At 57.9% G+C, this 67982-nt stretch overlaps 5 protein-coding genes and 2 pseudogenes across 5 annotated transcripts; 4 read left to right on the forward strand and 3 right to left on the reverse strand.

The window, feature by feature from the left end:
* Positions 1-1604: 1604 nt before the first annotated feature.
* LOC128845162 (antigen-presenting glycoprotein CD1d-like) lies at positions 1605-5298 on the forward strand. Its single transcript, XM_054043538.1, has 6 exons — positions 1605-1741; positions 1974-2252; positions 3077-3358; positions 3701-3997; positions 4574-4673; positions 4754-5298. The coding sequence occupies exons 1-6, from the start codon at positions 1618-1620 to the stop codon at positions 4791-4793; spliced, it is 1122 nt and encodes a 373-aa protein (XP_053899513.1). The 5' UTR covers positions 1605-1617; the 3' UTR covers positions 4794-5298.
* Positions 5299-12841: 7543 nt separating this feature from the next.
* Positions 12842-15662, forward strand: LOC128845199 (antigen-presenting glycoprotein CD1d-like). The gene is made up of 6 exons (XM_054043595.1): positions 12842-12890; positions 13113-13391; positions 13965-14246; positions 14589-14885; positions 15172-15271; positions 15362-15662. Exons 1-6 carry the CDS (start codon positions 12842-12844, stop codon positions 15660-15662), a joined length of 1308 nt encoding a protein of 435 aa, XP_053899570.1.
* A 9248-nt stretch (positions 15663-24910) lies between these two features.
* LOC128845200 (DLA class II histocompatibility antigen, DR-1 beta chain-like) lies at positions 24911-26210 on the forward strand. Its single transcript, XM_054043596.1, is given in 6 exon segments — positions 24911-24937; positions 25088-25127; positions 25130-25363; positions 25520-25534; positions 25537-25629; positions 26203-26210. Coding segments are annotated over 6 exon segments (417 nt in total).
* Positions 26211-30499: 4289 nt separating this feature from the next.
* Positions 30500-36103, forward strand: LOC128845152 (antigen-presenting glycoprotein CD1d-like). Its single transcript, XM_054043516.1, is given in 7 exon segments — positions 30500-30567; positions 31049-31327; positions 32738-33019; positions 33346-33642; positions 34499-34598; positions 34678-35113; positions 35575-36103. Coding segments are annotated over 6 exon segments (1392 nt in total). The 5' UTR covers positions 30500-30518; the 3' UTR covers positions 35063-35113; positions 35575-36103.
* Positions 36104-41366: 5263 nt separating this feature from the next.
* LOC128845201 (antigen-presenting glycoprotein CD1d-like) lies at positions 41367-44061 on the reverse strand (annotated as a pseudogene).
* Positions 44062-52492: 8431 nt separating this feature from the next.
* Positions 52493-52668, reverse strand: LOC128845813 (U2 spliceosomal RNA; annotated as a pseudogene).
* Positions 52669-63449: 10781 nt separating this feature from the next.
* LOC128845164 (antigen-presenting glycoprotein CD1d-like) lies at positions 63450-67809 on the reverse strand. Its single transcript, XM_054043543.1, has 6 exons — positions 67726-67809; positions 66965-67243; positions 65601-65882; positions 64977-65273; positions 63878-63977; positions 63450-63801 (listed from the first exon to the last, which is right to left on the reverse strand). The coding sequence occupies exons 1-6, from the start codon at positions 67772-67774 to the stop codon at positions 63762-63764; spliced, it is 1047 nt and encodes a 348-aa protein (XP_053899518.1). The 5' UTR covers positions 67775-67809; the 3' UTR covers positions 63450-63761.
* Positions 67810-67982: the final 173 nt, after the last annotated feature.

The following is a 67982-nucleotide window of genomic DNA, read 5'->3' on the forward strand; positions in this document are numbered from 1 at the left end:
TATGTGCAAATCTGGCCCTACATGGGGGTGGGGCACTGTCCCCAGGCCGTCAGGGCTCCCCATGGCGGCGCTAGGGGCTGTACTGCAGGGGGCGAGGTGGGGGACAGCAGGGGGCTCTCCCCAGGCAGTCAGGGCTCCCCATGGCCCCAGGGCGGCGCTAGGGGCTGTGCTGCAGGGAGCGGGGTGGGGGGCAGCAGGGGGATCTCCCCGAACAGTCAGGGCTCCCCATGGCCCCAGGGTGGCGCTAGGGGCTGTGCTGCAGGGAGTGGGGCGGGGGGCACCAAGGGGCTCTCCCCAGGCAGTCAGGACTCCCCATTGCCCCAGGGCGGCGCTAGGGGCTGTGCTGCAGGGAGTGGGGCGGGGGCACCAAGGGGCTCTCCCCAGGCAGTCAGGGCTCCCCATGGCCCCAGGGTGGTGCTAGGGGCTGCGCTGCAGGGGGCGGGGTGGGGGGCAGCAGGGGGCTCTCCCCGGGCAGTCAGGACTCCCCATTGCCCCAGGGCGGCGCTAGGGGCTGGGATGCAGGAGGCGAGGCGGGGGCAGCAGGGGGATCTCCCCCAGACAGTCAGGGCTCCCCATGGCCCCAGGGTGGTGCTAGGGGCTGTGCTGCAGGGAGTGGGGCGGGGGCAGCCGGGGAATCTCCCCGGGCAGTTAGGGCTCCCCATGGCCCCAGGGTGGCGCTAGGGACTGCACTGCAGGGAGTGGGGCGGGGGGCAGCAGGGGGATCTCCCCGGGCAGTCAGGGCTCCCCATGGCCCCAGGGTGGCGCTAGGGGCTGCACTGCAGGGAGTGGGGCGGGGGCAGCAGGGGGCTCTCCCCGGGCAGTCAGGGCTCCCCATGGCCCCAGGGCGGCGCTAGGGGCTGTACTGCAGGGGGCGAGGTGGGGGACAGCAGGGGGCTCTCCCCAGGCAGTCAGGGCTCCCCATGGCCCCAGGGCGGCGCTAGGGGCTGCGCTGCAGGGAGCGGGGTGGGGGGCAGCAGGGGGATCTCCCCGGGCAGTCAGGGCTCCCCATGGCCCCAGGGTGGCGCTAGGGGCTGCACTGCAGGGAGTGGGGCGGGGGCAGCAGGGGGCTCTCCCCGGGCAGTCAGGGCTCCCCATGGCCCCAGGGCGGCGCTAGGGGCTGTGCTGCAGGGAGTGGGGCGGGGGCACCAAGGGGCTCTCCCCGGGCAGTCAGGGCTCCCCATGGCCCCAGGGCGGCGCTAGGGGCTGTACTGCAGGGAGTGGGGCGGGGGCAGCAGGGGGATCTCCCCGGGCAGTCAGGGCTCCCCATGGCCCCAGGGCGGCGCTAGGAGCTGTGCTGCAGGGAGCGGGGCGGGGGCACCAGGGGGCTCTGCCCGGGCAGTCAGGGCTCCCCATGGCCCCAGGGCAGCGCTAGGGGTTGTGCTGGGAGCAGCGGTACCCCAGGCCAGAGGAGATGGGGGGGCGTCTCACACACTGACTGTGGAACAGGGCCTGGTTCTGATCTTGCTGCCGGGGATCCCCCTCCCGCGCTGCCCCCCCTCCCCGACTCACTCTGCCCTCATTGGCTCCGGGCTGGCAGCTGCGGGGACAGAGCTGAGCAGAGACAGACAAAGAGAGAAGTGGGCAGAGAGGCGTGTGCCCTGGGTAGGAACGTACAGCATGTGGGCGACCCCGGGCCCCTTGTCCGGCTGCCCTGACACCTGCCACAGCCCGGATCCCCCTTCCTCTGCCAGGATGCTGCTCCCTCTGCTGCTCCTCCCCTGGGCATGGGGGGCCCTGGCCGGTAAGTGCGGATCCCCTTCCCTGCCCTTTTTCCTACTGGTGGGGATGTGGATGGTGTAATACTAATTCCAGGGTGGGGCAGCACCACGCTGGGCTAGTGACCCTTCCTGGGGTGAAGGAGGAGGGGGGAGGCGGTTTAGGAGTCTGCAGGGATATCCTGGAGCCCGGGAGACCCATTAATCTCTCTCCCCACCCGCTTTGTTCTCCACTTGTTTCCTGACGCCTCCCCCCAGCCTCCCCTCATCTCCCCCCAGCATCTCTCACCCTCCGGGTGCTTAAAACCACCGTCTTCAACAACGCCAGCTCCACGGACATGCAGGGGATGGCCCTGCTGGGCGACCTGGAGACCCACTCCATGGACTGCAGCACCTGCGAGATCCGCTTCCTGCAGCCCTGGGCCCATCAGGGCCTGACCCCGAAGCAGTGGCAGGACCTGGAGCTGCTGATCCATCGCTACCTGTCTGACTTCTTCCATCTGGTGAACAAAGTGGTTAAGGATCAAGGAGAGGGCTGTGAGTATGGAGCAGTCTGAGGGCATCCCTCCCACTACCCGCCAGACAGCTGAGAACTGACACACTTCCCACAGCGATTGAGTGTATCCTGGCAGGGTGGAAGGAGGGCAAAACAGTCAGTCCCTGGCCCTGAGGCTGATTGAAGCCAACATTCCCTAGAAGGGAAACACCCCTTGTTCCATTCTCTACCCTACTGAGCCAGTCCTCCGGCTCTGGGGCCAGATTGTAGCCTGTGTGCCCTAAAGGGGAAAGGCCCCGTGTCCCAGCCCTGACCCTAGGCCAGAGTGCCGGGGGGAGGGCGGCGAGCCCCGGCCGGGGGGAGGGCGGCCGGAGCCTTGGGAGGAGGGCGAAGTGCCCGGCCAGAGCTCCGCTCTCCCCGGCAGCCAGAGCGCCTGTCTATTTCTGCCCCCCCATGGTGACCTCCAGCTGCCCATCCTCATCCCCCCTGCCCTTCCAGCAGGTTTAAAACAAATACAAGGAAGTTCTTCTTCACGCAGCGCACAGTCAACTTGTGGAACTCCTTACCTGAGGAGGTTGTGAAGGCTAGGACTATAACAGCGTTTAAAAGAGAACTGGATAAATTCATGGTGGTTAAGTCCATTAATGGCTATTAGCAAGGATGGGTAAGGAATGGTGTCCCTAGCCTCTGTTTGTCAGAGGGTGGAGATGGATGGCAGGAGAGAGAACACTTGATCATTGCCTGTTGGTCCACTCCCTCTGGGGCACCTGGCATTGGCCACTGTCAGTAGACAGGATACTGGGCTAGATGGACCTTTGGTCTGACCCGGTACAGCCGTTCTTATGTTCTTATGTTCCTGTTCCAGACCCCTTTGTTACCCAGGTCTCCTTTAGCTGCAAGCTCCACCCCAACGGCACCTTGATAAGCTTCTGTGACGCTGCGGTGAACGGCGAAGACTTCATCAGCTTCAACGTGGACACAGGCAAATGGGTCAGTCGGCACAGGGATAAGCTGGGGAGCTACGTCCAGGATCTTGTCAACCGGGATAAGAGCATTTCCACCCTGTTTCCGTTCCTCCATAGAACAATGTGTGTCTATGGGATCGATACCTTTGCCCAGTACGGGAGAGAGTCTCTGGAGAGGCAAGGTGAGGCTGGTCATTGGTCACCACTCCCGGCTCGCTGAGATGCAGCCACCTCTGGGGTGGGGCACAGGGGCTATTGGTACAGCGACCCTTGCCTGGAGTACAAATGCAGCTATATCTAGGGTGGAGCAGAGTAGCCATTTCACAGCCGCACTGCACAGCAGTTTAAGACAGGAAGTGAAGGGGGATTCCTTCAGGAATGGTAACTGCGGTATTGGGGTCTGGCCAGGACAGTGGGGCCAACGCCTGACCCCGGGGAATGGAGCTGGGCTTGGCTAGTGAGTTCCTGAGGCTCAGGCTGAATCGTCCCCTCTCCTCCGCCCCGTCTCTCTCCTCCTGTTTCAGAGCGGCCGGTCGCCGTGGTGTTTGCCCGAGCGCCTCCCCCAGCCGGGACCCCCGTGCCAGTACTGCTGGTTTGCCGGGTCACCGGTTTCTACCCCCGGCCCATCCGTGTGGCCTGGCTGCAGGACGGGGAGGAGGTGGGGCCGGGCGGGCGGCTGAACTCCAGCGGGATCCTGCCCAACGCGGACCTGACCTACCAGCTGCGCAGCTCCCTGGCCGTGGGACCGGGCTCCGGGCACAGCTACGCCTGCCGGGTGCAGCACAGCAGCCTGGGGGGCCGGAGCCTGCTGATCCCCTGGGGTAGGTGCACGTCCCTGGGGGGGGGGGGGGGGGGGTCGTGGTCTCTGGGGACTTTCCCTGCACGTCCTGAGTGGGACGGGGGTGGTCCAGGCAGCGAGATGGGGTGCAGGGAAGCAGAGGAGGTGGGTGGGAGGTTGTGGGGATGGACCAGGGGGAGCAGGATGGAGGAGTTTAGGGGGGACATGAATGGGGTGGGGGGAGAGATCTGTGTGGAGTGGACTGGGTGGAGCCAAGAGAGGCAGGGCTGGGGAGGGCTTGCGGTGGTTGGGGAGAGGGGCAGGGGTCTAGAGGGGAGCAGTACTGGAGCAGAAGGAGGCTGAGGGGGTGGGACTGTGGGAGGACCAGGTGGGACTGCAGGGGCGGCTGAGGGAACAGGGTCCATATTCCTGTGTCCATTCCCAGTGGGTCACGGGTGGTGGCAGTAGAGGGGACTGCGGGAGAGGCTGAGGGAACAGGGTCGGGGGGGCTGAGGGCAGTGAGTCGGTTGAGATGATCGGGGTGGACTGTGGGGGAGGCTGAGGGAACAGAGCCCACACTCCTGTCCCCGTTCCCAGCACGGCACCCCCTGTTTTACAGAGCAGAGCAGGCCCTGGGGCCCCGGCCTGGCTGTGGGCATCACCCTGGGGGTTGTGGCCGTAGCCACCGTGGCCGTGGTGCTGTGGCGGAGCAGACGCAGGTGAGTCCTCTCCCTCTCTGGGGTGGGGGTGGGGGGACCGTTACACCCCCTAACCCATCCCCTCTGCTCTCTCCTTCCAGGGGCTACCAGGACATTAGACCAGGGGAGTCCAGGCCCTGAGGGGATGGCACCGGCCCAGGCGTGGGGATCAGCCCCTCTCCTGGGGACATGGACCATGATTGTTTTCTCCTGCATTGCAATTTGATGTTCCTATTCAAATGCTCTGTGTAAATCAATCCTGTTCTGTGTGTGAATAAGGAATGTGTGAGTTAGAAGATAAGTGGATAAAGGATAAGATAAAGGATGAGAAAAACAATTTAAGAAAAGAAGCACTTGTCAAAGGACAGTTCAGCATGAGGGTGCAGAACTCGTTGGTCCCAATGAAGTAAGATCACTATATAAACAGGGGGCTTTGCCATGAAACTTTGGGTTTGTCCTGCCAAGACTTCCCCGGAGCATTGTGTCACGACCGACAGAACCCGGCTCCTCCCTACCCATAATCAACCGAGCTGGCCACTAGATTGATCTGGACTGGTAACTATGACATCGACTGGCAGGACAGTATGTGTGTGTGATTGAACGCATATGCTAATTGTTGTATTTCCAATAAACGTGGCGTGTTGCCTTTTCCCCTGAAAAAGAGCCCGTGTGCTTCTTATAAGCAAAACATCCCACCCAGGTGGACTTGCTGCAGGGAGCTCATGGCGTGAAGCAGGGTGCTGACGGCTCCGAGGTTCGGTTCCAGGAGGTGGTGAAGTCATGTCACTTGCCCTTGTCAGAGAGAGAGACACTAAGTGGGTCTGGCGCCCTGAAGGGGCCCTCCCAGGGACATTACCCTCCTAGGGGTGCCAGCTCCGATCGGCTTTTTGCGGGATGGAGTGGGAATTGTCTGTAATATTTTGTATGAATACTGTGTGTGCCTCGGTTTCCCCTATATGCTGCATTGTTCGCTAGGTGTGGGGGAAAGGCTGTTTACTCTTTGCAGAGACCAAATGGCGCAGAGCGTGTGGACTTCCTGCCTCTCAGCAAGGGAGTTGCGCCCCATTCCCCTGGCCAAGAACACGGACTGAGGAGGGGCCGGGTGGGTGGTGAGCTCACCCGGGAACTAGAGACAAAGAGGGGGACAGGGGACAAAGAGGCCCAAAGCGGGAGCCAAGGGATCTACATGGCTTTGCTGGGGCTGGGAGACCCCCAAAGGAACTCTGCTGTACCCCATTTCTCTGTGCTGGCCTGAGGGCTTCCCATACCGTGTGCCAATCACCTCATAAACCCGGCCGCTTTGACAGGTTGCCTGAGTCCCTGCCCATGCTGGGGGGGGGCATTGCCCCCTTTGGGGTACACGTTTCTCAGAGGTGCCCAGCCCTCTGAGGTGCCCAACGGCTCCGAGGTTTGTCCCAAGGAGGCCGGGGTACCCAGGGGGGAAGAGGGCGGGGGGTGTCTGACACTCCAAACGGGTCCTCCCAGACCCATGTCCAAGGCTGGGCCAATGCACCACACCTGGGGAGCTGTCACAGAGGGGTCCAGAGAGGAGATAACCCAGGAGCTCAGGGGCTGGCGTCTGAGCCGGGATCCCAGGGGTCAATTCCCGGCTCTGCCAGCGACTCCATGTGTGACCCTGGGCCAGTCATTGAATTCTCTGGGCCTCCCTCCCCAGCTGGACCATGGGGACAATGGCCCGCCCCTGCCCCACAGGGGGTGGGTGCGGGAGGGTGAATGCAGCAGAGAGGGGGAGGGGCTCAGAGACTGGGGGGCCTGAAAAGTCCCTTAGGGAGATCGATGGTGGGAGCAGCCTGGGAGGCCGAGCTGTGACTGACCCACGGAGACTGAGCCCCCGCTCTGGTGGGGTGCCTGGGGGGGCAGGGCTCAGGCCCATGGGAAGGGGGAGCTCAGATCTTTTCCCTGAGACGCCAGCCCTGAACCTTTCACTAGGACTAAATTTACTGAGACAAAGCTGAGTGATCCCCCCACCCCCCGGCCTATCTCCCCCCCAGCAGCGAGGGGTTTGGGGCAGGAGGCCAAGCAGATGGAGCAGCCCAGGCACTTTGCTGTGCCCTGTTATGGGGCGGCTGGCCCTGGGCTGGCCCCGCTCTCCAGCGTCATCCCAGCTGCTCTGGGGGCCTCAATGGGGCCATGGCAGGCGCCGGGCAAGTCCTGCAGCCCCACCCCAGACCCTACGAGGGAGAAGTCTGGAACCAAGCCCTGCTGGGGCCGGCTCTGCCTGGCGACTGGTGATGCTGCCCAGACCCGATGCTGACTGGCCCTTGGGCTGGGGGTGCCCAGCCCCAGAGCGATGGGCGTAGTCCCGGGGCTGGTGCTTGGAGCTGCCAACTCCACATGGCAGGAAGTCGCCAGAGACACCCTGAAAAGTCACTAGATGGTGCTATTTAAGCATTCAAAACGGCATCATAAATGTCACTAAACAAAATGAAGAACAGGAGTACTTGTGGCACCTTAGAGACTAACAAATTTATTAGAGCATAAGCTTTCGTGGACTACAGCCCACTTCTTCGGTATGCATCCGAAGAAGTGGGCTGTAGTCCACGAAAGCTTATGCTCTAATAAATTTGTTAGTCTCTAAGGTGCCACAAGTACTCCTGTTCTTCTTTTTGCGGATACAGACTAACACGGCTGTTACTCTGAAACTAAACAAAATGTGCACAGGATTCAGCCGAGAATTAGCGGCGTGTCTCTGCCCGAGCCAGAGGACACCTGCTGAACACGAAAGCCGCCGCAATGCTGGGCAGGCCCTGCAAAGGGTTCAGTCCCGTGCTCCAGTTTCCCCGCGGTGAATCTCATGCAGAAGCAAAGGTCCCTACCAGGCCAGCAGTCACTGGAGCTGTCTAGACACACGCAGCTCCCATCTGATCCCTTCCCTCCCTCCCAACCTCCTTCCTCCCCAGACAACTGCACCCCAGGCAGACAAAATGCACGCACCGGCCTGCCGACGGAGAGAATCGACGGGAAGTTCAGAGAGTGCAGAGCCAGCACTTGCAGCAAAGCCCCCCCCATCGCAGGCACGGTTTGGGGGAGTGCTGGCTGGGAGCTGAACCCTAGGATTCAGGGGAGGGGTGACCCGCTGGTGGGATTTGATGAGCACAAAGAATAACCTTTTCTATGGCTGGAGAGAACAAACGGCCCCTCTTGGGCAGCGCGGAGCGATTTCCACCGGAGCCTTTTGTCAAGGCAACATCTGCTCCGGGGGAGGCAGGTTCACTTTGCCTGGGGCAGTTCATCCCCACTGGGGCCAAGGGAATCTGGGCCGCACCGCCAGGGAGCAGAGCTCCGAAGGGAGGGCTGGAGGGGCAGCCAAATGCCAGGTTAAGAAGTGGGGTACCCCAGCCCTGCCTCATGTAACCAGGACAGCCAGACACCCTTTGCCAGCCCCTACCAGCTGAGAGACACCAATGGAGCCAGTCAGTGATCAAATAAACTCAGCTGCCAAGACTACCCGGCCGGAAAGGGAGCGCCCAGCATGGGTGCTGCTTTCTGAACAGCAGCTGGGAGTGTCCTCGGCCCGGGCAGGGGGGGGCACAAGCTAGTCCCGGGGCAGGCCCAGCAGAGACCCAAGGACTCACCCAACTAGACAGGCCGGCTTCCCCCTCCTGGGAGCGGGATTTTGGTTCGGTAACATTCCAGTGGCCAAAGGCTCAAAGCTCTGTTGACAAATGGTTTTTCCTGCCTCACCCTCACCCAGGGAGCGGCGCCTGCCCGTGTCACAAATGGTTTTAAGATCATAACTTTTCCTCCTAAGGGCAGTTGTGTTCTCCCCTCTTCCAGCCTCTCCTCGCCGTTAGCTCTGGCTTTTCACCCCCCTCCCCACCCCAAGGAGTCGAGGCTGAGCCCCCGTTTCTGCGGCCCCCAGGAGCGGGAGTCAGACCCAGCCCCAGCCGCCCTGCCAAGAAACCCGGGAATGTGTGTCCTTCCGAGGCCATGCCCGAGGGAGATGCAGTGACACAGAGGAATGGATTTCATTAACGCCATTGAGCTGCTGGGGAATGATTTAGTGACTAGACAAATTGGTGACGCCTGTCTCTGACTATCACTGTAATTGGAAGGGAAAGTCGCTAGATCTGTCCCGTGTCATTTTGACACCTAATTCCTCGCTAGAGAAACTGAAAAGTCACTAAGGAGTCCGGTGGCATCTTAAAGACTAACAGATTTATTTGGGCATAAGCTTTCGTGGGTAAAAACCTCACTTCTTGCTTATGCCCAAATAAATCTGTTAGTCTTTAAGGTGCCACCAGACTCCTTGTTGTTTTTGTAGATACAGACTAACACGGCTATCCCCTGACACGAAATGTCACTAAATCTAGTGACAAAATCGCTAAGTTGACAGAAGAGCCCAACACCCGAGGACGAATTTGCAGGAGATTCTCTCTGGAAAAGCAGCATCTCCGCCGGGGCCAAGTGGGGGAAAACAAGCAGGGGCCTCCCCCTGCACAGTGAACTCCCTGCTCCCCCAGAACAGCCACACCTGATATGGGGTCCCTCCCACCAGGCGGCGATTTTCACCCGTAACCAGCCGGAGATTGTCATTGCATGTCTCTGTAATCATGAGACCAGCGTGAGGCAGCCCAGCACTGAGAGCAACCCTATAATAACAACCCAGCCTGTCCACAGTCCAGCGCTCCCCAGCAACCCTACAATAACCACCCAGCCTGTGCACAGCCCAGCGCTCCCCAGCGACCCTACAATAACAACCCAGCCTGTGCACAGCCCAGCGCTCCCCAGCGACCCTACAATAACAACTCAGCCTGTCCACAGCCCAGCGCTCCCCAGCGACCCTACAATAACCACCCATCCTGTCCACAGCCCAGCGCTCCCCAGCGACCCTACAATAACCACCCAGCCTGTCCACAGCCCAGCGCTCCCCAGCGACCCTACAATAACCACCCAGCCTGTCCACAGCCCAGCGCTCCCCAGCGACCCTACAATAACCCAGCCTGTCCACAGCCCAGCGCTCCCCAGCGACCCTACAATAACAACCCAGCCTGTCCACAGCCCAGCGCTCCCCAGCGACCCTACAATAACCACCCAGCCTGTCCACAGCTCCAGCACTCCCCAGCAACCCTACAATAACAAACCAGCCTGTCCACAGCCCAGCGCTCCCCAGCGACCCTACAATAACCACCCAGCCTGTCCACAGCCCAGCGCTTCCCAGCGACCCTACAATAACAACCCAGCCTGTCCACAGCCCCAGCGCTCCCCAGCAACCCTACAATAACCACCCAGCCTGTCCACAGCCCAGCTCTCCCCAGTGACCCTACAATAAGCACCCAGCCTGTCCACAGCCCAGCGCTCCCCAGCGACCCTACAATAACCAGCCAGCCTGTCCACAGTCCAGCGCTCCCCAGCAACCCTACAATAACCACCCAGCCTGTCCACAGCCCAGCGCTCTCCAGCGACCCTACAATAACCACCCAGCCTGTCCACAGCTCCAGCGCTCCCCAGCAACCCTACAATAACCACCCAGCCTGTCCACAGCTCCAGCGCTCCCCAGCAACCCTACAATAACAAACCAGCCTGTCCACAGCCCAGCGCTCCCCAGCGACCCTACAATAACCACCCAGCCTGTCCACAGCCCAGCGCTTCCCAGCGACCCTACAATAACCACCCAGCCTGTCCACAGCCCCAGCGCTCCCCAGCAACCCTACAATAACCACCCAGCCTGTCCACAGCCCAGCTCTCCCCAGTGACCCTACAATAAGCACCCAGCCTGTCCACAGCCCAGCGCTCCCCAGCGACCCTACAATAACCAGCCAGCCTGTCCACAGCCCAGCGCTCTCCAGCGACCCTACAATAACCACCCAGCCTGTCCAGAGCCCCAGCGCTCCCCAGCGACCCTACAATAACCACCCAGCCTATCCACAGCCCAGCGCTCCCCAGCAACCCTGCAATAACCACCCAGCCTGCCCACAGCCCAGCGCTCCCCAGCAACCCTACAATAACAACCCAGCCTGTCCACAGCCCAGCGCTCCCCAGCAACCCTACAATAACCACCCAGCCTATCCACAGCCCAGCGCTCCCCAGCAACCCTACAATAACAACCCAGCCTGTCCACAGCCCAGCGCTCCCCAGCAACCCTACAATAACAACCCAGCCTGTCCACAGCCCAGCGCTCCCCAGCAACCCTGCAATAACAACCCAGCCTGTCCACACAGCCCAGCGCTCCCCAGCGACCCTACAATAACCACCCAGCCTGTCCACAGCCCAGCGCTCCCCAGCAACCCTACAATAACCACCCAGCCTGTCCACAGCCCAGCGCTCCCCAGCAACCCTACAATAACAACCCAGCCTGTCCACAGCCCAGCGCTCCCCAGCAACCCTGCAATAACAACCCAGCCTGTCCACAGCCCAGCGCTCCCCAGCAACCCTACAATAACAACCCAGCCTGTCCACAGCCCAGCGCTCCCCAGCAACCCTGCAATAACAACCCAGCCTGTCCACAGCCCAGCGCTCCCCAGTGACCCTACAATAACAACCCAGCCTGTCCACACAGCCCAGCGCTCCCCAGAGACCCTACAATAACAACCCAGCCTGTCCACAGCCCAGCGCTCCCCAGAGACCCTACAATAACCACCCAGCCTGTTCACAGCCCAGCGCTCCCCAGCAACCCTACAATAACAACCCAGCCTGTCCACAGCCCAGCACTCAGGGTGACAGCTGGGCCCCTCCCCCTCCCGCAGGTGACCGGTGGCTCCTCCCCCCTCGTGCTACTTTTGGGCTCCTTCCCCCCTTTTCCCTCGCTCCCTCGAGCCGCTCCTGCTGACTCTGCCTGGCAATGAGTGACGCCGACACCCGGTGATGCCTTCTGATTGGCTGGGCCAGCGGAGGCGGCGAGGGAACGGGAGGAGCCCAGGAGTGGCAGAGCTGTGGGAGGAGAACAGGGAGGCGGGGCCACATAATGGGAGGGGCTAATGAACAGGAGGGAGCCAGGAGAAGGAGGGGCCATTGGGATGGAGGGGGCAGATTTGGGGGGGGCTCTGGCTTCCCCTCCGCTCTCTCTCGTCCCCCCCACCCAGGTCCCTTCGCCTCTCAGGTCCAGCCCATGTGGTTCCCCGTGGGGTGAAGGGGATGGGCTCTCTCCCCCCCTCAAATCTCTCCCCCATGTTCGGGGTGCAAGGGCTGGGGCTGGAGCTGCTGCTGCGGGCGAGGGGCCCCTTGGTGGGGTGAGGAGCAGGACTTTGGCCTAGAACTATGGGTTCCCCCTCTGCCTAGTTTGCCTGAGGGTGAACCTGGCTCTGAGTGGGGGGGCGCTGTCCCCGGGCAGTGAGGTCTGCCCCACTGTCTCAGGGCCAGGGACGGCTTTAGGCTGATTCGCCTGATTCCCCGGAATCGGGGCCTGCGCACTCACCCCAGCGGCAGTCGTCTTCGGGGGCCCCGCTCCCCTGGCCAGAGCGCCGGCCGGAGCGCGGCAGCCCCATGGCCCCGTGACTCCGGCCAGAGCACGGCAAAACCCGCGGCCCCGCTCTCCTGGCTGGAGCTCCGGCCGTAGCGTGGCAGCCCCGCGGCTCCCCTTCCCCAGCTGGCAATTCGAAGTGCTGCCCCAGGAATCGGGCCCCGCACTTGCTAAAGCCGGCCCTGCCTAGGGCGGCGCTAGGGGCTGTGCTGCAGGGGGCGGCGCGGGGGGCGGCAGGGGGCTCTCCCCGGGCAGTCAGGGCTCCCCATGGCCCCAGGGCGGCGCTAGGGGCTGTACTGCAGGGGGCGGGGCAGGGGCAGTAGGGGGCTCTCCCCGGGCAGTCAGGGCTCCCCATTGCCCCAGGGCAGCGCTAGGGGCTGTACTGCAGGGAGTGGGGTGGGGGTCAGCAGGGGGCTCTCCCCAGGCAGTCAGGGCTCCCCATTGCCCCAGGGCGGCGCGAGGGGCTGTGCTGGGAAAAGTGGTACCCCAGGCCGGAGGAGATGGAGGGGGCATCGCACACACTGACTGTGGGACAGGGCCTGGTTCTGATCTTGCTGCCGGGGATCCCCCTCCCGCGCTGCCCCCCCTCCCTGACTCACTCTGCCCTCATTGGCTCGGGGCTGGCAGCTGTGGGGACAGGTCTGCGCAGACACAGACAGAGAGAATTTGGCAGAGAGACGTGTGCCCTGGGGCAGAACCGAGAGCAAATGGGCGACTCCGGACCCTTCGTCCCACTGCCCTGATGCCCGGATCCCCTTCCCCTGCCGGGATGCTGCTCCCTCTGCTGCTCCTGCCCTGGGCATGGGGGGCCCTGGCCGGTAAGTGGGGACCCCCCCACCGTTTTTGTTACTGGGGGGGAGGGGATGGTGTAAAGCCAGGGCTGCGGGGTGCGGGGGACAGCACTGTGCTGTGTTAGTGACCCTTGCTGGGGGTGTAGGAGGAGGGGGGGAGGTGGGTTAGGGGTCAGCAGGGAGACGTATTAATGTCTCTCCCCACCCACTTTGTTCTCCACTTGTTTTCTGTTACTTCCTCCTCCGCAGCCTTCCCTCCGGTCCCCCCAGGGACTGTCACCCTCCGGGTGCTCCTCACCGCCCTGTTCCCGGACGCCAGCTCTGCGCACATACAGGTGAAGGCCCTGCTGGGCGACCTGGAGACCCACTCCCTGAACTGCAGCACCTGCGAGATCCGCTTCCTGCAGCCCTGGGCCCAGCAGGGCCTGACCCCGAAGCAGTGGCAGGACCTGGAGCTGCTGATCCATCGCTCCCTGTCCGACTTCGTCCTTACCGTGAACACAATAGCCCAGCAGCAGGGAAAGGGCTGTGAGTATGGAGCGGTCTGAGGGGATCCCTTCTCCCGCCCACCCGGGGTGCTGAGAACTGACACACTCACCTGGCCCTGGCCCTGGCCCTTTGGCTGATTGGAGCCGGCATCCCCCAGAGGGGAAACACCAGCTCTGGGGCCAGATTGTAGCCTCCACTTCCTAGAGGGGAAAGGCCCCGTGTCCGACTCCCTGAGCCGAGGCTCCTGGTCTTTCCTGACGTACCCTGAGCCTTTGAAAAGCAGGTCATTTGGGGGGGTCCGTATCGCAGGAACCCCGTGACCAAGGGGCCCCAAATTTGCACCACAAACTCTGCCTCAGGCCCCGATGTAACGCAGCGATTTTCGAGCCCATCCAACTGTGCACATGAACCTCAGAGCACTTCGAACAATCAGCTTTAAACAGAAACGGGCTGGCTTCACTCCAGCCAGAGGCGCCCCACAATCCTGCCGCCATCTTGTGGCCAAACGTCCTCATTGCACCTATCATGCGCCTTTATTGCCCCATTTCTCTATTGCTGCCCCCCGGTAATCTCCGGACGCCCGTCCTCATCCCCCTGCCCTTCCTGTTCCAGACCCCTTTGTTACCCAGGGCTCCCTCGGCTGCGAGCTGCCCCCCAACGGCACCTCGAGGGGATTCTATGACACCGCGGGGAATGGCGAGGACGTCGTGAGCTTCGACGTGGACGTGGGCACCTGGGTCGCTCGGTCGGAGGATAAGCTGGCGCTCAACGCCCGGGACCTTCTCAACTGGGATAAGAGCGCGTCCACCAGGCTTCAGTTTTTTTTTAGAATAACTTGCATCTATCTGCTCAATATGTTTGTCCTGTACGGGAAAGAGTCTCTGGAGAGGCAAGGTGAGGCTGGACACCGCTCCCTGCTCGCTGAGATGCAGCCACCTCTGGGGTGGGGCACAGGGGCTGGTTATACATGGCCCCCTTGCCTGGAGTACAAATGCAGCTATATCTGGGGCGCAGCACAATAGCTATTTCACAGCCGCACTGCACAGCCGTTTAGGACAGGAAGTGAACAGGGTTCTGTCACCACTGGTAACTGCAGGGGGCAGAATTGGGGTCTGGCCAGGACAGTAGGGCCAATGCCTGACCCCGGGGAATGGAGCTGGGCTTGGCTAGTGAGTCTCTGAGGCTCAGGCTGAATCGTCCCCTCTCCCCCGCCCCGTCTCTCTCCTCCTGTCTCAGAGCGGCCGGTCGCCGTGGTGTTTGCCCGAGCGCCTCCCCCAGCTGGGACCCCCGCGCCGGTACTGCTGGTTTGCCGGGTCACCGGTTTCTACCCCCGGCCCATCCGTGTGGCCTGGCTGCAGGACGGGGAGGAGGTGGGGCCGGGCGGGCGGCTGAACTCCAGCGGGATCCTGCCCAACGCGGACCTGACCTACCAGCTGCGCAGCTCCCTGGCCGTGGGGCCGGGCTCCGGGCACAGCTACGCCTGCCGGGTGCAGCACAGCAGCCTGCGGGGCCGGAGCCTGCTGATCCCCTGGGGTAGGTGCACGTCCCTGGGGGGGGGGGGGGGAGTCGTGGTCTCTGGGGGCTTTTCTTGCACGTCCTGAGTGGGACGGGGGTGGGTCCAGGCAGCGGGATTGGGGCGGAGAGAGGTAGAAGGGGAGAGTTGGGCGATGGACCAGGGAACAGGATGGAGGAGCAGAGGGGGACGGGACAGGACTGGGGTGTGGGAACAGGGTGGGGGCTGTGGGGAGCGCGAATGGGATGGGGGGAGAGAGCTGTGTGGAGTGTCCCCGTTCCCAGCACGGCACCCCCTGTTTTACAGAGCAGAGCAGGCTCTGGGGCCCCGGCCTGGCCATGGGCATCACCCTGGGGGTTGTGGCCGTAGCCGCCGTGGCCGTGGTGCTGTGGTGGACCAGACGCAGGTGAGTCCTCTCCCTCTCTGGGGTGGGGGTGGAGGTTGGGGAACTGTTACACCCCACCCCTAACCCATCCACTCTCCTTTCTCATTCCAGAGTCTACCAGGATGTTAGACCAGGGGAGTCCAGGGCCTCAGGGGGCGGCCCCGGCCCAGGCATGGGGATCGGCCCCTCTCCTGGGGACATGGCACTCAGGGCTGGGTCTGTGCCCGGCTCCAGAGCTCAGGGCACTGAGGGCAGGACTGGATTGGGGCCCTGGGAGATCGGGGCCCTGGGTGGGGGGTGGGATTCTTCTCCCTCTGGGACATTCAGGGGACGTTGGACACTTGGGGGCACCGTGGGATTGCTGGGATCCAGGATCCATGGGGACCCGGCGCTGGCCTGTGCCGTTCAATAAACCCTTCAGGGAGGGGCTGCCCAGCGGGCCCCCCGGGGCTGTAGGAGCCAGGCCTGGGTGCAGGGGTCAGGCCCAGCTACATACACAAAGGGGGTGGGTGCAGGTGGGGGAAGGGAACCAGGAGGGCCCTGGCAGGGCGTCCAGGCAGAGCTGGGTGCCCGGGAAGCAAGCGGGTTCCCCATGGGACATAGGCCCAGCTACCCCACGGAGCCCTGACAACACTACGGCCCACGGGGTACCGGGGAGGCCGCCCCAAGTCGCTGGCTGGGCTGGGCTGAGAGCTCCTGGGGGCAGGGCCCCTCCCTGGTCAGCTGGCCCAGGTCAGCTCCAGGTGTGTAAGTGCAGTGGAGACACCCTGCTGGACCAGATTACGGTGTGTCTGCCATGGGGAGCCCAGGCCCCGATTCCCGCAGCCCACCTGACCACACACCCTGGTGCTGCGGTTCCCGCCCAGAGCCAGGCACCTCCCTTAGTCTTCAGGTAGGTGAGGAGTCCGGGCGCCAAGGAGATCACCCCAGCACGAAGCCCCCAACCCCGGCAGCATCGGGGTCCTGGCAGAGTCAGGCTGCGTCGCTGTGAAAACAGGAGCTTGGGGAGTTCGGGCTCAGCCCAGCCTCCCGTTCCCCTTCTCACGTCCTGGCTCTCTGCCCCGGGGGGGCGGGGGGGTTCTGACCCAGGCCCATCCCCTGAAGGCTCCACAGTCAGAGGCTCTTACCCCAGTGCACCGCGAGGGGGTCCCGCAGGCTGATGTGCTCCACCTGGCAGGTGTAGACGTCCCCGCGCCGGGAGCTCATCTCCAGCATCACCAGGATCTGGAAGGTCCAGTCTCTGTTCTGGAGCAGCTCCGTGGACACCGCCCCGGCCGTCTGCTCCTGCCCGTTCTTCAGCCACTTGATCTCGATTCCCCCGGGGTAAAACCCCATCACCGAGCAAACCAGCAGGTGGGAGTGGGGCTGGGACCCTGATTTCGTGGGGGAAACTTTCACCTTGGGCTGAACTGGGGGGTCAGGGAAGGGTGGGAAAGGGCCAGAGACAGAATGGGGCCCTGCTCTCATCCCTGTGCCCCCCCCCATACCCTGGTGTGGAGACAGGGCCTACAGCGGGGGGCAGGAGTTTGGTGGCTCAAAAAACTTGGCTCCCAGCCCTCCTGCTCTAACCCACTAGACCAAGGGTGGGCAAACTTCGGCCCAGGGGCCGCATCTGGCTCTTCAGACGTTTTAATCCGGCCTTCGAGCTCCTGCCGGGGAGTGTGTGCCATGGCCCCACGCGGCTCCCAGATACGGCGGCATGTCCTCCCTCTGGCCCCTATGTGTAGGGCCAGCTGGGGGCTCCGCAACGCTGCCCCTGCCCCCGCCCCAAGCACTGCTCCTGCAGCTCCCATTGGCCGGCAACTGCAGCCATTGGGAACTGCAGGGGCGGTGCCTGCGGACAGGGTAGCAAGCAGAGACTCCTGGCTGCGCCTCCGCGTAGTAGCCGGAGGGAGCAAATGCCGCTGCTTCCGGGAGCTGCTTGAGGTAAGCACCGCCCGGAGCCTGCATCCTTCACCCCCTCCAGCACCCCAACTCCCTGCTGCAGCCCTCATCCCCCTCCCACTCTCCAAACCCCTCAGTCCCACTCTCCGGCACCCCAGACCCCACCCCCCAAGCCAGAGCCCTCATCTCCCCACCTGCACCCCAACCCCCTGTCCCCTCCCGGACCCCCCTTCCGCATCCTGAACTCCTCATGTCTGGCCCTACCCCAGAGCCCGCACCTCCAGCTGGAGCCCTCACCCCTCCCGCATCCTAACCCCCGATTTCATGAGCATTCCTGGCCCGCCATACAATTTCCATACCCAGATGTGGCCTTCGGGCCAAAAAGTTTGCCCACCCCTGCATTAGGCCCCACTTCCCTCCCAATGCCAGGGATAGAACCCAGGCGTCCTGGCTCCCAGCCCCCCGCTGTAAGGTCTGAGGCCATTTTCTGCAGCCACATTGGCACGCGGCAGCCCTGAGCCAAGAAGCAGAAAGGCAGGTCCTCACATTCCCTCTACATTATACCAAACCAATGAACTATCGGGCGACGAGGGAGGTTCCTGTTCTAATAGGATCTATCATCACCAGATAAAGAAACAGATCTTAAGATGGCTAAAGAAAACTTTATGTGATGGCATCTGTCTGGCAAGAAATCACTTATCAACGATTGTGGTTATAAAATCTCTACCTCTTTCTTGTTTTGCCTGTATGGTAGGGTTACCATATTTCAGCAAGCAAAAAAGAGGACGGGAAGAGCCCCGCCCCAGTCCTGCCCTAGCCCCGCCTCTGCCCCTTCCACTCCGTCCCACTTCCCGCCCCCCTCAGGACCCCCAACGCTCCCCCTGCTCCTTGTCCCCTGCCTGCCCCCTCCTGGGACCCCTGCCCCTGACTGCCCCCCAGGACTCCACCCCCTACCTAAGCCTCCCTGCCTCTTGTCCCCTGACTGCCCCCTCCTGAGACCCTCCCCCCATCCTAACTGGCCCCCTAGGACCCTACCCCCTACCTGCCCCCTGACTGCCCCAACCCTTATCCACATCCCCACCCCCAGACAGACCCCCGGGACTCCCACGCCCCATCCAACCACTCCCCACCCCCTGACAGCCCCCCCCAGAACTCCTGACCCATCTAAACCCCTCTGCTCCCTGTCCCCTGACTGCTCCGATCCCTCTCCCCACCCCTGCCCCCTGACAGCCCCCCCCAGAACTCCCAACCCATCTAAACCCCTCTGCTCCCTGTCCCCTGACTGCCCCCTCCTGGGACCCCTCCTGGGACCCCTGCTCCTAACTGCCCTCCAGAACCCCACCCCCTACCTAAGCCTCCCTGTGCCTTGTCCCCTAACTGCCCCCTCCTGAGACCCCCCCACCCTAACTGCCCCCCCAGGATCCTACCCCCTACCTGTACCCTAACAGCCCAAAACCTTATCCACACCCCCACCCCCAGAAAGCCCCCCCCGAACGCCCGACCCCCCCCTTGTCTCTTGACTGCTCCCTCCAGAACCTCCCTGCCCCTTCTCCAACCCCCTGCCCCCCTTACTCTGCCGCTCAGACCGGTGTGCCGGGGAGGAGCTCCAGACTGCCGGTGCGAACGGCCGGCTGGTGATCTGTGAATGCAGGGAGGGAGGGAGTGATCTCAGCTGCAGGGGAGAGGAGGGGTAAGTGGAGGACGTGCTCTCTCTGGCTGTTGGAGCCTCATATAAGTGGCACCATCCGGCCGGCTGCCCTGTCAGCAGCGCGTGCTCTGCGGGGGGGGGGAAGTCCGGACATTTACAAATTCCCCCCGAATCTATTTTTAACTCTAAAAGCCGGACATGTCCGGGGGAATCCAGACGAATGGTAACCCTACTGTATGGGCCCCTCTTCTCCATTGTTTTTCTATCTGGTTTGTCTGGTTCTTTCATTATTCCTGTCTCTGCATAATTAATTTTGCAAGTTTAAATCAACTAAGGCGGAGGGGTAGGACTGGGTAGAGAATTGTTTTGCAATATGTTAGGATTGGTCAAAGAATTCTTTGGTAAGACTTGAGTAAAATGGCTGGTGAAGGTGCAGCTAAGCAGGACGCAAGTTTCACTCTATAAACTGGGGTCAAAATTGGAAGTTCTTTGGAACCAACTCCAGGACACGGCCCAAGATCGGAGCTGCCAGAGCTCAACACCCTGCCCAGGGCCATCCCTAGGGGGGTGCAGGGCCTGGGACACCCCCCTCTGCCCTAGGCCGTGTCTCCACTCCACCCCTTCTCCCAAACCCCCGCCCTTCCCTGCCCCTGCTCTGCGTGCCCCCACTCCACCCCAATTCAACCAACACTGGTTCTCCACTGGTAACTCCCTTCTCGTCATGTGTCAGTATATTTACCCCTGCATCTGTCATCCTCACTCCATGCATCTGAAGAAGTGGGGTCTTTACCCACGAAAGCTTGTGCCTAAATCAAGCTGTTAGTCTTTAAGGTGCCGCTGGACTCCCGGTTATTCCAGAGACAGACTCAGAGGCACTTACAGGGTAAAGGCGGCCCAGTGTGACACAGCCCCTTAGGTGAGAAATTGCTTGATTCGAATCTTGCTTAGTCTGTAGAATTTACACTGCAAATTGGATTTTATTTCTTATATAACCAACTTTGATCCCTATCTCTGTGTATAATCACTTACAATCTGGCTTTCTGTGGTTAATAAATCTGTGTTATCTTTTACCTAAACCAGTGGGGTTTGAGGGAAGTGCTCAGAGAATCTCGGCTCAGGTTAACAAGGGGTGTCGCCCGTTCACTACCCTGTGTCGAGGTGGCCGATGTTGCAGTGTCCAAGGGAGTCTCGAGCCGTGTCAGACGGGATAGTGCTGGGCTGCAAGGCTGGTGCCTCTCTGCGTATGATGCATGAGTGGCTGCCGGAGCATTCCTGCAGTTTAGCTGGGCGTGGGGCTCCCATGCTGAGCACCCGGAGGCGTTTGCTGCTTGTCCCTGGCCTAGCTCGGTGACAGACAGCCCAGGCTGGAGAGGGAAGGGGGCACAGTGGTCCCACAGTTCCAGGTTGCGCCCCAGGGATGGCTTGATTACCAGCCAGTAAGTACCTACAGGGGAACGGAAATTGGATAACGGTTCTCCTCAATGTGCCAGACAAAGGCATAACGTGATCCAGTGGCTGGAAGTTGAAGATAGACAAATTCAGACTGGAGATAAGGGGGAAATGTTTCACAGGGTAAATAACCAGTGGAACAAGTTCCCCAGAGCTGTGGTGGATTTCCCACACCGGCGATGTTTAACTCAAGACTGGCTGTTTTTCTCCGAGATCTACTCTAAGAATTATTGTGGGGCAGGTCTCTGGCCTGCGCTGTACAGGGGGTCAGACTAGAGGGTCACAATGGTCCCTGCCTGCCTGGGGATCTAGGAGTCCGAAAGGGGGGAAGCCCCTTCTGCGTCTAGGGCAGGAGCCAGCCTTTCTCGGACAGGGGCAGCACCTTCGTTCCCGGGACTGTCCACTGGGCGGTGCCCTTGCATCATCTGCTGGTGCTCGGAGCTGGGCAGAGAAGTTCTCGGTCTGGGTGGTCTGGGCAAGTCTCCTGATTCATCCCCTTCCCTGTGGAGCAGCCCTGGGGGCTGGCTGGGACCTACCTCGGCGCTGGGGCTCGGCTGGGGACGGTGCTGAGAAGTCACATGGCTCATTGCACGGAGCCGCCAGGTGAGGAAAGCGCGGCCGAGCAGACACTGGGACATCCCCTCTGGCTCTGGGGAAGTGCAGCAGGAAAGCTGTGCCCAGCCCGGAGCTTGGGCTCCCCGTCCCCCTCGCAGAGCCAAAGCTGGCACCGGCTGGAGCTCGTATTCCTCCATAGGGATGTGGGGGTCTAGGCCGCCATCACAGCGCTGGGCCGGTGGCTCGCCGAGCAGCCAGAGTGGGGCGCTAGAGAAAAGACGGGCCCCGGCAGTGGATACATGCTGTAGCCAGGGCCACAGGACGATGGAGGGGGAAAGGTGAACGGCGGGAGAGGTGAGTGGGGCTGTAACTCAATATCTTGTGTGGGTGGTTCTCAGGGGAATTGAATCCTCAATCTCTGGAGCCTCAAGCCGGAGCTTCTACTGCCTGAGCCACCAGCGCCACCTCCATCAGCCTCCATCAGCCCCTAGATGGGACCGGAGAGCCGCAGTGCCCGCGGGGGTTACGTGGAGTTAATGTTGTAGGGCTCCCCGCTCCATTATCCAAGCCGTTAATGACGCTATTAGTACTGGACCCAGGGCTGACCCCCGGGGGACCCCGCTAGATACACCCTCCCGCTTTGACAACAAACTGCAAACTGCTTTCTGAGTACGGACTTTCAAACAGTTGTGCACCCACATGGCTGTCATCTCATCCAGCCCACATTTCCCTCGTTGGCCTATGAGAATGTCCTGCAGGACTGTGTCTAAAGCCTGACGAAAATCAAAATCCATCATGTCTCCTGCTTCCCGCCTGTCCACCAGGCCAGTAACCCTGTGCAAGAAGGGAATGAGGTTGGTTTGGCATGATTTGTTCTGGACAAATCCAAGCTGGCTAGTCCTTATGATTCTATTATCTCCCAGGGGCTTAGAAACGGATTGCTTACTAATTTGTTCCGGTATCGTTTATAAAGACAGGTGCTAGGTTTGCCCTTCCCCTGTCCTGTGGGATCTCACCCTTCCTCCATGAGCTCTCAAAGATCATGCTAGTGGTTCTGAGATTGCTTCAGCTAGTTCCTTAAGTATCCCAGGGGGAATTTCATCAGGACCTTCGGACTTGAATACATCCAACGTATCCAATATTCTTTAGCCTGTTCTTTCTGGCCACCATTAACCTTTTTAGTGAAGACTGAAGCAAAATAGGCATTAAACACCTCAGTCTTCTTGATGTTGTCAGGTATTAGCTCTCCTTCCCCGCTAAGCAGAGGACCTACACTTTTGTCTGAGAAAAACAGAGTTCTCACTCTCAGGTTGGGTGCAGCAAGTCAGATACTTTATTATCTCTAGCAATTGCGTGGAGGGAGAGAGCAAAACAGGACTCTCTCTAGGTAAACAATGACAGCAAGCATTTATAACTTTCGTTACATACAATAGTGAGCAACAGCTGCATTTTGTTTATACATAGGTCATCCTGATATCTTATTTTTCTCACCTCTATTTAGACTCTAATCCAGATTCCATACGTATCTAACACAAAGTCGCAACAACCTCTCACACAGTTCTTTCCCACTTGCCTCACACAATCCTCGCTTCTACAAATCTCACGTTATTAGGGTTACAGCTAGCCTGACTCTTGCTCACAGAGGGCACTGTTTGCATTGAAATCCCCTCCAAATCCCTGTCAGTTCTTTCTCTACTTCCACACTTTCCTCTGTCTTTCTCTTGCTCCTAATGTATTTAAAGAACCTCTTCTTACTGCTTTTTTATGTCCCTTGCTGGGTGTAACTAGGGTTACCATATTCAAACATTTAAAAAAGAGGACACACCACGGGGCCCTGGCCCCACCCCAGCCCCGCCCCAACTCCACCCCTTTCCCGCCCCTGGCCCCACCCCTTCCCCGCCCCTGGCCCCACCCCTTCCCCGCCCCCATTCCAACCCCTTCCCCAAAGTCCCTGCCCCCTCCTCTGAGCACCCCACATTCCCCCTCCTCCCTCCCGCTCTGATCTTGGTTGGGGGTTGCTAAGTGCTTCTCTGCTCCCCACTCGCCCTGGAGCCCCTGCACACCCCCGTCCCTGCAGCCTCTGCGCCCCCTGCCTGCCCTGCCCCTGCGCCCCCCTAACCCTGCAGCCTCTATGCCCCTGCCTCCCCTGCTCCTCCTCACCCTGCAGCCTCTGCACCCCACCGCCTGCCCTGCCCCTGCACCCCCTGCCCCTGCACCCCCTGCTCTGCTCCCCCGCTCCCCCGGCAGCCTCTGCCAGGCGGGGGCATCGGATGCTCAGTGGCGACCGGGGCAGCGCGGGTCCCTGCAGCCCCGGCACACGCTGCACTCCTGCCCCGCGCCGCAGCCTCCTTCCTGCCGTGCGGGGTGATGGGGCCGCAGGAAGGGTCCCCCAGTGGCCGGGGAGTCCCCGCCCGTGAGGGAAGCCCGAGCCGCTGGCTGGGCCTGGCCTCCCCGTGGTCCTGCGGGCTCGGCTGGGGCGCGCGGTCCGCCTGGCCTCCGGGGGCAGCAGCGGCCCCTCCACCGCCTTCTGTGGCTGCGCCCCCCCCTCGCACCCGAGCTCGCTACAATGTAGCTACAATGTAGCCGGGCGGCTGGGCTGGGCTGCGGACCCGGCGGGTCGTGCTGGGGCCGGGCGGACCCTGGCTTATGCTGCCTCCCTATTTCCCCGGACATGTCCGGCTTTTTGGCATTTCCCCCCGGACGGGGATTTGAGCACCAAAAAGCCGGACATGTCTGGGGAAATCCGGACGTATGGTAACCCTAGTGTAACTCATTGTGTGCCTTGGCCTTTCTGATTTTATCCCTACGTGTTTGTGCTGTTCTTTTGTGCTCCTCCTTAGCAATTTGTCCATCTTTCCACTTTCTGTAGAATTCCTTTTTGATTTTCAGGTGATTAGAGAGTTCCTGATGGAGCCATGTTGGCCTCTGTGATGAAGTGGGAATTTTCTGTGATGTATGTTATGAATCCTAGGCCTGCCTCAGTCTCCCTCTGTACGTCACATTGATAGGGTCAGCACTGCTCCTGGAACAGCACAGGAGACAGAAGATGTGTGTGTCACCTCACTGCCTGGCGGAGTGACTATAGTCATCAGAAAAGCTGGCTGAAACAGACCCAAACCAAAAGAAGGTGCAGCAAGACAAAGAGATGAACAATCGAGACCAAACAGCAGGAACCCCCAGCAGGTGGAACAGGGAACGGCTGGAGAAGAAGCTGCCAGGTGACTGGAAGAAGGGGACCCTTTTGCGGGACACGGGAGCTCAGTCCCGAGCAGAGCGCGAGAAAGGGAGTCCATGACAGCTTGGCTGGGTCCTCAGGGGACTGCCTTGGCCAGGGTACACGACGGCTTCACTTCTGACCCCCTTTGCTAACCTCAGGACTTTCGGGTTCTGTAGGCCAGGGGACGGATAAATGTTTCCCTTGTTTGGAAAAGACTGCCTGTGTCACTGCAAGTCCTCACCGACAGCACGGAGCCCAGCAGAAATACCGCACAAGCCTCCCGTGGGCATCTGCCTGGGCTGGATTGGTTGCAGGGAGTCAAGGAGAGAGACAGGGTTTGCTGGTGCCAAAGGCCCAGTGTCCGAGTCTTGGAGGCCCCAGGCCTGCCCCTATGGAACTGGGTGGGTCCTTGGGGCCCGGCACACTAAGGGGTCGTCCCGGTCACAGGCTGGGGCATAGACCAGACCCTGTGACTCTGTGACAGACTCTTTCCATCTTTTCTTTTCATGGGGATAGTTTGCAGTTGTGCCTTGAATCCTGTCTTTCTGAGACTCTGCCAGCTCGTCTGAACTCCCTTTTTCCTGAGATTTTCTTCCCCTGGGACCTGACCTACCAGCTCTCTGACTTGGCTGAAGTCTGATTTTTTGAAGGCCACTGTCCCAGTTCTGCTGCTCTCACTCCTTCCTTTCCCTAGAATCATGAAATCAATCCGTTCATGATCACGTTAGTCATGTTGCCTAGAAGTTACACACAATTCCATAACAACACTTAAACCACGGCATTTTGAAGACAATGAACTCCTCAAATATTTAATTCAATAAGGTTTAACTTAATTCCGTAAGGCTTGTCCAGGACATTGCAAGGTATTGTCAGAGCTGTCTCAGTAGGTGTCCCCCAGACAGGGACAATGGGGGAATACCAAAGGTTAACAATGGTACTTTCACCCGGATCTGTGATGATCTCTTCATGCTCCGAGGGTGAAGGAAAATTGTAAAAATAGGAGCTGGAACCTGGTCTCTCTGAGTCCTGCTCTGTCTCTCACTCCTTTCCCATTTCTCTCTCTCTCCCGCTTCTCCCAATTCAGCCCAAGGTGAAAGTTTCGCCCATGAAATCGGAGTCCCAGCGCATCGCAACCTGCTGGTTTGCTCCGTGTCAGGGTTTTACCCCGGGGGGATCGAGATCAAGTGGCTGAAGAACGGGCAGGAGCAGACGGCCGGGGTGGTGTCCACGGAGCTGCTCCAGAACGGAGACTGGACCTTCCAGATCCTGGTGATGCTGGAGATGAGCCCCCAGCGCGGGGACGTCTACACCTGCCAGGTGGAGCACATCAGCCTGCGGGACCCCCTCGCCGTGCACTGGGGTAAGAGCCGCTGGGTGTGGGGCAGCCCCTGAGCCCGCAGGGGCAGCCCTCGGTGGATGGGCCTGGGTCAAGCCCTGCCCCACCTCTGGGACAGAGAGCGCAAGGGGAAGGAGAGGCTGAGCTCAGCCTAAACCACCCGTGCTCTTCTTTCCACAGAGGCACGGGCTGACTCTGCCGGGGCAAGGTGCTGGCTGGGGTTGGGGGCTCCGTGCTAGGGTTGGTCTTCAAGGTCCTGGGATTGCTCGTCTGCCTGAGGAATAAGAAAGGTGAATGGCTCTGGGATGGGGCCAGCGGCCCTGGAAATGACTCCCAGTGGGGCCATGATGCAGTGGCACTGGAGGGTTTCACTTGAATTTTGATTGACCACAATTTGCTTTAATTTCCCCTTCAGGCTCGAATCCAGTGACCCAGGAACTTCCTGCCCGTCTCTCAGCCCAGGCCCAGGAAGTGTGGCACTAATCCCAGCCCCTGGCTCCCCATAAACCTGAGTCAGACCATTCAGAGTCTGAGCTCCAGTGGTGCCCTCCTGCCTCCCCTCCAGGTCTCCTCTCTAGTCCCACACACTCCTGGCCCGTCAGGGAGTTGCAGACACGGTGTGAAGTGCCTGCAAATCAGTCAGTGCCTCTCTAGTTATGAAACAAATCCATTTCCCCTTTGAAAAATCCAACTCACTTGAGAAACGCACCAGAAACGGATGAACTCCTGACCCTGAATTTTGAGACTGACTTGTGCTACCCTCCAAGCTGCTTCCCTTTTTGCCTAAACGTGTAAAAGAACTTGCAACCACTTGCAGGTCAGAATGCTGACTGCGTGAGGCCCGTGTTTCGGTGTTTTCCCAGGAGGGTAGACATGAGCAACGACGTCCCTTTCACACTCACACACCACTTCCCATGTTTTCCCTGGGGCCTTTCGCCCTTAGAACAATCTTTCTAAAAGCACAAAAGTCGCCCCTTAAATCAAGCGAGGAGAATGTGGAGTGGCTGGAGCTGGAGTTTGACTCGACGTTGTGCTCTGCTAGCCTCACTGCCAGGGGGTGATATCTCTCTCCCTGCCGGGCTCCTGAATCAGATCCCGTCCTGGAGAATGTAGGAGCTGGGAGCCCAGGGGTCCACTCTGCGCTGCTGATTGAGACCTGGTGCCCCCTGGTCTGTCATTGTCCCCTCCCTGGGCTCTCCCCACCCTCCTGTGCTGCTCCCACCCGGGGGAGTCCTCACTTTCTCATGTACACTTCCCCTAAGTGAAGGGTTGCCTGGCCCCCTGCCCAGCCCCACAGTCACTCTCGCTGCCCTTGCGGGAACCTGTCTGGGATGGCCCCAGCTCCCTGCACAGAACTATCACACTAGCAGATACGTGACCCCAGTGAAATGTGCAAAACTTAGGCAGACTCTAAGGCCTCAACATTGGGGTACAGCCTGGAAAGTACAAAGCAAAGTCTAAACCCAGAGAAGAGCAACGGCAGCCAGCAGGACAGGGGAGAGATTGAGACAGGGACACTTGCTAGCCAGTGTCCCCCACACAAGGAAACATGAGAAAAATATTTCCTCTGGTTATCGGGAAACGTAAAAGTCGTCTCCTCATAACGTGATGATGACAATGCATGTGTGACCCGGGGAGAAAGGAGACAATAGGGATTGACATGTATCAACCTGCCGCCCAGTCAGGATAAATAGACACAAGGGATCGCATCCCAGACTCTGTGTGAATCCTCCCCTGACACCTTGGGCAGCGCCGGCACAGCTGCTCACGTCAACAGAGTCTGATGGAAGTGGAACTGAACTGGATTGACTGATCTGGAGCGAAAGGAACGATGCCTTTGAGCATTCGTGACTCTTCCAGGGGCTCCTTTCTCGCAAACCAGTGAGTCTGAGAGCCCCAAAAGGCGCTGTGACCCAGGAACCTCCTGATGCCAACTGGCAGAGGGCACACGGCGTGCACAGGAGTTTCACAAGGATCCCCTGGGTCAGACAGACGTAATAATTCATTAAAGGGCGGCATGTGAGGACTCTAACAAAAGACAGCAATATGCAGGTGGCCATAAGCATTATGAGATGTATGTGTGGATGAGATTTAAGGAGTTCTGTATCTATACAGAAAAACTATGTTCTTAAAGTATAGAACAAAGGCAGGTCACTTGAAGTTGAAAACATGTTTCTGTGCAGGCAGGGGTTAGGAGACCCCTGGCTGGTCATTGTGTATTGTGCTGTGACGGGCTGGATCACAGAAACCCCCTTGGGAACTGCCAACTGATGTGCTGAGACTACCCCTGAGCCTGTTTCCCTTGGCAGCTTGGGACTTCAGTACCCTGCCTGGTTTGAGCCAGACACGCTAGCCTGCTGCAAACCCAGACCCAGGTCTGAACAACATCCCCTAAAAGCTGCAGGCTTAACTGAAAACAGCTTAAGAAGTGCTCCTGTCTCCAACACTCAGACACCCAGTCCCAATGGGGTTCAACCCCCAAATAAATCCGTTTTACCCTCTATAACGCTTAAACAGGATAAACTCATAAATTGTTCATCCTCTATAACACCGATAGAGAGATATGCACGGCTGTTTGCCCCCCCCCCCCGCCCAGGTATTAATACATACACTGGGTTAATTAATAAGTAAAAAGTGATTTTATTAAATACAAAAAGTAGGATTTAAGTGGTTCCAAGTAATAACAGAACAAAGTAAATTACCAAGCAAAATAAAACAAAACACGCAAGTCTAAGCTTAATACATTAAGAAACTGAATACAGGTAAATCTCACCTTCAGAAATGTTCCAGTTAGCTTCTTTCACAGACTAGACTCCTTCTTACTCTGGGCCCAATCCTTTCCCCTGGTACAGTTCTTGTTAGTTCCAGCTCAGGTGGTAGCTAGGGGATTTCTCATGACTGGCCCCCCCCTTTGTCCTGTTCCACCCCCTTTTATAGCTTTGGCACAAGGCGGGAATCATTTGTCTCTCTGGGTCCCCACCCCTCCTTCTCAATGGAAAAGCACCAGGTTTAAGATGGATTTCAGTGTCAGGTGACATGATCACATGTCACTGTAAGACCTTATTCTCCATTCTTTCAGGGTTGACCTGCACAGACCCAGGAAGGTTTGGGAGTAAACAGAGCCATTTACAACCAATGGTCCTGGTTAATGGGAGCCATCAAGATTCCAAGCCACCATTAATGGCCCACACTTTGCATAGTTACAATAGGCCCTCAGAGTAATGCTTCATATTTCTAGTTTCAAATACAAGAATGATACATTCATACAAATGGGATGACCACACTCAATAGATTATAAGCTTTGTAATAATACCTTACAAGAGACCTTTTGCATAAAGCATATCCCAGTAACATTATATTTACACTCATAAGCATATTTCCATAAACATATGGAGTGCAACGTCACAGGGGTCACCCCAGGGGACTGCACCCCTGCTGCGGGTGGCAATCATCTGCTCAGTTACTGTGGGCTGCAGGAAATAGGGGACGCTGAGGGGGGCAGGGCCCAACACCCAGACCTGCCCTGACCCCAGCAATGGGGTTGAGACAAGAGCCGGAACCCAGAGGATGAATTGGGGGAGATTCTCTCTGGAAAAGCACCGTCTGCTCCCGGGCCAAGTGGGGAAAACCAAGCAGGGAGCTCCCCCTTCACAGAGAGGTCCCCCCACCCCCAGAAAAGACACACCCCACATGGAGTCCCACCCACCAGGTGGCAATTTGCACCCACAACCAACGGGGGAGTGTCATTACATTTCACTGTTATGAGACCAGCATGAGACAGCACAACAATGAGGAGCAACCCTACAATAACCACCCAGCCTATCCACAGCCCCAGCGCTCCCCAGCAACCCTACAATAACCACCCAGCCTGTCCACAGCCCCAGCGCTCCCCAGCGACCCTACAATAACCACCGAGCCTGTCCACAGCCCAGCGCTCCCCAGCGACCCTACAATAACAACTCAGCCTGTCCACAGCCCAGCGCTCCCCAGCGACCCTACAATAACCACCCAGCCTGTCCGCAGCCCAGCGCTCCCCGGCACCCCTACAATAACCACCCAGCCTGTCCACAGCCCAGCGCTCCCCAGCAACCCTACAATAACAACCCAGCCTGTCCAGAGCCCAGCGCTCCCCAGCAACCCTACAATAACAACCCAGCCTGTCCACAGCCCCTGCACTCAGGGTGTCAGCTGGGCCCTCTCACCCCCTCAGCTTACAATTGGCCCCTCCCTCCTTGTGCTCTCCGAGGCTGTTGGCGCCTCATGCTGCCTCCCCACCCATTTCCCTCACTCCCTCCTGCTGCCTCGGTTGACACCAGCCAGCGACGAATGGCGCTAACACACAGCGACACAGTACGAGGGGGCGGGGTCACAGAGTGGGAGGGGCTAATGAGCGGGAGGGTGGGGCAGAGAGTGGGAGAGGGCTAATAGGAAAGAGGGCAGGGAGGGAGGGGAAGGGGCTATTGGGAGAGGGAGCGGCAGGTGGGGGCATTGGAATGGAGGAGCAGTGAGGGGAGGGGCTATTGCAATGGGGAGGGACTTATGGGAGGGTGGGGAGGGTCTATTGGGAGAGGGAGGGGTCAGCAGGGAGGGATGTTGGGAGAGAGAGGGGCAGGCAGGTAAAGGGAGGGGAGTGGGAGGGAGGGCAGATGGGGGGGCTCTGCCCTCCCTTCCACTCTGTCTCTTCACCCCGATCTCCCCCATCACTTGGGGCAGCCAGGCCCAGCCCCACAGCGCAGGCCTGTCACTGCAGCGGGAGTGGGGGGGACTCCCTCTCCATCCCCCCGAACCGCCCCTCCACGCTAGGCCAAGTTTGGCTGCAGTGCCAGGGCCGAGGGTGCTGCTGTGGGCAGAGCCCCTGGGCAGGGTGAGGAGCAGGACATTGGCCACGCATGCGAGCCCTGCGTCCCGGCCTAGTTTGCCTACGTGCGGATCCGGCCCTAGTTCTGACCCTGCCGCCGGGGATCCCTCTCCCGCGCTGCCGTCGCTCCCCGACTCCCTCTGCCCTGATTGGCTGGGGCTGGCAGCTGCGGGCACAGAGCTGAGCAGAGACAGACAAAGAGAGAAGTTGGTGGCGAGGCTTGTGGCCTGGGGAGGAACCGACAGCCTGTGGGCGACCCTGGGCCCCTCGTCCCACCGCACTGACACCGGCCAGAGCCGGGATCCCGCTTCCCCTGCCTGGATGCTGCTCCCTCTGCTGCTCCTCCCCTGGGCATGGGGGGCCCTGGCCGGTAAGTGGGGACCCCCTCCCTGCCCTTTTTGCTACTGGGGGGGGTTTGTGCCTGATATAATGCCAGGCCAGGGTGGGGCAGCACCACATAAGAACATAAGAACGGCCAGATTGGGTCAGACTAAAGGTCCATCTAGCCCAGTCTCCTGTCTGCCAACAGCGGCCAGTGCCAGGTGCCCCAGAGGGAATGAACAGACCAGGGAATCATCAAGTGATTCATCCCCTGTTGCCCATTCCCAGCTTCTGGCAAACAGAGACTAGGGACACATCCCTGCCCATCCCGGCTAACAGCCATTGATGGACCTATCCTCCATGAACTTCTCTAGCACTAGTGACCCTGGCTGGGGTGCAAGAGGAGGGGGGAGGCAGGTTAGGGTTCAGCAGGAAACCCTGGAGCTGGGGAGTATTAACGAGACTGAGACGCCTTAATCTCTCTCCTCACCCACTTTGTCCTCCCCTTGTTTCCTCTCCCCTCCCCCCAGCCTCCCCTGCTGTCCCCCCAGGGTCTCTCACCCTCCGGCTGCTCAAAACCACTGTCTTCCACAACGCCAGTTCTAGGAACATGGAGGGGCTGGCCCTGCTCGGGGACCTGGAGACCCACTCCATGAATTGCAGCACCTGCAAAATCCGCTTCCTGCAGCCCTGGGCCCAGCAGGGCCTCACTCCGAAGCAGTGGCAGGACCTGGAGACAGTGCTCCATGACTATCTGTTCAAATTTATCCTTCTTATTAACAAAGTGGTTAAGGCTGAAGAAGAGCACTGTGAGTATGGAGCGGTCCCCACACCCAATAGGGAGCTGAGAACTGACACACTCACTGCAGTAACTGCTTGTCTCCTGACAGGGTGGATCAGGGGCAAGACAGCCAGTTCCTGGCCCTTGGGTTGAATGGAGCCGGTGTGCCCTAGAAGGGAATGGCCCCATTACCCATTCTCCACCCTGCTGAGCCAGTCCCCCAGCTCTGCGGCCAGGTTGCATCCTGTGCACCCTAGAGGAGAAAAGCCCCATGTCCCATCCCCTGAGCATGGGTACATGGTTTTTCACAGCCATCTGCCCTACCACAGGCTTGTTCATGCCACTGGAACCTGGCCAGCCTGAACATTGAAATCTGACACCTTCAACACAAGAATTGGAAAGGCAAGAAATGCAGAGCTAAGCGAATCCCACCCCCACCCTCACAACCAGCTCTGCCCAATGGGATGGGACAGACCCAGCTCACCTCTGCTCAGCGGCTCAGCCCAGTGTCTGCGCTGGGTGTCTGGTGCTGGAGCACTAAAAGCAGGTCCTCGGGCGAGACTTTCTCTCAGGAACCCCTTACCCACCTGCCCCCAAATTTGCACCACAAAGTGTCCCCTGCACCTTGCTGGGGCAGAGCTAGTTTCAAGGCAATCTGCCTGGGCATGTGTGTTTCCCGACAGAGTGACAGCCGGCCCTGCGATCACAGCTCACCCCCACAGGAACCTCTTGGCGACAGGCTCAGACGAATGCTCCTGGGGGGGGCTCAGAGGTTTCTGCCTCTCCGGCTGAGTGAGTGTGTGACTCGGTGTGTCATGCCCTGGGGCACGGCTGAGGAAACAATCGCTGGCAGAGGTGTGAACTGTCTGTGGGCACAGGTGCATGTCACCGCCCGGCGTACGCACCACAGACAGAACCAAGGCCCAGGGACTTTTGTAACGCTGGGAAGCCAGACTTGTCCTTGCTACTGGTGCAGAGCTGAGCTCAAGGGAGCCCAGGGATGTACGTTTATTGAGGCTCGGGGCCATAATTTTTCTCTAGAGCATCACAAAGCACTTTTAAAAAAAAGTAATATTTAAAAGGCAGGTGATTTGGGTGGGGGTCTGTATCACAGAAAACCCATGACCAAGGGACCCCAAATTTGCACCACAACCTCTGTCTAAGGCCCCGATATAGTGCAGTGATTTTCGAGCCAATCTGACTATGTGTGTGGACCTCAGAGCACTTTGAAAACATCAGCTCTAAACAGAAACCGCAATGTGCCCTTAACTCCATCCAGAACTGCCCCACAATCCCGCTGCCATCTTGTGGCCAAACATCCTCATTCCACCTGACATTATGTCTTTATTCCCCCGTCTTTCTGTTTCTGCCCCCTACCTCTGGCCCCCCGGTGACCTCCTAATGGCCTGTCCTCATTGCCCTGCCGTTCTTGTTCCAGACCCCTTTGTCATCCAGGCCTCCATCGGCTGCGAGCTCCACCCCAACGGCACCTCACGGCAGTTCTGTGACGCCGCGGTGAACGGGGAGGATTTCATCAGCTTCAATGTGGATGAGGGCACCTGGGTCGCTCAGCACTGGCATAAGCTGGCCCTCAACTCACGGGACTTTCTTAACCAGGATAAGAGCACGATTGCCATGGCTCAGTTCCTCCTGAGAACAACGTGTGTCAATGAGCTCAAGAGCTTTGCCCAGTACGGGAGAGAGTCTCTGGCGAGACAAGGTGAGGCTGGACACTGCTCCCTGCTCACTGAGATGCAGCCACCTCTGGGGTGGGCTTTTTAAACAGGGACCCCTTGTCTTGTGTACAAATGCAGCTCTATCTGGGCTGGAGCGCAGTAGTGATTTCATCGCCACACCGCACAGCAGTTTAAGACAGGAAGTGAAGGGGGTTCCATCAGCAATGGTAACTGCGGTATTGGGGTCTGGCCAGGACAGTGGGGCCAACGCCTGACCCCCAGGAATGGAGCTGGGCTTGGCTAGTGAGTCCCTGAGGCTCAGGCTGAATCGTCCCCTCTCCCCCGCCACGTCTCTCTCCTCCTGTCTCAGAGCGGCCGGTCGCAGTGGTGGTTTCCCGAGCGCCTCCCGCAGCCGGGACCCCCGCGCCGGTACTGCTGGTTTGCCGGGTCACCGGTTTCTACCCCCGGCCCGTCCGTGTGGCCTGGCTGCAGGACGGGGAGGAGGTGGGGCCGGGCGGGCGGCTGAACTCCAGCGGGATCCTGCCCAACGCGGACCTGACCTACCAGCTGCGCAGCTCCCTGGCCGTGGGGCCGGGCTCCGGGCACAGCTACGCCTGCCGGGTGCAGCACAGCAGCCTGGGGGGCCGGAGCCTGCTGATCCCCTGGGGTAGGTGCACGTCCCCGGGGAGGGTGGGGGTCGTGGTCTCTGCGGGCTTTTCCTGCACATCTCAAGCAGGGCAGGGTCCAGGCAGTGGGACTGGGGAGAGGAAGGCAGAGCAGGTGTGTGGGGTGTGTGGGGATGGATCAGGGGGAGCAGGGTGGAGGAGCTGAGGGGAATGGGACAGGACTGCACAGGAGGAGCAGGGTGGGGGCTGAGAGGAGAGGTAATGGGATGGGGTGAAGAGAGCTGTATGGAGTGTGGCAGTGGGGAGACAATGGGGCAGGGCTGGGGGGGTTGGGGAGAGAGGCAGGAGTCCAGAGGCAATCGGACAGAGGGGACTAGGACTGGTGTGCAGGAAGTCTGAGGGGGGGGAATGTAGGGGGAGCAGTGAGGGTGGGACAAAGGAAGACAATGAGGGATCAGGGTCAGGGTGGGGGGCTGAGGGCAGTGGGTCGGGTGGGGGCAGCAGGGGGGACTGAGGGGGAGGCTGAGGGAACAGGGTCAGGGTGGGGAGGCTGAGGGCAGTCGGTCGGGTGGGGGCAGCAGCGTGGATAGTTGTGGAGGCCGAGGGAACAGGACTGGGGTAGGACAGGGCTGAGGACACTGGGTTGGTGTAGGAAAAGGAGGGGGGACTGTGGTGGAGACTCGGGGAACAAGGTTAGGGTAGGGGACAGCTGAGGGCAGTGGGTCAGGGTGGGGGGAGCAGGGCGGACCGTGGGGGAGGCTGAGGAACAGCAGTGGGGTGTGGCAGGGCAGATGGCAGTGGGCCAGGGTAAGGAGATGGGGGGACTGCAGAGGAGGCCGTGGGAACAGGGTCCAAACTCCTGCGCCGTTCCCAGCGCATCACCCCTGTGTGTTACAGGGCACAGCAGGCCCTGGGGCCCCGGCCTGGCCGTGGGCATCACCCTGGGGGCTCTGGCTGTAGCCGCCGTGGCCGTGGTGCTGTGGTGGAGAGTACGCAGGTGAGTCCTCCCCTCTCTGGGGTGGGGGTTGGGAGGCCGTTACACCCCCTAACCCATCCCCTCTGCTCTCTCCTTCCAGGGGCCACCAGGACGTCCGACCAGAGGAGCCCAGCGCCTGAGGATGCAGCACCGGCCCAGGTGTGGGGATTGGCCCCTCTCCTGGGGACATGGACCTGGGGGCTGAATCCGCACCTGGCTCCAGAGCTGAGGGCCCTGAGGCCCTGTCTGGATCGGGGCCCTGGGAGATCGGGGCCCTGGGAGACTGGGGCACCGGGTGGGGGGTGGGAATCTCACCCTGCACCCCCAGTGTTGTTCGTGCCAAGGACGCTAACACAGAAGGGCAGCAACGACCAAGGAAAAAACCCGCAGATTGGAACACAAGGCCGCCTACATCAGCGGAGGCCCCTGCCCTGCTGGGAGCCGGGAAAGCGCCAGCACTGCTGCAGAGGACTAGAGGAGACTGAAAAGGATGCCAAGGCCATGGCTGGCCACGAGTGCCCATGTGTGGGAACAGGGTGAGTGCGACCTGGGCTTTATGCGCAGGAGGATGGGGAGTAGGAGCAGGGCGGTGGGTCACCTCTGTGTACGGCTCTGGTGCGACCAGCACTGGCTCTCGGGTCCAGTCTGCCCTGCAGAAATGACATGGAGACACTGGAGGGGCTCAGAGAAGAGTTACAAACATGAGTCAAGGCCCCAAAACCTGCCTGTTTGTGAGAGCTACATGGAGCTCCATGCAGTTAGCCTAGCGGGAGACATCGACGGAGGGGCTTGCTGCGTCTCCAAGGAGATTTGATACGAGAGCTTCCTAGTCTAGCCGAGCAAAGGGCAGAGGGTCCTGGGTCCTGCAAAGCATTGCCCAGCCGTGCGACTGCCAGGCAGAGTCACTGGGGGCACCCTAGAGCCTGGCAGAGAAAATCCCCCGTCCGTCCCGCTAGCCGCACGGCCAGAGGCTGATTTCTCTCCCCTCCCCCTGCAGGACTCCTGAGTTAGATCCCGGGTATCGGATCCCCAGCGGGCAGGAGTTTCCTGTCCGTCTCGTTCAGCACCTTGGTCAGCCTGGAGAATGCAGAACCGGGGGCCGGTCCCTTCTCGTCACCCCGCACTCTGCCACGCGCCAACCCCCGCTGCCTCTGCCTGGGGATCCAGCCCTGTCCCTCAGTCCCAGCATTAACCCTTTCCCTGCCCCAGCTCAGCCCCACATCCCTCTCACTGACTCTGCTGCCTTCAGGGAACCTTTGGGAGCCTCTGATCCAAACTGGAAGGAACGAAGCATCTGGGGCTCCAGGATCTCACAGGGGCTGATTACACTGCTCTACAATTATTGAGAAGTCGTCTGCTTCAAAGATAAAATGTGCTATTTATTATGTATTTTGATGTGCTGAATTCAAATATAACAATTAAAACAACTGATTGGCTACTGTTTCTAAGATATTTAAGTTTTTACATTTTATGTCTATGTATATTGTGTAGATAGTAGAGTTTTAATCATAAATTGTAAACCTAGGTCTTTTCATGTGTTTATGGTTGCTTTACATGATAATATTTCACCTGTCCTGTTTATGTAACACTTTAAAAATCAGCAAAAGGGTTATATAAATAAAATGTATTATGAAACAAAAGGCAAAAAACTATTCTGTACATAGTTTAGTCCTATTCAGTGTCTACTCGGCGCTTCTGGGCTTGTCTCTTGTATTCATTAAATGGAGCATCTCTTGTCACTGTCCAGCAATAGTCTGCAAGCATTGATGGGCTCCATTTGCCCTGATAGCGTTTCTCCATTGTTGCAATGTCCTGGTGAAATCGCTCGCCGTGCTCGTCGCTCACTGCGCCGCAGTTCGGTGGAAAAAAATCTAGATGAGAGTGCAAAAAATGTATCTTTAGTGACATGTTGCAACCAAGGCTTTTGTTTGCCTTGAGGAGGTTTTCCACCAACAACCTGTAGTTGTCTGCCTTTTTGTTTCCGAGAAAATTTATTGCCACTAACTGGAAGGCTTTCCATGCCGTCTTTTCCTTGCCACGCAGTGCATGGTCAAATGCATCATCTCGAAGAAGTTCACGAATCTGAGGACCAACAAAGACACCTTCCTTTATCTTAGCTTCACTTAACCTTGGAAATTTTCCACGGAGGTACTTGAAAGCTGCTTGTGTTTTGTCAATGGCCTTGACAAAGTTCTTCATCAGACCCAGCTTGATGTGTAAGGGTGGTAACAAAATCTTCCTTGATTCAACAAGTGGTGGATGCTGAACACTTTTCTTCCCAGGCTCCAATGACTGTTGGAGTGGCCAATCTTTCTTGATGTAGTGGGAATCTCTTGCATGACTATCCCATTCGTAGAGAAAACAGCAGTACTTTGTGTATCCAGTCTGCAGACCAAGCAAGAGAGCAACAACCTTCAAATCGCCACAAAGCTGCCACTGATGTTGGTCATAGTTTATGCACCTCAAAAGTTGTTTCATGTTGTCATAGGTTTCCTTCATATGGACTGCATGACCAACTGGAATTGATGGCAAAACATTGCCATTATGCAGTAAAACAGCTTTAAGACTCGTCTTCGATGAATCAATGAACAGTCTCCACTCATCTGGATCATGAACGATGTTGAGGGCTGCCATCACACCATCGATGTTGTTGCAGGCTACAAGATCACCTTCCATGAAGAAGAATGGGACAAGATCCTTTTGACGGTCACGGAACATGGAAACCCTAACATCACCTGCCAGGAGATTCCACTGCTGTAGTCTGGAGCCCAACAGCTCTGCCTTACTCTTGGGTAGTTCCAAATCCCTGACAAGGTCATTCAGTTCACCTTGTGTTAGGAGGTGTGGTTCAGAGGAGGAGGATGGGAGAAAATGTGGGTCCTGTGACATTGATGGTTCAGGACCAGAAGTTTCATCCTCTTCCTCTTCCTCGTCTGACTCAAGTGAGAATGATTCTGGTGCATCAGGAACCGGCAGTCCTTCTCCGTGGGGTACTGGGCGTATAGCTGATGGAATATTTGGATAATGCACAGTCCACTTTTTCTTCTTTGACACGCCTTTCCCAACTGGAGGCACCATGCAGAAGTAACAATTGCTGGTATGATCTGTTGGCTCTCTCCAAATCATTGGCACTGCAAAAGGCATAGATTTCCTTTTCCTGTTCAACCACTGGCGAAGATTTATTGCACAAGTGTTGCAGCATATGTGTGGGGCCCACCTCTTGTCCTGATCTCCAATTTTGCAGCCAAAATAAAGGTGATAGGCTTTCTTAACCATAGTGGTTATACTGCGCTTTTGTGATGCAAAAGTCACTTCACCACAACATAGCAGAAGTTATCTGCACTGTTCACACAAGTACGAGGCATCTCTGCTCACTTTGGCTAAACAGAAATGTGTCCCTTTGCAAAATCAAACACTGACAAATAAGAGAGCACGACACTGTATGATTTCTAGAGCTGATATAGGGCAATTTGTTCAGCAGAGTGATGTAAGCTTCGTTATGATTGCATCATCCATGACTTCTAGGAATAACATGATGCGATTCATATCATGTATGACGCAATACCAGCTTCAGATTGCATCATTCATTGTTTTGCCTAAAAAGGAAGTACTGTCCAAACCCAGTCATAGATTTATTCATAGATCCAGTCAAAGATGTATTTTAGTAATTTCTGGCTTAAATTGAGATCCCTTCCCTTTATAACTCACTTATCCTCTGCCATTCCCAAGTCAAGGGTCGTATATACTGACCCAATAGCATATCTTGAAAACTAGAGCCAATCAACAATTTTAAGCATCATTTTCGTTCTCAGCGACCCAGAATTAGTAAAGTTTGACTACATTTATTTCAGAAGCATTTTGGCTGTAGAGCAGTGTTACACCCAAAGCAGTGACTGTGGGGACCCTAGTGTCCCTGGTGGGAGGGTCCGGCCGTGCCATGCAGACGGCAATACATAATTAAGAGTTGTTTCTGTTCACTCAGCAGGTTTTATTACAGGACCTCCACTCTCCTCCTACAGCTGAGGATAGAGCCCAGAAGTCCTGGCTCCCAGCCCCCTGGACTCTGCTGTAACCCTGTAGACCCCACTCCCCTCCCAGAGTTGGGAAGACAATCCAGGAGTCCTCACTCCCACCTCCCAGCCCCTTTCTCGAACCCACTTCCCAGCCCCAGCCAGGACTATTATTATTGCTGTTGTAAGCAGAGTCTGAATGAGCTCTCTCCTGACAGCTCATTGGTGGTGACTGTGGAAAAGGCCTTCCTGCGGGCTGATCTCGTTTGCATGGGCCCACCCACCCCGCCTAGGTGCTCAGCATGATGGGATTGCTGGTCTAAATGGTCACTTTTGGCTGGTCTGGGATCCCCAGTCTTTAAGGTGCCACTGGCCTCCTCGTGGCTTTTGTGGATACAGACTAACATGCCACCCCCCCGATACCGGTCTCTTTGTTACTGGGGCAGGGGCAATAAAGGGTTGTTATCCTGGTTGTGTGACTCAGGGACAGCAGAACTGTACTTGGCATTTTCTGCTTGAGGGACTCACCCCCAACTCAATGGCACTCGCTAGGCAGGAGACATGGGTTCCAAAGAGCGGTCAGTTGAAAAGGTGGGCAGGTGTATGGGGTGGGGTTGGCTGCCTTGTGACCGCTGTTTGCACTTCTCTAATAACAAAGCTACTTTATATTCAACTGAGGGTCTTATTACAAGCTGCAGCCCCTGCTACCTAGCTCTAAGGATTAGACCTGCTTTGGGACATGGTTTCTGATGCAAGAGGCTGCCTAATCCGCCATTGCTTACTGTACTCTGGCAGTGAGGCTCCCCCACTAACAGCAGTAATCACTGAAAGGTGAATTGGTAGATGGCAGGTAGAGAGCTGTAGTTGGTGAGTGAGTGGGTGGCTGGTGGGGAGGCCTAGCTGGGGGGTGGGGGCCAAAGCAGAACCCCACAGAGAAGGGCAGCAAGTGAGCAGCAGAGCGAGTAAGCTGCCTCCTTACCCCCCCCTTTCCCCCCGCGTGGGAGGCGAATTCTACAGCTGCACCTCTGAGCTCTGGGCCTGCACTGCCCAAGGACAGCAACAGTGAGTGGGTGGGGTGCAGAGAAGAGACGGGCACGTTTTGGGTTGCTGAGGGGAAAAGGACACGGCTTTGGTGGTGGGTCTTTGGCTCATGGTTTATGTTTTTTATAAACCCTGTTTGTTTCCCCAAATAAATGCCACATTATTTCCCTCCTTTTATTCAAAGGGTTTTTTTGCTACACTCAGACTCTGTGCTTGCGAGAGGGGAAGTGTGGCCTCTTAGAGGCGCCCAGGGGGGTGGTGTGTAATTCTCCCAGGTAGGATTGCCAACTCTCCCAGACTGGACACCATTGTGTGGCGCTGGCATCCCCATTTGTGTCAAAGGCATCCCTAGTCCTAGGTCACTGGGGGGGGGGGGGGGGGACGAGCCGGTTCTGGGTTATATTGTTGAAAGGGAACCCCTAGATACTGAACCCGGCCCTTGTGGCTGCCAGGTCTGACGGGCAGGAGGGTTGCACTGGATTACTGCTGGGCCGAGGAGCCTGGTCATGCCCAGGACCCCCTAGTGCTTGGGGCTGCCCAGATGCAGAACAAAAGGATGGAAGCTACCCGCAGAGAGCCCGTGGTGCCCCACACCCAGCTCTGGAGATGGGCCCTGCCCCCAGGAGCTCTCAGCCCAGCCAGCGAGTTGGAGCGGCCTCCCCGGCGTCCCGTAGTGTTGTCAGGGCTCCGTGTGGGTAGCTGGGCCGATGTCCCAGGGCCAATCCGCTTGCTTTTCCGGGCATCCCAGCTCAGCCGGAACGCCCTGAGAGGATTCCCTCCGGGTTCCCATGGCCCCCGCTGTACTCTCTCCCTTTGTGTACGTAGCTGGGCCTGACCCCTGCCCCCAGAGCCTGGCTCCTGCAGGCCCCGGAGGGGCCCGCTGGGCAGCGCCTCCCTGCAGGGTTTACTGAATGGCACAAGCCAGCGCCAGCTCCCTGCAGATCCTGGATCCCACAGCGCCCTCACATGTCCAACGTGCCCCAAACGTCCAGGGCTGGTGCAACCACTAGGCGAACTAGGTGGCCACCTAGGGCTCCTAGTGGTTGAGGGCGCCTAAAAGCCTGCTCAGGTGAGGAGGTGGAGTGGAGGTGAGCTGGGGCGTGGGGAGCGTGGGGAGCGTGGGGAGGGCCGTCTGCAGTAACTGGGGGGGGGGGGCGAGGCGCACAGGGGAATCGCTTCCTGCCCCAGATCACCTCCACTCTGCCTCCTCCACTGAGCACACAGTCCCCGCTCTAATTCTCCTCCAATCGGCGCCGCAAGCCTGGGAGGGGAGGAGAATTAGAGCGGTGCTGGCGCACTCAGCGGAGGAGACAGAGCGGAGGTGAGTTGGGGCGGGCTCCCCGGGTGGGGTTAGCTGCCACGGAGGGGGGATAGCTGCTGCGGGGAGGGGGGGACTCCCCGGGTGGGCTCCCCGGGTCAGGGGGTGGCGGGCTGGGTTAGCTGCCGCTGGGGGAGCTCCTCGGGTGGGGGGGCGTCATTAGCTGCCGCGGGGGCGGGAGCGGGGGAGTTAGCTGGATGGGGTGAAACTTCCTTGCACCGGCCCTGCAAACGTCCCAGGGGGAGGAGAATCCCAGGGCCCCAATCTCCCAGGGCCCCGATCTCCTAGGGCCCTGATCTCCCAGTGCCCCGATCCAGACAGGGCCTCAGGGCCCTCAGCTCTGGAGCCAGGTGATTCAGTCCCCAGGTCCATGTCCCCAGGAGAGGGGCCGATCCCCACATCTAAGCCGGTGCTGCATCCTCAGGCTCTGGGCTCCTCTGGTGGGACATCCTGGTAGCCCCTGGAAGGAGAGAGCAGAGGCGATGGGTTAGGGGGTGCAACGGCCCCACCCCCACCCCAGAGAGGGGAGGACTCACCTGCGTACTCTCCACCACAGCACCACGGCCACGGCGGCTACAGCCAGAGCCCCCAGGGTGATGCCCACGGCCAGGCCGGGGCCCCAGGGCCTGCTGTGCCCTGTAACACACAGGGGTGATGCGCTGGGAACGGCGCAGGAGTATGGACCCTGTTCCCAAGGTCTCCCCTGCAGTCCCCCCATCTCCTTACCCTGGCCCACTGCCATCTGCCCTGCCACACCCCACCGCTGTTCCTCAGCCTCCCCCTCAGTCCCCCCTGCTGCCCCCACCCGACCCACTGCCCTCAGACCCCCACCCAGCCCTCTTCCCCCAGCCTTCTCTGCAGTCCTCCCTGCTCCCCCAACCTGACCCACTGCCCTTAGCCCCCCACCCAGCCCTGTTCCCTCTGCCTTCCTCATTGTCCCACCCCCACTGTTCGCAGATGCTCCTACCCTGACCCTTTCCCTCATTGTCCTCCATCATCCCACCCTCACTGCTCCCCCCACATTCCCACCCCCTCAGACTTCCTGCACACCAGTCCTTGTCCCCTCTGTCCGATTGCCTCTGGACTCCTGCCTCTCTCCCCAACCCCCACAGCCCTGCCCCATTGTCTCCCCTCTGCCACACTCCATACAGCTCTCTTCACCCCATCCCATTACCTCTCCCCTCAGCCCCCACCCTGCTCCTCCTGTGCCAGTCCTGTCCCATTCCCCTCTGCTCCTCCACCCTGCTCCCCCGATCCATCCCCACACACCCGCTCTGCTCTGGAGGAGAGAGACGGGGCGGGGGAGAGGGGACGATTCAGCCTGAGCCTCAGGGACTCACTAACCAAGCCCAGCTCCATTCCCCGGGGTCAGGCGTTGGCCCCGCTGTCCTGGCCAGACCCCAATTCTGCCCCCTGCAGTTACCAGTGGTGACAGAACCCTGTTCACTTCCTGTCCTAAACTGCTGTGCAGTGCGGCTGTGAAATGGCTACTGTGCTGCACCCCAGATATAGCTGCATTTGTACACCAGGCATGGGGGCCATGTATAACCAGTCCCCTACCTCACCCCAGATGTGGCTGCATGTCAGTACCAGGCGAGGGATCTTTGTATAAGCAGTCCCCCTGCCCAACCCCAGAGGTGGATGCATGGCAGCGAGTGGTGTCCAGCCTCACCTTGCCTTTCCAGAGCCTCTTTCCCGTACTGGACAAAGCTCTTGATCTCATTGACACATGTTGTACTCAGGAGAAACTGAAGCATGATGGCTGCGCCCTTATTCCAGTTGAGACGCTGCCGGACGTAGAGAGCCAGCTTGTCCCCCTGCCGAGCGACCCATTTGCCTGCCACCGCATCAAAGCTGATGAAGTCCTCGCCGTTCACTCCGACATCATAGAATCCCCTCGAGGTGCCGTTGGGGGGCAGCTCGCAGCCGAGGGAGCCCTGGGTAACAAAGGGGCCTGGAACAGGAAGGGCAGGGGGAAGAGGACGGTCACAGGAGGTCACAGGAGGGGGTAGAAACAGAGAGCCCGGGTGAGTAAAGACATAACGTCAGTGCCATGAGGATGTTGGGCCACACAACGGCGGCAGGATTGTTGGGTGACCCTGGTTGGAGTTAAGGGTAAGTTGCAGTTTCTGTTTAAAGCTGATTTTTCATGAGCATAGTCAGATTGGCTCGAAAATCGCTGCGTTACATCGGTGCCTGAGGCAGAATTTGTGGTGCAAATTTGGGGCCCTTTGGTTACGGGGTTTCTGAGATACAGACCCCCGCGCAAATGACCTGCTTTTCAAAGGCTCAGGGTACGTCAGGAAAGACCAGGAGCCTCGACTCAGGGAGTTGGACACGGGGCCTTTCCCCTCTAGGAAGTGCAGGCTACAATCTGGCCCCAGACCTGGGTGGCTGACTCTGGGGTGGAGAATGGGACACGGGTGTTTCCCCTCTGGGGGACGCCGGCTCCAATCAGCCAAGGGGCCAGGGACTGGCCGTCTTGCCCCCAATGGCACACTCAGTGGCTGTGGTGAGTGCGTCAGTTCTCAGCACCCCGGGTGGGTGGGGGGAGGGATCCCCTCAGACCGCTCCATACTCACAGCCCCGTGGTGCTGGGCTAATCTGTTCATAGTCCAGTTGAAGTCGAACAGGTAATAATGGATCAGCAGCTCCAAGTCCTGCCACTGCTTCGGGGTCAGGCCCTGCTGGGCCCAGGACTGCAGGAAGTGGATCTCGCAGGTGCTGCAGTTCACGGAGTGGGTCTCCAGGTCCCCGAGCAGGGGTGGAAGATGTCGATTTGGAGCAGCCGGAGGGTGACAGACGCTGGGGGGACAGGAGGGGAGGCTGGGGCAGGAGGCAGGAAACAAGTGGAGGACAAAGCGGGTGGGGAGAGAGATTAATGAGTCTGTCCCATAAACAATCCTGCACTACGGGGTCTCCCTGGTGATCCCTAACCTGCCTCCCCCGTCCTACTCCCCCAGCCTGGTACTTCCCCACCCTGGCCCTAGTACTACACCCTCCCCACGCATCCTGGCAGCAAAAACGGCAGGGGGGGTCCCCACTTACCAGCCAGGGCCCCCCATGCCCAGGGGAGGAGCAGCAGAGCGAGCAGCATCCCAGCAGGGGAAGGGGGACCCGGGCTCTGGTGGGCGTCAGGGCAGCGGGACGAGGGGCCCAGGATCCCCAGGCGCTTTCAGTTCCTCCGCAGCCCACACGCCGCTCAGACCGTCAACTTGTCTTTTTCTCTGTGTCTGCTCAGCTCTGCGCCCGCAGCTGCCAGCCCCGGGCCAATGAGGGCAGAGTGAGCCGGGGAGCGGGGGCAGCGCGGGAGGGGGATCCCCGGCAGCAAGATCCGAAGCAGGCCCTGTCCCCAGCAGACTCAGGCTAGGTCCACACTGGGACTTTGTGGTTCAGAGGTGTTAAAAACACACTTCCAAACATCAAAAGTTTTACCGACAAAAAGTACCGGTGTGAACAGCTCTCCTGCCGACAAAGCCGCTGCCGCTCCTGGGGGGAGGATGTTTTTTGCCGGCAGGAGACGTCTCTCCTGCCCACAAACAGCAGCTACACTGTGCGCCACTTAGCGCCCACAGCCTAAGTGTGTGTGACGCCCCCTCCATCTCCTCCAGCCTGTGGTACCGCTGCTCCCTGCAAAGCCCCCTGCACCATCCTGGGGCAATGGGGAGCCCTGACTGCCCGGGGAGATCCCCCTGCTGCCCCCGCCCCGTCCCCTGCAACAGCCCCTAGCGCCGCCCTGGGGCCATGGGGAGCCCTGACTGCCCGGGGAGAGCCCCCTGCTGCCCCCCGCCCCACCCCCTGCAGCACAGCCCCTAGTGCTGCCCTGGGGCAATGGGGAGCCCTGACTGCCCGGGGAGAGCCCCCTGCTGCCCCCGCCCCACTCCCTGCAGTGCAGCCCCTAGCGCCACCCTGGGGCCATGGGGAGCCCTGACTGCCCGGGGAGAGCCCCCTGCTGCCCCCGCCCCGCCCCCTGCAGCACAGCCCCTAGCGCCGCCCTGGGGCCATGGGGAGCCCTGACTGCCCGGGGAGAGCCCCCTGCTGCCCCCGCCCCACTCCCTGCAGTGCAGCCCCTAGCGCCACCCTGGGGCCATGGGGAGCCCTGACTGCCCGGGGAGATCCCCCTGCTGCCCCCCACCCCGCTCCCTGCAGCGCAGCCCCTAGCGCCGCCCTGGGGCAATGGGGAGCCCTGACTGCCCGGGGAGAGCCCCCTGCTGCCCCCGCCCCGCCCCCTGCAGCACAGCCCCTAGCGCCGCCCTGGGGCCATGGGGAGCCCTGACTGCCCGGGGAGAGCCCCCTGCTGCCCCCGCCCCACTCCCTGCAGTACAGCCCCTAGCGCCGCCATGGGGAGCCCTGACTGCCCGGGGAGATCCCCCTGCTGCCCCCCGCCCCGCCCCCTGCAGCGCAGCCCCTAGCGCCGCCCTGGGGCCATGGGGAGCCCTGACTGCCTGGGGAGATCCCCCTGCTGCCCCCGCCCCACTCCCTGCAGCACAGCCCCTAGCGCCGCCCTGGGGCCATGGGGAGCCCTGACTGCCCGGGGAGAGCCCCTGCTGCCCCCCGCCCCGGGGCTGCACAAGGGAGCGAGGAAAAGAGGCGGGAAACGGGCAGGTCAGTGGCACCAGGCGTCAACGGCCATGGAGAGCGTGACAGGGGAGGGACTAATTGTCACCTGAGGGAGGGGGATGGACCAAATGACACCTTGCTTGGGCTGTGTGGACAGGCTGGGTTGTTATTGTAGGGTTGCTGGGGAGCGCTGGGCTGTGGACAGGCTGGGTTGTTATTGTAGGGTTGCTGGGGAGCGCTGGGCTGTGAACAGACTGGATTGTTATTGTAGGGTTGCTGGGGAGCGCTGGGCTGTGGTCAGGCTGGGTTGTTATTGTAGGGTCGCTTGGGAGTGCTGGGCTGTGGTCAGGCTGGGTTGTTATTGTAGGATCGCTTGAGAGCGCTGGGCTGTGGTCAGGCTGGGTTGTTATTGTAGGGTCACTCGGGAGCGCTGGGCTGTGAACAGGGTGGGTTGTTATTGTAGGGTTGCTGGGGAGCGCTGGGCTGTGGACAGGCTGGGTGGTTATTGTAGGGTCGCTGGGGAGTGCTGGAGCTGTGGACAGGCTGGGTGGTTATTGTAGGGTCGCTGGGGAGCGCTGGGCTGTGGACAGGCTGGGTGGTTATTGTAGGGTCGCTGGGGAGCGCTGGGCTGTGGACAGGCTGGGTGGTTATTGTAGGGTTGCTGGGGAGCGCTGGGCTGTGGACAGGCTGGGTTGTTATTGTAGGGTCGCTGGGGGAGCGCTGGGCTGTGGACAGGCTGGGTTGTTATTGTAGGGTCGCTGGGGAGCGCTGGGCTGTGGACAGGCTGGGTTGTTATTGTAGGGTCGCTGGGGAGCGCTGGGCTGTGGACAGGCTGGGTGGTTATTGTAGGGTCGCTGGGGAGCGCTGGGCTGTGGACAGGCTGGGTGGTTATTGTAGGGTCGCTGGGGAGCGCTGGGCTGTGGACAGGCTGGGTAGTTATTGTAGGGTTGCTGGGGAGCGCTGGGCTGTGGACAGGCTGGGTTGTTATTGTAGGGTTGCTGGGGAGCGCTGGGCTGTGGACAGGCTGGGTGGTTATTGTAGGGTTGCTGGGGAGCGATGGGCTGTGGACAGGCTGGGTGGTTATTGTAGGGTTGCTGGGGAGCGATGGGCTGTGGACAGGCTGGGTGGTTATTGTAGGGTTGCTGGGGAGCGCTGGGGCTGTGTGGACAGGCTGGGTTGTTATTGTAGGGTTGCCGGGGAGTGCTGGGCTGTGGACAGGCTGGTTTGTTATTGTAGGGTTGCTGGGGAGCGCTGGGGCTGTGGACAGGCTGGGTTGTTATTGTAGGGCTGTTGGGGAGTGCTGGGCTGTGGACAGGCTGGGTTGTTATTGTAGGGTTGCTGGGGATCACTGGGCTGTGGACAGGCTGGGTTGTTATTGTAGGGTTGCTGGGGAGCGCTGGGGCTGTGGACTGGCTGGTTTGTTATTGTAGGGGTGCCGGGGGTCACTGGGGTGTGGACTGGCTGGTTTGTTATTGTAGGGTGGCTCCTCAGTGCGCTGGTGGCTCAGGCTCATCTCATGACAACAGTGACATGCAATGACAATCCCCGGTTGGTTCCAGGTGCAAATCGGCGTATGCTGGGAGGGACCCCATGTGTGGCAGGGTGGTTCTGGGGGCGGGGGGTGTGACAGGTTGGATCACAGAAACCCTCTTGGGAGCTGCCAACTGATGTGCCAAGACTACTTCTGCTCCTGTTTCCCTGGCAGCTCGGGGCCCCAGCACCCTGTGTTATTGAGCCAGACACGCCCGTCTGCTCCAACACAGACCCAGGGTCTGAACCGCGTGCCCCAAAGCTGCAGACTTAACTGAAAGCAGCTAACAGAAGAGTTCCTGTCTTTAACACTCAGATGCCCAACACCCTATGGGGTCTAAACCCAAATAAATCCGTTTTACAGGGTAAACTCATAAATTGTTTGCCCTCTATATCACTGATAGAGAGAGATGCGCAGATGTTTGTCCCCCCACCCCCACAGGTATTAATACATACCCTGGGTTAATTAATAAGTAAAAAGTGAATGTATGAAATACAGAAAGTAGAATTTAAGTGGTTTCAAGTAGTAACAGACAGAACAAAGTGAATTACCAAGTACAATAAAATACAACACGGAAGTCTATGTCTAAAAGAAACTGAATACAGATAAAACCTCACCCTTAGAGTAATTCCAGTAAGCTTCCTTTTACAGACTAGTCTCCTTCTAGCCTGGGTCCAGCAATCACTGATACCCCCTGTAGTTATTGTCCTTTGTTCCAGTTTCTTTCAGGTATCTTTGGGGGTGGAGAGGCTATCTCTTGAACCAGCTGGAGACAAAATGGAGGGGTCTCCCAGGGGTTTAAACAGACTCTCTCTTGTGGGTGGAGACCCCCTCCTCTCTCCTATGCAAAGTCCAGCTCCAAGATGGAGTTTTGGAGTCACAGGGGCAAGTCACATGTCCATGCATGACTGAGTTTCTTACCAGCCCAGCCACATTCCTGGGAAAGCTCCGATGTGGATTGGCATCTTCGAGTTCATTGTTGGCTTAAGTGGTTCTTGATTGAGCACTTAATTTGCACACCTCTGTCTCAAGACGCTGACCAAATGCTTTACCAAGGCTATCAAGCAAGTACACAGCCAATATTCCTAACTTCAAGTACAAAAACGATACGTGCATACAAATAGGATCAATAGATTCAGTAGATCATGACCTTTACATAGATATTTAACATGGCATATGTAGCATAAAACACAGTCTAGTTATGTCCTAGATACATTCATAAGCATATTCCATAAATCATGATGGCGGCAGCGTCACAGGGGGATCCCACTGTGCCGGGGTTTCCCCCACTGAGCCCTGGAGCAGACGCTGCTTTTCCACAGAGAATCTCCCCATATTCATCCTCAGCAGTCAGGCTCGTCTCTAAAGCCATTTGCTGGGGTCAGGGCAGGTCTGGGGGTTGAGCCTTGTCACCCACAGAGTCCCCTATTTCCTCCAGCGCAGAGTGAGCACACAATTGCTGCCCCACAGCAGGGGGCGCAGTCCCACAGGGTGACCTCCCCCCCAGCCATCACAACACCCCCCAGAACTGTGTGACGGAGGGAAGGAGGCCAGGGCAGATGCAGCCACAGACAGACCCCACATGTCCTACCGAAGGGAGCCACGCGCCATCACTGTACCTGCCATGGAGCAGGGGCGGCGGGTCCCTGCACTGCGAGACAGCAGGAGACCCTGGGGAGCAGCTGCCCAGCCCCCCGAGAGCGCAGAGAGGTGAGTGCGGTGGGTTTCACACCGGTTTGCCGGTGGTGGTTGTGCCGTGGGTGCTCTGCAATGCTGAGGCTGGGGCTTGTCTGCGTTTGCAGCGGGAGCTTTGCTGTTTTGTGCCTTTTGGGATGGACATTTGAGCCCTGTGGCAGCACACGAATGACCATCCTGTGCACAGCAGCGTGCTCCGTCCCTGGGCTATTACCAGTGACAGCACGACGACACCCGCTGGGTTATTGCCGCAAGGTCACTTGTTAGCACCAGGGCTGTGCAGATTGCGGTTTCTCTCATTTCGTTACGTGGTGTCAGGTTTGCACTGACAGTTAAGCGCCAGCCAGGCAAGGAAATACCATTAACCCTGTTCCAGAGAGAAGCAAATGGGGAGGTGACGTGACCTGCCCGAGGTCACACACTGAAAGTGCAGCAGAGCTGGACAGAACCCAGGTGTCCTGACTCCTGTGTGGCGTTGTAGCTGCCAGACTGGCCTGGCCTGGCCCTGCCCTGGAGACTCTGACGCCCTTTCGTCACATGCCCCTGCTGTACAATGCAACCCTTCCGCCGGGGGAGTCGGCAGCGACCAGGGCCGGGTTCAGCATCCAGACGTTCCTCAGAACAATCCAGCACAGAACCCGCTTCAGTCCCCGGCCACAATTGGGAAAATTAACCACCACCCCGGCACCTCTCAGAGCCAGCCCTTCCCCCCGCCCCCCACGGAGTCGTGTACAGCAAAGCAAAGGGGAAAGGAGCCCGGCATTATTGTGGTGAAACACAATCACCACTAGTCATGAGCAAAACGCCCACCCCCGAGTACGTTGGGCAGTGTCCTTTGCCCCAGCTCCTCACCTCGCGTTGGGAAAGTCCAGGAAACAAATGCTCCTTTAACCCCCCCCACCCCCACCCCCGCTGCCCCTCTCACAGTTGCTGTCCTTGGCCTGCAAAGCCCCAGAGTTCAGAGGTGCATTCGCGGGGCGGGAGTTCACTTCCCAATGAGTGACGCCTCGGCTGCTATGGCTGCCACTACTGCAAGTGGCCCCCGGTGCCACCGTTCACTCTGCGCCCCCACTGTGCCCCCGCTGGCCACGGGGCCTTCGCCGCCTCTGCTGCCACCTGTTCCTATTGCCACCTCCTGAGCCCCCCGCTCAGCCCAGCTCTCGGTGACTTCAGCAGTTAGCGGCTGGGCCTCACCGCTGGGGCAGGCCGAGCAGTTCCTGTCAACTGTCTCACAGCAGGTCTCGGGCTTAGCACTGAGGCCTGGGGATCAGCGATTGGAGCTCCAGCCATCAGCTAACACGTCTCATCAGCGCTAGAGAGCAGAAGGGTCAAATGGTGTGTGGAACTCTTACACGGAAACCCCCGCCCCAAGGAGAGACCCTCTCCTGCCCTTTCCCCCTCCCTGGGATCTGGCACCCCTGCCCCCTGCCGAGCAAGTGCTGTGCTAGGGACAGACGTGCCAACGCTCGCCACTTCATCGCCAGAGATGCGATTTCTAAGTAAAATTCAGCCTGACTCGTGGTCTGGGGCTAGAACTCTCAAATGTCACCGATTTATTGTTTCAGCTGAGTTCTCTGGTGCTTTTTGGAAGAGCGCTGTATGGATGGTCAGTGAGTGAATGAGAGTGTGTGTGTGTGTGTGTGTGTGTGTGTGTGTGTGTGTGTGTGTGTGTGTGTGTGTGTGTGTGACCCGTGTACGTAACAGGAACTCAGGAAGTTATTACATGTTTCTTGTGCATTGAAGCAAAAAGGGAAGCAATGTAGAGGGTACAATAAATTAGTCTCCGAGTTCAGGGGTGGGATTGCTGTTGCGTTTCTCACGTGAGTTTGGTCTCCATATTTGTAATAGGGGAAGTGTATTTGTTTCACAACTAGAGAGAAAGTGGCTGATTTACAGACACCACCAACTGTGCCCGCAACTCCCTGACGTTCCAGGAGCGTGTGGGACTAGAGACGAGACCTGGAGGGGAGGCCAGGAGGGCCACAACTGTAGCTCCAAATCTGAATGGTCTGACTCAGATTTATGGGAAGCCAGGAGCTGAGAATAGCCCCACACTTCCTGGCCGTGGGCAGAGAAAGGCAGAGGAAGCTCCTCGGTCACTGGAGAACTTGATTCATGCTGGAAGGGGAAGCTAAAGTAAATTGTGGTGAATCAAAATTCTAGTGAAATCCTCCAGTGCGACTTCATCACGGCCCCATGGGAGTCATTTCCTGGTGGCGCAGTGCTGTCCCGGAGCCATTCACCTTTCTTATTCCTCAGGGAGATGAGCGATCCCAGGATCATGAAGACCAACCCCAGCACAGAGCTCCCGACCCCAGCGACGGCAGGGTCAGCCTGTGCCTCTGAGAAAACAAGAGCACGGGTGGTTTGGGCTAGGCCCAGCCTCTCCTTCCCTTTGTCACGTCTCAGCTGTCTGCCCCCAGGGATGGGGACGGCTCTCAGAGACATGCCCATGTCTCCCGCGGGCTCCACGGAGCTAGGGGTGCCCCTGAGGACTCAGGGAATGTGCCAGGTGCAGAGTCTCTTATCCTAGTAAGAGGGGGCACTGCAGGCTGATGTGCCCCACTGGCAGGTGTAGACATCTCCGTGCCGGGAGTTCATCTCCAGCATCACCAGGATCTGGACGGGCCGGTCTCCGTCTGCGCCTTCCCATTCTTAGACTGCTTGATTTCAGTCCCCAAGGAGTAAAACCCCATCATGGAGCAACCAGCATCTTGGGGTGGGGCTGGAATCCCGATTTCAGGGGGGAACTTCCACCTTGGGCTGAACTGAGAGGGAGGGGAGAGAGCTGGGAGCAGGGAGAGATGGAGTGGGATTCGGAGAACAGGTTCCAGGTCCAAAGTAACAGCCGTCCTTGGAAGGGGCTGCCCAGCGTGGGAGTCTCTGCTCTGCGGCGCTCAGCTCTGGGGCCCCTCTCTCTTCTCTCTCTCCTGAGTTAATGCGAGTCACTGAGAACCCAGCACCGCGTAGGACCCGGAAGCGCCAGAGATCGGCCAGGGACCCACTGGCTCAATGTATGATCTTCCTCAGACGCTTGCCTGGTGTGTCTTGCTCACGTGCTCAGGGCCAAACTGACAATCGCCATTTGGGGCTCGGGAAGGGATTTTACAGTAGGGACCTTGGGTCGCTTGCTCGAATCCTCTGGGTGTATCTCCCAAATCAATTCCCTCCATGGCAGGGGCCTCAGGATCCGGTGCACCTCAGTCCCTCCTACTCTCTGCCCGTGGCCGACAAGAGGATAGTCTGCAGATGGTCTCATCCAGATGATTGGGGTCTTTGCAGGGGTCACTGGGTGGGGGGCAGTGGCCTGGGACGTACAGGGGGTCAGATCAGATGATCAGGAGGTTTCTTGTGGATGAAACTACCCATCTGACTCAAACATTCCTCCTCTTCTGCTCCTAGGCTGGGGAAACCACTGACAGAGACTGTTCCCTACACTAAAACGACGATATTTTCTCAAGGGGAAAGGGTCAGAAACATTCTCTTTCAGGGGCACACAGATGAACGGCTGATCCAAATCACACACTTTTGGAAAGTACATGAAGAAGAGCAGTGTGAACACCAACAGTCCAGCAAATAAGTAGAGTCCTTTAAGTGATCTACAAACAACAGTAATGCAAAATTTAATACAACAGCAACCCCCCACTCAAAGCTCACAAATAACCAGCCTGAAACAAAGACAAGACATGGGAACATCACAATCCAGACTCTGACCCCACCATTGTTTTCACTTCCTTTGAACCAGAAGATTGTCCCAGCTGGGAGAGGCACCACTCCTGGAAGCGCTGCAATGCCAGGCTGACGCGTGGAATGGCAGAACAAGCCCCTACTCCAACTCCCTTTCTCCAAACCCCTATTGACCACCCAGCTCTGCAATGGGGAACAGATCAGAGATCACACTGAGTAGAACAGATATTAGCTGAGAAGATAATATTTGTATTTCACCGTCCAAGAGACACAGACAGAGTTTTCATCTTGGGGCCAAAAGACCAAATACTGTGAGAACTATAGAACTAAGTGGAAATCACTGCCCCAAAATTGACCACCCAGCTCTGCAATGGGGAACAGATCAGAGATCACACTGAGTAGAACAGATATTAGCTGAGGAGATAATATTTGCACTTCAGGGTCCAAGAATCAAAGACAAGGTTTTCACTTCGGGGTCAAAGACCAAACACGTCACGATGCCTGACCAAAGCCGTTAATGGACCAAGAAGCTACTGCACTTGGTCTTATCTCTAAGGAGCAGAGAAGTGATGCTTCTTTACTGCAACACTACGCAGCCCTCCCGCTCCCGCCGCTTTCTACAGCCCCGGGAGCAGCTCGCAGACGGACACCAGGCAGCATTAACAAGACTTTGGGGACGATGGAACTAAGTGTCAATCACTGCCCTGAAATCACTCCCATTCAATCCCTCAAAGCAAGAACTCTCCAAACCGGATTCTGCACAGACAGAGACTTCCTCCCGCCTGCTTCGTTCAATTCATGTGGGCGGCTTCCCTGGCTCCTGGCAGACACTGCTAATGGGCCTAAACCCGCCCACTGACATGTAACGCCACCCGCCAGCGTCAACGCTTACAGCAACGGGTCAGAGAGACTGTGCCCGCGCTGGGCCAGAGCCCCGATGCGCCGTGGTGCCTTGGCACAGCTACTGAACCAGTGCAGCAGGCGTGTGGCAGACGCTTACAGCTTCGCTCAGCACACGTCCAGTGCCCTATCTAGCCACTGCCCAGGGGCCTGCCCTGCGCTGACCCCCAGCTTTTGCACTCAGCTCAGGAAAACAAGACTGCAGAGCTGGGCAGGGAGTTTTCTGGTAGTAGGGTGGGTGCAGGGTGACAGGGGCCCTCAGTGCCCGAACCGTGGCCCTTCCGCCCCACGCCACCCCTCCCTGCCCCTCGCAGTGTGCCTGCCATCTCCTCCTTCCCCCCCAGACCCTGCACCATGCAGGTGGGGTCCACATTCTCCTCCTGTATCAGCTCATATCTCCGAATCGTAGAAACACATTGCTGGGAAGAGGTCACCTATCCCAGACCCCGGCATTGAGTCCGAACCAAATACCCTAGAAACCCAAACCCATGATTGTCTGTCCTGTCCTTAAAAACCTCTAGGGAATGGGGTTTCACAGCGTACCTTGGTGACCTATTCCACCACTGAACTGTCCTTACAGGTAGGAAGTTTTTCCTAACCTACATCTCCCTTGCTGCAGGTTAAGCCCGTCACTTCATGGCCTGCCTTCTGTGGACATAAAGAACAATTGATCACCGTCCTCTTTATAACACTTCAACATCTTTAAAGACTGGTATCAGGTCTCCCACTCAGTCTTCTTTTCTCGAGACTAAACATGGGCACTTGTCTTTGCTTTTTCTCATAGGATAGTGTTTCTATAACTTTCATCATTTTCATTGCTCTCCTCTGGACACTCTTCAATTGTGCACATCTTCCTAAAGCCGAGCACCCAGGAACAGCCACAATTTCCCACCGAGGTCTCACCAGTGCCGAGTAGAAAGGAACAATTCCTTCCTGTGTCTGACACAGGACACTCCTGTTAATACAGGAGTGGTATTAGCCCCTTTTGCAACTACATCGCACTGTTGGCTCACATTCATTTTGTGATCCACTAAAACCCCAGATCCTTTCCCACAGTACTACTGGTTAGCCAGTCACTCCCCATTGTGGATTTGTGCATGTAATTTGTCCTTCCTCAGGATAGCACTTTGGACTCGCCTTGATTTATTTTTGACAAAGCCATGTTGGCTATTACATATCCTCTAGGTGCTTACAAATTGATGATTTAATAATTTGCTTCAGTGTCTACGTCGATATCAAAGTTAGGCTGATTTGCCTATAACTCCCAAGACATCTTTGTCCCCCTTTTAACAAGAAGTACTAGGTTTGCCCTTCTCCTGTCTCTGGGACCTCCAGTACCCTAGTTCCTTCAGTACCCCAGGGTGAATTTTATCAGACCCTGATGACTTAGAGAATATTTAATAAGTTTGACGTATTCAATCTGTTCTTTCTCTAGTGTGTTTTGTTCCTTCCCCCTTGTTTTTGACATTAGTTGTGTTAAGCATCTGGATAACATTAACTTTTTAAATAAAGACTGAGAGAAAAAAGACCTTTACACCCCAACCTTCTTGATGTTGTTATATGTTAGCTCTCCTTCTCCTCCAAGTAGTGGGCCTACATTGTCCTCTCTTTTTCTCTTGCTCCTTATCTATTTACAGGATCTTTTCTCATTGCCTTTTATGTCTTTTGCTATTTGTAACTCATTTTGTGCCTCAGACTTTTTGATTTTCCCCCCACATGCTTCTGCTGTTCTTTCATGCGCATCCTTAGCAATCTGTCCATGTTCCCATATTTTGTAGGATTCCTTTTCAATGTTCATGTCATTCAAGACCTCAATGCAGCCATATTGGCTCCTTGCTATTCTTCCTATCTTTCCCTGTCATTGGGAGAGTTTGCTGTTGTGTCATAAATACTTTCTGAGAAATCACCAGCTCTCCTGAATGCCTTTTTCCCTTAGATTTTCTTGCCATGGGACCACAGGTACTAGTTCTCTGAGTTTGTGAAAGTAAGTGCATCGTCCTCTCCCGCCTTCCTTTCCTTAGATGCAGGAGATATTCCATACAAACAAATCCCACTGAACCCCCCCCATAATCTCCCAGGTGGCCTTGTGCAGCGCACCACTGAAACTCAGTGCTTGAGTCCCATTGACTTTAATGGAGGAAAGAATGTGTTTACGTGCTTGATAATCAGGGACGTTTGCTGAATTGTGGCTTGAATCAAGAGACGAGGCTAGCCAGGTTTTTGAGTAATCTGCATAACTGCAAACATTCATTCCCAGATGATAAGGTCAGACGGGAATATTATGGTCCTCGATACTACACAGGCAGGAGAACCTCACCTTTGAGATTCCTTGCATCAAGCCCATATCTTGTGGTTGAGCTAGATTATATTTATTAGAAAGACACATCCAGGTTTCATTCAAAGACTCCTAATGATGAAGAAGCCACCACAGCCCTGGGTAAGTTACTCCAGTGGTTCACTCACCTTACTCTTAAACATTTGCACTTTCTGACTAGTCAATTATCCAACTTCAGCTTCCAGTCACTGGATCCTCTTCTGAATTTGTCAGGTAGATTAAGGAGCTCTCGGCTGTCAGAAATATACTCCCCACGTAGGTACCTGCGGCCTCAGTTCAAAACACCTCTTAACTTCTCCTGGATACACTCACTGGACTGAGCTCCTTCAGTCACTCTCTCTAAGGCAGATTTTCCAGACCTCGAATCACTCTTGTGGCACTTGTATAACCCCTTTCCAATGTGTTAACGTTCCTCTTCAAGTGTGGACGCCAGACCGGGTCACGGAGTCCAGTAATAGTCTCCTAATGGTCCAACACAAGCAAAGCCAAGTTGGCTGGTCATTGCGGGGGCAGAGGCTACACCCAGGGGCTGCTTGCACTCAGGCTGGTTCCCAGTTCATGGTGCAGTGAGGATGCAGGTTCTATTACACGAGTGTCAATAATTGCTCAAATCCTTCCCACAATTCCCCCTGGGCCTACAATGACACACAAGTTCTCCCATCATTCATAGAGCGGCTCAGCTCCCTGCAGCGCTAAGACCCCTAGGACGGGCCCACACACACGGCCAGCCACCCCCTGGACTGGGCACAGGTGCCAAACCCCAGGCCTGCCTCCCTCCCCAGCCATGTCGGGCTGCTCCCTACTTCAGACACCGACCAGAACACTTCCTTTAGCGAGGATTGCTGAGCTCATCCACCCCAGCTACTCGGACAGGTTTCGAAGTGGCAGCCGTGTTAGTCTGTATCCGCAAAAAGAACCAGGAGTCCTATTTCCCCCCACACACACACTGTTACTCACACCTTCTTGTCAACTGTTGGAAATGGGCCATCCTGATTATCACTACAAACGTTTTTTTTTCGCCTGCTGATAATAGCCCTCCTTAACTGATCACTCTCTTTACAGTTGGTATGGCAACATCCATTTTTTCTTGTTCTCTGTGAATATATATATATATGTTCCTACTTGATTTTCCACTTCATGCATCTGATGAAGTGGGCTGTAGTCCACGAAAGCTTATGCTCAAATAAATTTGTTAGTCTCTAAGGTGCCACAAGAACTCCTGTTCTTCCAGCTGCCCTGCGCACCACAGGCCCGGGGGGCAGAGGAGCCGCTCGAGTCCCACCTGGGCTCAGCCGCAGACACAGAGTCCTGCTAATCTGTGAAGCAGAAGCAGCAGCAGCAGCGACCATCACGCCCCATCCCCAGGAACTCATGAAGACTCAACCCAGCCAAGAGGCCCCGGAGCACAAAGACGTATTCGCGAAGCACCACAGAGGTTTCCTTACGTCTCTGCTGCTATTGTCAGAGTTCTTGTGCGACACTTCCTGGGGTTCCCGGCATCGTCAGGCACCTCATGACACCTGCCCTTATGCTTCACAGACCCCCTCCCCCCAGTGTCTAATCCCCGAGGGAAGAGGGATTCTTACCCAACGAGGTCACAATCTCATAATTCTCCTGTATGACATCCCAGTACAGGGCTCTCTGACCCGGGTCCAGCAGAGCCCATTCCCCCGGGTGAAATACACAGCCACCTCCTCGACAGCCACCCGCTCCACTGCAGCCAGTTCCCGTCCTCGGCTCGCCGCGGATGGGACAAACTGGAGCAAATGAGGATTTTATTCTGCAGCCTGTCAGGGCGAGAAGGGCATTTGAGAATGTTCTAGAAGGGATTAATCATCTTCATGACTGAAAATGGAGGCCTCATTTCTAATCCACATTCGTTGGCTTCAGCTTCCAGCTATGGGTTCCTGTGAGGCCTTGAACCGCTAGACTAAAGAGTGCTTTGGTAACCAGTATTTCCCCGCTGTGACGGTACCTATACTTCAAATGACATCACCTCTTAGTTTTCAACATATTTATTCTTTTAGGATAAATTCAACCTATTGAGCTTTTAAGTCTCTCAATGTAACAATCCCCCTCCCCCCATATGTGTGACTCTTTCCTGCCCTCTCCCCAAACCTACATCACAACAGAGTTTTCCCATCCAACTTGCAAACCAAATTCCCCCGGCAGAGAGCCTCTCTACTGGAAAGATGAACATAGCGGTTGTTGGACTATAGCAGACTGCAGGCCCGTCTAGTCATTTGAGGATGTTACAAGCACCTGAAAAGGGCCCTGAGACTGAAATGGTGCCGCTGACGCTGTCGGGGTCACGGCGCTCCAGGGCCCCCAGCTAGGGTGACCAGCTGTCCCGATTTTATAGGACAGTCCCGATTTTGGGGTCTTTTTCTTATATAGGTTCCTATTACCCCCCACTCCCTGTCCCAATTTTTCACATTTGCTGTCTGGTCACCCTACCCCCAGCTGCAGTGAAAGAGCAGAACCAAAGGAACAGCTCTGGGGGGTCCCCTGACCCTCCCCCAGCAGCACGGGCACTAGGCCAGTGGTTTGCAACAGGGACTAGGCCAGTGGGTTTTTTCCATTTGTGGACCCCAAAAACATTTCGAATGGAGGTGCAGATCCCTTTGGGAATCCTAGACACAGTCTGCAGCCCCCCGGGCTCTATATCGCATACACTGAACTGCAAGGACAGGTTTACATTCCAGTCCATGGATGTTCTAAGTCTAGGGTGAAAAGGAGAAAGTCGTGATTTGTCGGTGTCAGTGTGACCGTGACACTTTTGTCTGATTTGGAAGCAATGAGTTTTTCGGTGAGGGGACACTTGGGCCAGGCCGGACAGATCCGGCTCCGGGAAGGGCTGCAGGAGGCCGGACAGGCCGAGAGCCGCTACGCGGGAGGGCTCTGGCGCTGTCTGCTGCTAAGGGAGCGGAGGCGGCTCTGTCTGCCCAGCGTGCTCGGGGCTGGACTTCCCGGGTCAGACGCTGGTGCTGCTGCTCCATTGTGGGCTGGGGCTCCCAGCCGGGCGGAGCCGCTGCTGGCCCTGACCCCTCTGTGCCCGGCCGGGGGGACCCCGGGCTCTGCCTGCCCCAGCCCCGCACCCGGAGCCTGCAGGTGAGGTAGGGTTACCATATCTCATAAATAAAAAAAGAGGACCCTCCACGGGCCATGGCCCCGCCCATTTCCCCACCCCTAGCCCCGCCCCAACTCCGCCCCTTCCCCCACCCTAACTCCGCCCCCTCCTCCCTCCCACTCCCAGCCAGGGGGAAAGGGCTGCCCCAGTGCTACCAGCATCACGGTTTCCCGGGCAGCCCCCAGACCCTGCGCCCCCAGCCGGCGCTTCCCCAGCGCAGCTGGTGCCCGGGAGGGGAAGCGCCCAGCCGGTAGCGCTCGGGCTTTGGGCAGCCCCCTTGCCTCCGGATCCTGTGCCCCCAGCCGGGCACTTCCCCTCCGGGGCTCCGGCGGCTCTGCGTAACTTACACTGTATAAGTTACACAGAGCGGAAGAGGAGCAGAGCCCCCGCAGCTGGAGGCTCTGCTCCTCTTAGGCTCTGTTTAAGAGCCGGGCTGCCCCAGCGCTACCGGCTTTGGGCAGCCCCCGTGCCTCCGGACCCTGCGCCGCCGGAGCCCGGGAGGGGAAGTGCCCGGCTGGGGGCGCAGGGTCCAGAGGCAAGGGGGCTGCCCGAAGCCGGTAGCTCTCGGGCAGCCCGGTTCTTAAACAGAGCCTCCAGCGGCTGGGGCTCTGTGTAACTGACACTGTGTCAGTTACACAGAGCCCCGGGGGCTGGAGGCTCCAGCCGCCCCCGCTCTGTTTAAGAACCGGGGCTGCCCAAGCGCTACCGGCTTCGGGCAGCCCCGTGCCTCCAGACCCTGCGCCCCCAGCCGGGCACTTCCCCTCCCGGGCTCCAGTGGCGCAGGGTCTCCAGGCACGGGGCTGCCCGAAGCCGGTAGCGTTCAGGCAGCCGGGCTCTTAAACAGAGCCGCCATTTTCCCGGACATGTTCCGCTTTTTGGCAATTCCCCCCGGACGGGGGTTTGACTGCCGAAAAGTCAGACATGTCCGGGAAAAAGAGGACGTATGGTAACCCTAGGTGAGGGGAGCCCAGGGGAAGGGCTGGGGCAGGTGTAGCGTATTAAACTGTTCCCTGTAGGAATGTGCTACTGGTAGCAGTTACTGATATATTGGACTGTAAGATGTGGTTACTGTATAAAACTGCTACCTGTTGTAGCAAATGCCTCCAGGTAGCATTTCCTTGTACTATAGTGTGTCTGAAATTGCTACTGTAGAAATGTGCTATCTGTAGCTGTTATTGATATGTGGAGATTGTAAAAAACTGCAACTTGATTTTTACATACTTGAAAACTGTTATGTTTCAATTTTCCCTCGTAGGTCATGTTTTCTAGACCTTTAATCTTTTTTTTTTTCCTTTTTTTTTTCTCTTCTCTGGACTTTCTCCAATTTGCCCACATCTTTCCTGAAATGTGGCACCAAGAACTGGACACAATACTCCAGTTTATTTGGGCATAAGCTTTCGTGGGCTAAAACCCACTTCATCGGATGCATGCAGTGGAAAATACTGCAAAAGCCTCCGAGGTGCCACAAGTACTCCTTGTTCTTTTTGCTGATACAGACTAACCCGGCTACCGCTCGGAAACCAGTACTCCAGCTGAGGCCTACTCAGCGCGGAGCAGAGTGGAAGAATTACTTCTCGGGTCTTGCTCACAACACTCCTGCTAATACATCTACGCACAGTTAGGGCAGGGGGAAGGGCAGTGGCTTCAGAAGATGTACTGAGCATGCTCACTTCATGTGCCCGTACAAATAAAAAAGCATCTCGCCCTCCCTCCCCCAACAACCTATTTTTGCCAAGCATGGGTGTCTCAGTGCCACTGGGGTAACTGCTGCCCCCTCTGCCCCACCTGTGCTGAGTTTTTCCCTCTGTCACCCTCTGCCAGCGCCTCACGCCTGGGCTTAACTCCGTCTCCTCCCCCCACAGCCCTGAATTTCCCTTTAACCCCTCTCCTAATGCTGCCTCCAGCTGCTTGACCCCCCAGGCCAGTAAATTTCCGCCCCCTGCTCAGACCATGGCCACCCCCCTGCTCTGATTCACTAGGGTTACCATACGTCCGGATTTTCCCGGACATGTCCGGCTTTTTGGGCTCCAAATCCCCATCCGGGGGGAAATCCCAAAAAGCCGGACATGTCCGGGAAAATCGGGACATGCGGGGGCTCGGGGGCCGGGCCGGCGGTGCGGTGCCGAGCCGCCGGGGGCTCAGGGGCCGGGCCGGCGGTGCGGTGCCGGGGGCCGGGCACCAGCAGTGCTGGGCGGGCCGGGGGTGCTCGTCCGGGGGCCAGGCCCCAGGGCTGGCACCCCAGGGCCCAAGCCAACCCAGGCTGGAAATGCCGGGGGGGGCCAGACTGGGCTGCGCCTCCTCCCCCCACAACCCCCTTACCTGCTTCAGGCTTCCCGCTAATCAAATGTTCGCGGGAAGCAGGGGAGGGGATGGAGTTGGGGCGGGGACTTTGGGGGAAGGGGCGGAGTTGGGGCGTGGGCGGGGCCGGGGCCCCATGGAGTGTCCTCCTTTTGGAGGCTCAAAATATGGTAACCCTAGATTCACCCCCTGCCCTTTTTTAACCCCTGTCAAAAGCAGTCAGCAGAATCCTGCGGGTATAAGGGCAGGGGGAAGGGCCGTGGCTTCAGCACATGTTACTGAGCATGCTCAGTGCACCCTAAGTAGCACATTCCTATAGGCATAGGCACCGACTCTGTGGGTGCTCTGGGGCTGGAGCACCCACGGGGCAAAATTAGTGGGTGCTCTGCACCCACTGGCAGCCAAGTTCCCCTGCCCTCACCTCCACCTCTGCCTCCTCCCCTGAGTGCGCCGCGTCCCCCTCCTCCGTCTCCCTCCCAGTGCTTCCCGCCGCCAAACAGCTGTAGCAATCTCCGGGAGGGAGGGGGGAAGAGGTGGGGCTGGGGCAGGGATTTGGGGAAAGGGGGTGGAATGGGGGCAGGAGGGGGCGGAGTTGGGGCGGGGACTTTGGGGAAGGGGTTGGAATGGGGGCAAGGCGGGGGCAGGGGTGGGGGTCGAGCACCCACCGGCGCCATTAGAAGTCGGCGCCTATACCTACAGGGAGCGATTTAATACACTCCACCTGGCGCTCCCCAGTGCAGTGTTACACTCTGTCCTGCCCATTTGCTACTTTGCTGTGTGTGAGCATGCGCGCGACGGGCAGGGAGCATGCATCGAAGCCACTGGGATGGGAATTGTGCTCCGGTTGCATTCAGGGGGGTTAAAGGGTGCAGAGTAGGAGGTGGGCAAATAGGAGCGGGGGGGCAGAGGCTGTGCTGGGGCCAATCTGACTGCACGGGGAGGCAAACAGGAAGCAGCAGGGGAGGGAAAGGGGCCAAGGAGCAAGCAAGGACAGGGTGCAGAAGCCAGGGTTGAGAATGGGGTAAAGGCTGCTAGATGGGGGGGTGGGGGGGCGCTAGCCCCATGACTGGAGGGGCAGAGGGGGTAACAGGGCCCCCAGATGGGCTGCAGCAGTTACAGAAATAACTGGATTGCCTTTGTCTTGTAATCCACTGTAACTGTAGAATCCAGGCTTTACATGATATGTTTTTTCAATGTTATTTTTATTACTCTTTGCACTTCATCGTTTACCTTCATTAATATAATGCAGATGGAGCCCACGGCGCTATTGAATTTATATTTTAATAACCAACCGTCATTGGAAATATTAATAGTTGCGAGCCACTTCAGCACCCCCATCTCACAGTGTTTCTAGGAGAGCACTTCTTGTTTCGGTTGGGATAATTTTAATTTTAAAATTTTGGGTTTTTTTCCCCATTGTTTTCATACACGTGTATATTCTTTGGGTTCATATCACACCACGGCTGACTGGTTTCCTGGGTTGCTGTCAAAACTTCTTCAGTTGCCTTTGATCAGCTAATACGGCTTGCATTTGTCAACTATTATTTTGTCTCGCTATCCGACATCCCAGTGCTTGAAGAAAGTGTCACCACTACTGTGGTGAACATGGTTCCCAAATATTCACCACAGGCCAGATTTTTAAAGGCTGAAAGCACCTAGTTGCTTTTGAAAATCCCACTAGAGACCCTTTGAAAATCTGGTCCTAAGGGCATTATACTATCTTGTAGGAAAACCTTCTCAATGGTCAATTTCTACTATAATATTTAGTTAATATAGATCTACAACCCCAAAATACACTGACAACCACAAGAATTCAAAAAACCTTGAGTTACACACCCAAACGTCATGAAATTAAATAAATAAATAAATAGATTTTGGGTTCTTTTAATTTGCTTTTTTGTCTCTAGGCTTTTATCATCCACTAACTTCATACTTTAGCTGTTACATCCAAAGAATCAATATACCTAAAATGGGTGTACATTCCTATAACATTTAATACTATTTTGAACTTCCAGTAACACGTGATTTCCCCTAATCCCCCCTCCCAGTTTTATAATTGGAAATGTATTAACCCTTCTGTAAATAATCCACCTTCTTGCAAACGCTGAGGTGTACAATCTCTTCTTCTGCTACTTCATTTGTTGCATACATAGATCATAGAATATCAGGGTTGGAAGGGACCTCAGGAGGTCATCTAGTTCAACCCCCTGCTCAGAGCAAGACCAATCCCCAACTATTTTTTTTGCCCCAGATCCCTAAGTGGCCCCCTCAAGGATTGAGCTCACAACTTGGTTTATCAGGCCAATGCTCTGAGCTACCCCTCCTACTAAATTATGTATATTTCTTATTTTATATTGTAATTTCATAGCTTTTTATTTAGGCTACACATTTTTTATGACACATTTCAGTGATGATCTTCATTCGGACAAGCTTACTGCCAAAATCAAAGGACGGGTCTATACTATCCTTGGTCGTTGCTGCCCTTCTGTGTTAGCGTCCTTGGCACGAACACCACTGGGGGTGCGGGGTGAGAATCCCACCCAGTGCCCCGATCTCCCAGTGCCCCAATCCAGACGGGGCCTCAGGGCCCTCAGCTCTGGAGCCAGGTGCGGATTCAGCCCCCAGGTCCATGTCCCCAGGAAAGGGGCCGATCACCACGTCTAAGCCGGTGCTGCATCCTCAGGCTCTGGGCTCCTCTGGTCGGACGTCCTGGTAGCCCCTGGAAGGAGAAGCAGAGGGGATGGGTTAGGGGGTGCAACGGCCCCACCCCCACCCCAGAGAGGGAGAGGACTCACCTGCGCATTCTCCACCACAGCACCACGGCCACGGTGGCTACAGCCAGAGCCCCCAGGGTGATGCCCACAGCCAGGCCGGGGCCCCAGGGCCTACTGTGCCCTGTAACACACAGGGGTGATGCGCTGGGAACGGGCGCAGGAGTTTGGACCATGTTCCCAAGGTCTCCCCTGCAGTCCCCCCATCTCCTTACCCTGGCCCACTGCCATCTGCCCTGCCACACCCCACCGCTGTTCCTCAGCCTCCCCCTCAGTCCCCCCTGCTGCCCCCACCCGACCCACTGCCCTCAGCTGTCCCCTACCCTAACCTTGTTCCCCGAGTCTCCACCACAGTCCTGCCTCCTTTTCCTACCCCAACCCAGTGTCCTCAGCCCTGTCCTACCCCAGTCCTGTTCCCTCGGCCTCCACAACTATTCACGCTGCTGCCCCCACCCGACCCACTGCCCTCAGCCTCCCCACCCTGACCCTGTTCCCTCAGCCTCCCCCTCAGTCCCCCCTGCTGCCCCCACCCGACCCACTGCCCTCAGCCCCCCACCCAGCCCTCTTCCCCAAGCCTCTTCTGCAGTCCTCCCTGCTCCCCCAACCTGACCCACTGCCCTCAGCCCCCCACCCAGCCCTGTTCCCTCTGCCTTCCTCATTGTCCCACCCCCACTGTTCGCAGATGCTCCTACCCTAACCCTTTTCCCTCATTGTCCTCCATCATCCCACCCTCACTGCTCCCCCCACATTCCCACCCCCTCAGACTTCCTGCACACCAGTCCTTGTCCCTGCTGTCCGATTGCCTCTGGACTCCTGCCTCTCTCCCCAATCCCCCCAGCCCTGCCCCATTGTCTCCCCTCTGCCACACTCCATACAGCTCTCTTCACCCCATCCCATTACCTCTCCCCTCAGCCCCCACCCTGCTCCTCCTGTGCCAGTCCTGTCCCATTCCCCTCAGCTCCTCCACCCTGCTCCCCCGATCCATCCCCACACACCCCACACACCCCACACACCCGCTCTGCCTTCCTCTCCCCAGTCCCACTGCCTGGACCCTGCCCTGCTTGAGATGTGCAGGAAAAGCCCCCAGAGACCACGACCCTCCCGCCCGGGGACGTGCACCTACCCCAGGGGATCAGCAGGCTCCGGCCCCCCAGGCTGCTGTGCTGCACCCGGCAGGCGTAGCTGTGCCCGGAGCCCGGCCCCACGGCCAGGGAGCTGCGCAGCTGGTAGGTCAGGTCCGCGTTGGGCAGGATCCCGCTGGAGTTCAGCCGCCCGCCCGGCCCCACCTCCTCCCCGTCCTGCAGCCAGGCCACGTGGATGGGCCGGGGGTAGAAACCGGTGACCCGGCAAACCAGCAGTACCGGCGCGGGGGTCCCGGCTGGGGGAGCCGCTCGGGCAAACACCACGGCGACCGGCCGCTCTGAGACAGGAGGAGAGAGACGGGGCGGGGGAGAGGGGACGATTCAGTCTGAGCCTCAGGGACTCACTAGCCAAACCCAGCTCCATTCCCCGGGGTCAGGCATTGGCCCCGCTGTCCTGGCCAGACCCCAATACCACAGTTACCATTGCTGATGGAATCCCCCTTCACTTCCTGTCTTAAACTGCTGTGCGGTGCGGCTGTGAAATCACTACTGCGCTCCAGCCCAGATAGAGCTGCATTTGTACACAAGACAAGGGGTCCCTGTTTAAAAAGCCCACCCCAGAAGTGGCTGCATCTCAGCGAGCAGGGAGCGGTGTCCAGCCTCACCTTGTCTCGCCAGAGACTCTCTCCCGTACTGGGCAAAGCTCTTGAGCTCATTGACACACGTTGTTCTCAGGAGAAACTGAGCCATGGCAATCGTGCTCTTATCCTGGTTAAGAAAATCCCGTGAGTTGAGGGCCAGCTTACGCCAGTGCTGAGCGACCCAGGTGCCAACGTCCACATTGAAGCTGATGAAATCCTCCCCGTTCACCGCGGCGTCACAGAACTGCCGTGAGGTGCCGTTGGGGTGGAGCTCGCAGCCGATGGAGGCCTGGATGACAAAGGGGTCTGGAACAAGAACGGCAGGGCAATGAGGATTGGCCATTAGGAGGTCACCGGGGGCCAGAGGTAGGGGGCAGAAATAGAAAGATGGGGGAATAAAGACATAATGTCAGGTGGAATGAGGATGTTTGGCCACAAGATGGCAGCGGGATTGTGGGGCGGTTCTGGATGGAGTTAAGGGCACATTGCGGTTTCTGTTTAGAGCTGATGTTTTCAAAGTGCTCTGAGGTCCACACACATAGTCAGATTGGCTCAGAAATCGCTGCACTATATCGGGGCCTTAGACAGAGGTTGTGGTGCAAATTTGGGGCCCCTTGGTCATGGTTTTTCTGAGATACAGACCCCCACCCAAATCACCTGCCTTTTAAATATTACTTTTCTAAAAAAGTGATTTGTGATGCTCTAGACTAGAGAAAATTATGGCCCCGAGCCTCAATAAACGTAATCCCTGGGCATGACACACCGAGTCGAACACTCACTCAGCCGGAGAGACAGAAACCTCTGAGCCCCAGGAGCATCCGTCTGAGCCTGTCGCCGAGAGGTTCCTGTGGGGGTGAGCTGTGATCGCAGGGCCGGCTGTCACTCTGTCGGGAAACGCACGTGCCCAGGCAGATTGCCTTGAAACTAGCTCTGCCCCAGCAAGGTGCTGGGGACACTTTGTGGTGCAAATTTTGGGGCAGGTCGATAAGGGGTTCCTGAGAAAAAGTCTCGCCCGAGGACCTGCTTTTAGTGCTCCAGACACTGGACTGAGAAGAGCTGTGCTGGGTTCTCTCCCATGCCCTGGTTCAACAAAGGCCTTTGGTAGGGCAGATGGCTGTGAAAAACAGGGTCAGGGGATGTGACACGGGGCTTTTCCCATCTAGTGTGTACAGACTATAATCTGGCCGCAGAGCTGGGGGACTGGCTCAGCAGGGTGGAGAATGGGTAATGGGGCCATTCCCTTCTAGGGCACACCAGCTCCATTCAACCCAAGGGCCAGGAACTGGCTGTCTTGCCCCCAATCCACCCTGTCAGGAGACAAGCAGTTACTGCAGTGAGTGTGTCAGTTCTCAGCTCCCTATTGGGTGTGGGGACCGCTCCATACTCACAGTGCTCTTCTTCATCCTTAGCCACTTTGTTAATAAGAAGGATGAATTTGGACAGATAGTCATGGAGCACTGTCTCCAGGTCCTGCCACTGCTTCGGGGTCAGGCCCTGCTGGGCCCAGGGCTGCAGGAAGCGGATTTTGCAGGTGCTGCAATTCATGGAGTGGGTCTCCAGGTCCCCGAGCAGGGCCATCCCCTGCATGTTCGTAGAACTGGCGTTGTGGAAGACAGTGGTTTTGAGCAGCCGGAGGGTGAGAGACCCTGCGGGGACAGGAGGGGAGGCTGGGGGGAGGGGAGAGGAAACAAGGGGAGGACAAAGCGGGTGAGGAGAGAGATTAAGGCGTCTCAGTCTCGTTAATACTCCCCAGCTCCAGGGTTTCCTGCTGAACCCTAACCTGCCTCCCCCCTCCTCTTGCACCCCAGCCAGGGTCACTAGTGCTAGAGAAGTTCATGGAGGATAGGTCCATCAGTGGCTGTTAGCTGGGATGGGCAGGGATGATGTCCCTAGTCTCTGTTTGCCAGCAGCTGTGAATGAGTGACAGGGGAAGGATCACTTGATGATTCCCTGGTCTGTTCATTCCCTCTGGGGCACCTGGCACTGGCCACTGTTGGCAGACAGGAGACTGGGCTAGATGGACCTTTAGTCTGACCCAATCTGGCCGTTCTTATGTTCTTATGTGGTGCTGCCCCACCCTGGCCTGGCATTATATCAGGCACAAACCCCCCCCAGTAGCAAAAAGGGCAGGGAGGGGGTCCCCACTTACCGGCCAGGGCCCCCCATGCCCAGGGGAGGAGCAGCAGAGGGAGCAGCATCCAGGCAGGGGAAGCGGGATCCCGGCTCTGGCCGGTGTCAGTGCGGTGGGACGAGGGGCCCAGGGTCGCCCACAGGCTGTCAGTTCCTCCCCAGGCCACAAGCCTCGCCACCAACTTCTCTCTTTGTCTGTCTCTGCTCAGCTCTGTGCCCGCAGCTGCCAGCCCCAGCCAATCAGGGCAGAGGGAGTCGGGGAGCGACGGCAGCGCG

The sequence above is a fragment of the Malaclemys terrapin genome, chromosome 11, assembly GCF_027887155.1.
Source record: "Malaclemys terrapin pileata isolate rMalTer1 chromosome 11, rMalTer1.hap1, whole genome shotgun sequence".
In the NCBI taxonomy this organism is placed as follows: domain Eukaryota; kingdom Metazoa; phylum Chordata; order Testudines; family Emydidae; genus Malaclemys; species Malaclemys terrapin.

What these genes read in the sequence shown, in the direction of transcription:
- LOC128845162 (XM_054043538.1), top strand. Translation starts at nt 1,618, where the DNA reads ATGTGGGCGACCCCGGGCCCCTTGTCCGGCTGCCCTGACACCTGCCAC. An exon ending in TAAGGATCAAGGAGAGGGCT is followed by an intron (nt 2,253 to 3,076) that starts GTGAGTATGGAG and finishes TTCCTGTTCCAG; the next exon opens with ACCCCTTTGTTACCCAGGTC. An exon ending in CTGTGGCGGAGCAGACGCAG is followed by an intron (nt 4,674 to 4,753) that starts GTGAGTCCTCTC and finishes CTCTCCTTCCAG; the next exon opens with GGGCTACCAGGACATTAGAC.
- LOC128845164 (XM_054043543.1), bottom strand. Translation starts at nt 67,774, where the DNA reads ATGCTGCTCCCTCTGCTGCTCCTCCCCTGGGCATGGGGGGCCCTGGCC. An exon ending in AGAGTCTCTGGCGAGACAAG is followed by an intron (nt 65,274 to 65,600) that starts GTGAGGCTGGAC and finishes CTCCTGTCTCAG; the next exon opens with AGCGGCCGGTCGCCGTGGTG. An exon ending in GAGCCTGCTGATCCCCTGGG is followed by an intron (nt 63,978 to 64,976) that starts GTAGGTGCACGT and finishes TGTGTGTTACAG; the next exon opens with GGCACAGTAGGCCCTGGGGC.
- LOC128845199 (XM_054043595.1), top strand. Translation starts at nt 12,842, where the DNA reads ATGCTGCTCCCTCTGCTGCTCCTGCCCTGGGCATGGGGGGCCCTGGCC. An exon ending in GGCATGGGGGGCCCTGGCCG is followed by an intron (nt 12,891 to 13,112) that starts GTAAGTGGGGAC and finishes CCTCCTCCGCAG; the next exon opens with CCTTCCCTCCGGTCCCCCCA. An exon ending in AGAGTCTCTGGAGAGGCAAG is followed by an intron (nt 14,247 to 14,588) that starts GTGAGGCTGGAC and finishes CTCCTGTCTCAG; the next exon opens with AGCGGCCGGTCGCCGTGGTG.